Source organism: Centrocercus urophasianus, unplaced genomic scaffold, assembly GCF_019232065.1.
Source record: "Centrocercus urophasianus isolate 14NV4802_14NV808 unplaced genomic scaffold, USGS_Curo_1.0 seq_677, whole genome shotgun sequence".
Classification (NCBI taxonomy): Eukaryota; Metazoa; Chordata; class Aves; order Galliformes; family Phasianidae; genus Centrocercus; species Centrocercus urophasianus.
The window spans coordinates 1-52771 of NW_024885285.1; the positions used below are offsets into that span (position 1 = coordinate 1).

General features: G+C 42.3%; 1 protein-coding gene across 1 annotated transcript; it reads left to right on the forward strand.

Moving 5' to 3' along the window:
- The first annotated feature begins 44 nt into the window (after nucleotides 1–44).
- Nucleotides 45–15649, forward strand: FRZB (frizzled related protein). Its single transcript, XM_042837116.1, has 6 exons — nucleotides 45–498; nucleotides 6324–6371; nucleotides 10570–10635; nucleotides 12039–12243; nucleotides 12491–12554; nucleotides 14536–15649. Exons 1-6 carry the CDS (start codon nucleotides 45–47, stop codon nucleotides 14644–14646), a joined length of 948 nt encoding a protein of 315 aa, XP_042693050.1. The 3' UTR covers nucleotides 14647–15649.
- Nucleotides 15650–52771: the final 37122 nt, after the last annotated feature.

A 52771-nucleotide genomic window follows, 5' to 3' on the forward strand; every position in this document is an offset into this window, starting at 1 on the left:
GGCGGGCGCGGCGCTCGGCCCCTGAGCTCGGGGCCGTCGGCGGCATGTGGCGGGGGCTGCCGGCGCTGGCCCTGGCCGCGCTGCTGCTGCTGGGGCGGGCGCCGGCGGCGCGGGCGGCGGCCTGCGAGCCGGTGCGCATCCCGCTATGCAAGCCGCTGCCCTGGAACATGACCAAGATGCCGAACCACCTGCACCACAGCACGCAGGCCAACGCCGTGCTGGCCATGGAGCAGTTCGAGGGGCTGCTGGGCACCAACTGCAGCCCGGACCTGCTCTTCTTCCTGTGCGCCATGTACGCGCCCATCTGCACCATCGACTTCCAGCACGAGCCCATCAAGCCCTGCAAGTCCGTCTGCGAGCGCGCCCGCGCCGGCTGCGAGCCCGTCCTCATCCGCTACCGCCACGCGTGGCCCGAGAGCCTGGCCTGCGACGAGCTGCCGCTCTACGACCGCGGCGTCTGCATCTCCCCCGAGGCCATCGTCACCGCCGAGGGCGCCGGTGAGTGCGCGCCGTCGGGCCGGGGCCGCCCGCACAAAGCCCGGCTCCCGGCGGCTTCTCCTCCTCTCTCCTCTCCGCGGTCCCGTCCCGTCCCGCGGTGGCTCTGCCGCTCGGGGGAGCCCCGAGGTGACGCCTCCCGCGGGGCAAAGGCAGCGGCTTCGCCGGGCGGCTGCGGGAGCGCTCCGTGGTGGCTGCGCGCCGCTCCGTGCCTTGTGCTCGGCTCCCCGCCCGGCCGGGGGCTGCGGCGCTCGGCGGTGCCGGTGAGAGGCGCCCCGCGGAAATGTTAACTTGCGGTAGCGGCGGAACTGGAAGTTAGAGCGGGGCGGTGGGTGGCTGTGTCGAGCGAGATTTGACCCGTACGAAAACGGAGATGTTCTGAGCCGGAGGCGGCCCCGCAGCTGCCCCGCGTTCCGCCTGTAGCTGAACCAAGTCCGCTGCACTGAGCCCTGTCCGATTCTCGAGCTGCGACGTAGCTCTTGGTGCCGTGCCCCGGTGCCTCCGACTGCTGTAGTTATTCTCTGGCCGCCCTGCTCTCACCTGTCCTTCCCCCCACGCAGTGTGCTGGGGATGCCTTGCTGCTGCCTTGGAAGGGCTGCCGACCTGCCGGGCTCTTCAACCCCGAGCGCCTTTCTCGGGGGTGTTGAGGTGCTCTCAGAACTGCCTTAAAAATGGACCCAGACCGAGGGAGGCTTGGCAAGCCTGCAGCGATTTGAAAGCAATCGCATTCAAATCTGGAGGGAGGAAGTTTGGCTAAAATTGCCCCCGAGTTACCTATTTCTGAGGACCTCAGCAGTACAATGACCTCTTTGAGGGATTCCAGTGCCGGATCCATGAACACTCTCTTTCAGTGAATGAGAACCTGATGACATTCTCATTTCTGGGCTGAAAATGTTGAACCGATGCATTATGTACCAGACTGAAAGAATCCTTCTTGAGGGAATGAAAATGCTCCTTTAGAGAGCAGAAGGAAAGATTCCTGTTTGAGGAAGAGGTAAGGTGAACACTTGCAAATTCAATTCTCCAAATGGAGCATCGCAGCCAAGCGGGAGACACAGAGAGCAAGCTGCTCAATGGCTTGAGTACAAAATGCTGCTCTTGCTTTATCTCCTGAGCACTCGCAGACCTCACGCTGTTTGCAAACAACAGCTAATAGAGTAGGTGGAACTATAAACCCATTTGTTATGGGCTTTTCTTGTAGAAGGAGGTGCTTTTATCTTTCAGAAGTCCAGTCTTGATTTTTCATTTTTCCGAAGGGGCGTGCTACCTGCAGAGTAAGACTTCTTAATGGTTTTCTGTCCTCCCAAGGTCTCCGTGTCATTGCTGATGAGGATTGATGTGTCTGCCTGATCCCTTTGGTAAGGTGGCAGCCTGAAAGGCAGCAGACTCAGAGGGCTTTTGTGGTTGGAACAGAGGTGGAGGTGAGGAAGCTCCGTTTCCACTCCTTGTCCAATACCAGACTGAGACTTCGATGGGCAAGGTGCTCCTCTGACCTTCAGGGCACACCTTGCTAGAATTCCCTCTCACTGTCACATCTTGGCTCTCAGGACAATGATGCTAAGTTGAAGATGAATTGAAGTTCACTTGATATTTTTCTTTTGGCGTCGCAGTAACGATGGTAAGATTCCCTGTTAGTTGTCCTCCCCTTGCCTGCTGGACCCGGGCTGTTGCTGAGGAGAAGCTGTGGTTGGCAGAAGCTGTGGCAAATCCTAAAGAAAAGTTCTCTGTTATTGAGCTGAGGGCTACACATCCTGTGTGAGTGCCTCCTGAGACTTCTTTCTATCTGCAACACCAGTTGAAGGGCCTGTTTAGGGGCTTACTCTTAGCAGGAATGAGGGAGTATTTGTGTCTTTCTGCTGATGTCGCTTCTAGGCTGATTGCATGTTGAAGATGTGAAGTAAGCATTGTTATGTCCATGATGGAGAAGGCTGCTGAGGATAGTGCAAGTGCTTTGTTCAGGGCTCAGTTAGAGCAGAGCTGTGCAGCTGGAGTTAAGAGGCAGTGAACCCCTGGGCTTGAGCAGGGCTGCAGATCTGAGGGCCACCTTCAAGCCAGCATTCCATGGGAAATGTATCATGTCTTTAATTTTGCACCCAATGAGTCACCAAAATGGCTACGTTAATTGCTGATGCTGAGATGCACATACATGTAGGCCTGCGTGCTCACTCTGGTTATGTCTCTGGCGATGCGTTCTTTTCCAGTTTTGAAGAGGGAACTGGGCGCTGCCCGTGCCAGAGGACAGATCCGTTGGCTGAATTTCTGGCTCTGCAGATGTTAAGATCACAGTGAAGTGTGGGCATGGTTGAAAAAACAGGAAAAACTCTGTATCTTGTTGCTTACCCAGCAGCAGGTGTAGCAGTGACTTCATGCTCCTGGATGTTTCCTTTGGGAACTTTTGAGTGGTGCCTTGGTAGAGACAGTCACATCTCACCATACCTTATTTTCTTAGATGTTTGGTCACTTCCAAGCAGCAATATTTACTCTCTGATTTAATTTGTATCCTCTGTAGATAATCCAGATGCATCAGAGTACCTGGTTGCGCGTACGTGAAGCTCATGCATCTGACTCCCTAGGAGCTGCTGCAACTCTTCCTGCTCCTGTCACAAGTTGCTTTGTGACCAGTTCTAAGTGCTGATGGACTTCAGTATTACACAAAGTGACCTCTCTGCTGCACCAAACCACCTGCTCGTCACTGCACATGCTTTATCCCTTTGGCACAGAGTAGGAGCACTCCATATTATAAGTTGACATAAAAATGGCTTGAAGGCATATCAGGCTATTAGTGAGATGCTGGAGAAAAGGGAGATGTCACAAAGATATACAACAAATGTCAGAACCATTTTGACTGATTACCATAAAACAGTGGATTAGAATTCTGCCTCTTTTTAGAAATATAATCCCTTAAACATTAAAGAACATGAAATACGATTTAATTGATGGAGACATGTTCTTAGATCTGACATGAAGCTGCAGTTTCTATATGTAGTCCAAGTCCTCCACATCTGCTGTGCTGAGATGAAGTTATTGTACCCCAGTACTTGAATTTGGTACTGTGCATCTAAAAGTGAAATAACAGGTCCCCCTGCTCATTTTTTCACATGTTGTTAGCTTTCTGAATCAGTGGTTTCCAAACTCAAGATCAAATTTGCTCCGGCTCTTGCTTTGCTTGTGTTTGCTTATGGCAGTCCAAACACACAAAGGAGGTAGGGGGAATGGTCAGGGCAGTGCAGAGGATGAGCAATTATGCCCATCTTAAAAGTTGAGATTTGTTTTAGTTGTTTTCTCAAAACTGCAGGCAGTCTCATTTCTTAAAGAACAAAAAAATTGCATGTTGTGAGCTTTGAAAAAGACCATATTGATGATAACACCACTGGTCACTTGGACTCCATTTTTACTTCAGTTTATTTGCCTTTGGAGACCTGAATTCCCCAGGATGGCTTTCTTTTTTAATTTTATTTTCATTATGTGATCAGATAAGATACATAAGATGTATGCACAAGATTAAGTTTTACTCAATTGCTGCTGTTTCCCAAAGCTCTCATCAAATCTGTGGTCCAGGAATTGTTTTGGGCACTTACTATGCAAGTGGCTTTTACTATCTTTGTTAGCTTTTTCTTTTTCTTTTTTTTTAATAGCACCCCTCTGAAAAAAGATTAGTTAAAACAGCTCATTGGAAAAATTAGCTTGGAGTTTTCCCCCTCACTCTTAACCAAAATTTAATAGGAAGCCTTTGAATCGAAGCTCTGGGTAATATTTCCTTTTTGGCAATCCTGCTAATCATCACTGACAGTTATTTCTTTCAAAAGATTGTTTTGCATAGACAAAACTTGGCAAAGAGGTCCTCTCAGAAGAGGACTAGAACAATAGCAAGTCAGCTGCTTATTTTTTAAAGTAGCTGCGTTTTTGTTTTTTTTTTTCCATCTGCCTGGAGGTCTAAGCAGTGTGTGGATAAGCCTGATGGAGAGGTCCTGTCTCCTGAGACAGTTGGGGTCAGGGGCTGCCATATCATGGTTGCTTGTGCCTATCTAAGCTGATGGCTGATGGTAGGGCTGGCCAAGACCGCCTTTCTTGTCCCTTCCCTGGTAGATGGGAAGGGACCGAGTGGTATGAGCCTTGTGTGGTGGTTGGCCACAGAAGAAGCGTTGGGAAGTTGGAAGCCTTTTCCCAGACATGTTGCACAGTGGTGAAAAGTCTCCAGTTGCTTCTATAAGCCTACACTTCTCTCTCTCTAGAAACTGCTCATCTCTTAACATATGCAAGGGCCCTGAGAAAGATGAACATCACTTTAAAGTCAAAACTTGCCTGTCCCAAGACCTCAAAAGTAAGATTAATCATGATTCTATGATTCTATGAAGTGGCACGGTGTGACCTGTTTACTCCTCCATCATTCATCAGCAAGCGCTATGCACTGAACACGAATGCAGAGCACAATATATTGCACACCTCAGCATGAACTCAGAGAAATTGCACTAATGTACTTGAATAGCTTCTCTGCACACAGCTGAATCGCTCTCCTGTTGCACAGCAGCTGTTATGTCACATACACAACAACTGGCAACAACTGGTTTGGAGGTTGGATGAGTGGCCTGGCAAATGAAATAGGTTTTGTAAAGAAAAAAACCCTCAAAACAATTGAGTTGTGTACCTAGAAGTGGAAGAGAACATCTGGTGGGAAACAGTTGGCTTTGGTGTTTGTTTGCAGTGGCAGGTATATATTATGCATGTTGAGTTTTTATCACCCTTGCTGCATCGGTGTTTGTTTGAGGATGGTTCTTCAGCCAGTACAAATGAGTCTTGTACTGGTAAGTGCAGTTGGGGATGTCTGGGGCTCTCTATTTACAGAATCTGTGATTCACTGATAGCCCCTGCTCTTAAAATGCAGTCCACACGTCTAAGTTCTTCAGCTACACCAAGTGTCATCCTAGGCTGTACTGTAATACCAGCATTGCTGTATCCAAGATCCCATAACGGTACAAGAAAGACTATGTATGATACCAGCTTTGACATCTGGAAAAGGTGAAGAAACCTTTAGCCAGGCCCACTTAAAGAAGGGGATTTTATTTAGAGCCTATTTATTTTCCCATCTTATTTGTCCTTCTAATTAGGTGTGCTATCTCTCTTCCTAGTCTTGTTTCTCATGTGTCTTTTTTCCTCCTTACGCTGTGCAAGACTACATGCGTTAACATAGACATCTGTTGTTATCAAATATATTTATAAACCCGTTAAATTATGTGATTTAATAAAAATTAGATTTAAAATTTGAAATGTGAGGCACATTCCACAGACCAACGTGTCTGAAAGCAGTTCTTTGGAAGTTTGTCACAATGGTATTTTTTTCCCCTTCTATTCTTTATCCATCCTTCAAAATAATCAGCATGTTCTTCAACATGCTGAGGAATAGGGGAGGATCTGAAACGTTGGTTTGGCATGATATGATTGTGGTCGGTTTGATTTCCTCAGTAACTGAAAAAAGGAAACCAAAAGTAATTTCTCCTTCATCATCTTATTAAATGCAAACTCTATATGTAATTTTTAAATTCAGCAAATTCATGCCACAGATTCCCATCCTAAACCTGCCAGTCTTTGCACCACTAGGAGCGGGCTGTTTAATGTGGTTCATGTCACATCATGTGCTCTGTGAGGGCGAAGCTCAGGTAAGAATCGATCGCAACTCTGGCAGAAACAGGGAGGTTCTGCAGCTTTACAATCTGCTTATTTGTTGAGTTTTACTATATTAAATATCAGAGAAAGATAAAATGTCGTATGTGTATGTGTTGAAATAATGCAATACTGAAAGTGCTAACATTTTTTTAATGAATCCGTGCCAGATTTCCCAATGGATTCCAATAATGGCAACTGTAGAGGCACCGGCATTGGTGAGTACATTTTTCTAAAACTAAATAACAAGCTGTATGAGCACATCCCTTTGATACTTAATAAAGAGCAGCACTGGTTGATGCTTAGATATTCTGCCCTGTCTTGAGATCCTGTAGATTGTGCTTTTGATTTGTGCTTACAGCTGTCGTGGAAAGGTGGGATTTGGGGCTGCAAGGACTGTGTACTTCTGATCAAATCACTTGTGCAATTCAAGTCGGGGGGCTGTGCTGATTTCACTACAAGTTTTGTCTTGAACACTGAGAATGATCGTTACGTGGGGTTCCCTCCCTACTGCCTCCCTACTACCAAAAATGTCATTTTCACTCCAGTGCATCCAGTTGTTTTTCCATGCAGAACTGAAAATGCAGGGAGGAGAATAACACTGTAGTTGTTGGCAGACTTTTCCTAGCATACTGCTATGAGCTTTGATTTAACTGAGAAATGCTTACTGAAATGATGAGAAAGAAAATCCCAGGTCTGCGAACTGCCAAGCAACACAGTTGGGATTGAATGCACAAAATGAATTTCTATAAACTTATAAATACCATTGTCATAAGTTGCAAGGAGAGCAGAAGTGAAGTTGCAGGTGTTCACAGTCACGTGCTGCAGGAGCAAAGTGAAAAGCAGTCACACATGTAATGTTCTCGATGTTGTGTTTTAGCCAAAGGGGGCTGGATTCAGGCAGACTGTTTCACATTCAGAAGGAAAGGAAAATTATTTCACTTTGTAGCACGTTGGTGAGTACACCAACTCTCTCAGTTGTTGGGAGTAAGAACACTGAGGATTGTGCTTTGCTACGACTCTCAGATTTTCAAATTAAATTCCAGCTTCTCTGCAGATAATGGTAAAACTCAGGCTAACCTGAGGAAACGGAAGCTGAGACCTTGTGAGACTGTTTTTATTCCAGCGAGTCTCCCACTGTTTTTACTTTACTGATTGGTTTTGTTTTCACTGAATGGAGTGAAATCAATCTCATGAGTGTCACCACAATTCACAGGCAGTGCGAAGAAAAGCAAAGCCCAGTTTGGTAGCTAGCATTATAGAAAGGTGAATTTGTTGCTTGAGCAAGCCAACTAGAAGTTTTCTTCTCTAGCTACAGTACATGCTGATGTCCAGTTTGCTAATGTAACCACCTAAATACGATTGAGCAATGCAGAATTAGATACCAAGTTTTGCTAACTTCAGCATTGATCTTCTATTACCTTATATGAAAAATATTAGATGTATCTTCAGAACTGCTTGCCCTTAGGGATGTGGAATTGAAAAATTGCATCCAAAAGAGAGTGAGGATGAATAGAAAAGGTACTGGTGAAGAAGAAGGGTAATATCTTTATCACTAGCTTTTTTACTGTTGGAACACAGTTTGTGGTTCAGTGCACCACACCCATTTCAGCTGACTTTTCTGTCTCTTGGAAGTAAGCTAGATATTTGTATGCTCCATGACATGCTATTCAGGCCACTTAGAAAATTTTCCAGGCTTCTTTATCCGCAACTTAAAATGGAAGCATCTGCCAGGCCTGAGCATTTGCTTAGTCTGTGCATGCACAAGTATTTAAGATGACATGTTTCTAGGCAGTGATTATAGCAGAAAACCTTCCCTGTAGTTCTTTTATTTTGGTAATTTACAGGGAGAAGTTTCCCATGGAATAGATGTTGAGCATATGTTGGTATTATGTTGACATGCTTTAAAAAAGAATTTTTAATGGCAAAGTCAGCAGAGATCTCAGTCCTGGTTGCTGTGAGCATCTGCTGTCTGTCTTGGTACTTAGGCCATAATGGAGTTGTGGTCCCTGAGCTCTTCCAGCAGCATTGGAGGGGGAACAGTCAGGTCAGATGGGATTTCCCCTTAGAATTAACAGTCAGTGAATTTTTACAATGCAGTTTTTCTTGCAGCCACCTTTTGTGGATGTTCCCCTTTGCTGGGGAACACTCAGAAACATGCATCAGATAAAATCATGTTTTCTAATACTTGCATAATGTTCCCTTTGAAAGCCTCCATAACAGGTGATGAGAGAGATGAGTTGCTCATCACTCTGCATCTGGCTTTAGAACTGATGTTGGCAATGCCACTATAATTAGAAATAATGCATCGTTATGTAAATTTCTGTGATACATAAATTTGAAGAACACAAGAACAACTAGAAAGTACCTTCATCAGGGATGTGTGCAGGTCTATCCATTAGTTCTAGAGCAAGTAATAAAAGATACTCCCCTTTTTTTTTTCAATAGGGAAATATGAGACTATATATTTTTGTCCCTTAATTTAGACTGTTTTTGTGGGTTTTTTTTCCTACTTGTGTCACAGAGAAAGGAACTGTAGAGCAGGAGAATGTTAAAATGTAAAACTTGTTGAATATGAATGCCAAGATGCCTGCATGAGTGCGGGTCAGAGCAGCACGTCTTTTATGGCGTGTTGCGAGGCAGCTTATAAAATGGGCCATAATTTGGTCTAAAGTATGCATGAGCTCCCACAGGCAGAAGGGAAGCCAAAAATCACTTCCCTTCTCAGCCTTTATTATTTTAACACAGTTCCATACAAAAGCCTAAGTCTGTAGGATACTATATATAGGTTCCTGAGGACATGTTTGAAATTCAAGGAAACAATATCCTCTTCTTTGGAGATGTTCTCCTCTTTCCTGTATTTTTTTTTTTAATTTTCAACTACAAAAATCCTTGCAGTCCAGGATAAATGATAATTTTGAGAAGTCTATAACCGTCTTTTTATTTAATGCAGAAACCTTAAAAAGAAAATAGAAGTTGTTTCTCAAACTCTTCATAGTGGATTTAATGAAATAACTGGCTGCATGCATCATTATTTTAGAACAGTGGTGCATAGAAATAGGCTGTGTTAAGTCTTCTTTCACTTAAATGCTGAGTGAAATGCAGCCAGCGGGCAAGACTGGATATTTAGGACACTGAGTATGAATGAGGACACCTGAGTTGTACTTGCAGCTCACCTACTCTTCTCTGAATTACATTTTACTTCCAGTGGTACATTAGAGTAGATAATCACATGCACATGATACTGGGACCTGTGGTTGGAGAGGGGTGAGGCAGTGGGCTTGGGGGCAATTTACCAGTTCAATGATTGTGACAGAGCCCACCAAGCTCTACTAGTAAAAAATAAAATAAAATAAAATAAAATGGATATTTGCATTAGAATAATTGGCAGTGAAATATTGTTGAAGTTAATGAAAATATGGGTCTGGGGCTTCAGCATTAGCACTTCCGAGGCTGTAATGAAAATGCTGTTACATGCAGTACTGTTCCTGGCTGTCTGGAACACTGCTGGATGTGCTGCTCTTCAGCACTCGTTCATTTTGTGTTTTGAAGGTCGTCCTACCGGAAGAGCTAATAATTTCCCATTTTTAATTATACCTAGGGTTCTGGATCACAAACCCAAGTGACAGCAGCCTAACTTTGTTGTTAGGTGTGTCCAAAGCACAGGCTTCAGTTGTACTCCGGGCTGAGGACACATGGTGTGGATAGATCAGAAGGCTGATCATGGCAGCCTCTCTGCATTATTTTTTCCAATTTAGAGAGCAAGCGCGCTGATGGAACCATGGTGGGATCTAGGCAACATTGCCAAGAAACTGCTGAGCTTTCCTCCTTAGAAAGTGCAGGCTGCAAGCATCTGCTGAGTTTTGTACTCAATGAAGTGGTTGTTTCCACAGACCAGAGGTTCTCAGCAGCTGGCTCTACTGTATGCTGGTCAATAACTTCATTCCCTCTGGCTCTCCCAGTTTTCAGTCCCACAGTCCGTAATGTGGACTCATGAGTAGCTCCTTGTTTTAGTTACACCTATGCAGTCATTTGTTACTGGAGGAATTTTTAGTCCTCTATAATTTCTTAAGGGAGTAGTCAACACTTGAGCGCTACCCCTCCTTAAGTTGTTTCAAGTAAAATTAGCTGGGAAAATAATATCTAGCTGAGAATTAGCTGAGAAAGTAATGTGTCTGTGGCAAAAGAGCCTGGCTTCTTGCCTTTATCCCTTCCTGCTACGTGGCTTTTACCATAACAGTGAAATCCAGTCCCAGTGTTAGGTGGGTTTTTTGCAAATCCTGAATGAGTGCCCTGCCCAGGCACTGAATAAATTCAGCGGCGGGAAATTCTTGTTAGGTGTGATTTTGGGGTTTTGGGGAGGTTATCACTGAATGCAGGCTGTTTTCTTTCTAAATAAAAGTTTCTGTTTTGTAGAACGCTGCAAATGCAAACCCATAAAAGCTACCCAGAAGACCTATCTACGCAACAATTATAACTATGGTAAGGACAGCTGCATGGCCAGCTCCCAATCACTTTAGGAGATCACTGTTTATAAGGCTACAGTCAGAGAGTTAAATAGGACTGGGAAAAATGTCACAAAAATAGCCTATGGTTTCAATTACTGATGGTTAATCCAGTAGGACTTATTACAGAAGATGTGGCCTGAAACTTTTCCAAATTCAAAACGGAGAGTGTTTATAGAAGGATAGAGGGGATTAGCCTAATATGTTAGTACAAGAGTGTCTTTGTTGACGTTGAGTGCTAGTTATTCCAGTGTCAGCATGGGCATTTGGGATTCATGCACTTCTTTAGTGTGAAAAGTCATTTGTTAAAAATGACACCGTGGGCTCCTATGCTTGAAATTCCTTTTGGATTTACAGCTTTGATACATTCTGATTTCGTAGAAAGGGATGTTTTTGCTGATTTTCATGCCTAAAATCTCTCCGTGGCATCTAACAGGCATACTAGGCTTTTGCCTTCTTGTGCTTTGCAGCCAGCAATGAATGACTTTTTGACTGTTAGTTTGTCAGTACAACCTTTAAAAGTGCTCTACGTCCTCTACTGTCCAAATGGCCCTGCTCTTCTAGAGTATCAGGTCCACTGTAACTTTTCATAGGCTATAAGAAATTAGGAATCTGAGGAGTTTATTATCTGTAATGGAAAGGATGTCGTTTGCAAGCTGTGAAAGATGTGGTATTCTCTAGAGCGTGACCACTGAATTTGCTTTGCATTTAGTTCAGTGGTCACTGTGAGAGAGCCAAATATCTGTTGCCTTTGAAAGGCAACTTTCCCTCCTATGCAACTTATGGCAAAAAGAAAGAGCAAGGAAAGAAACAATTAAACAGGTCACCAGGTCAAGATCAGGAGTATTTGGTGTTCATAAGGAACAGAGCAGATTGGTGCTGGGTCAGTGGAGAGAGGATGAAAAAGGTAAGGGCCTGTCATCCAATAGAGACAGTGATACAATAAGCTTTGATGCATATTCATGTCTCATGAAAAGATAAGCGTGACAAATTAAGTTTAGACATCTGTAGTGCAAGCAGTCAAATAGAGAGCAGCACATGAGGCAGGAGAACATACAAAGAATGAATTGAATACATGAAGTGGGAAGAGCAAAGAGAAGGAGATACTAAAAATCAAGCCCAAATGTAACGAAACACACTTACATCTGGTATGTAATTCCTGCTGGTGACTCATTGTGTTTTGAAATATACTGAGCTGTCTGCAGCCTCTTGCTGGAGGATGAAGTAGTGAAGAGCTGGGGGCAGGGGAGTTACAGAGTCCAGCTGAGCTTCTGATAACAGACCGAACAAAAGACTAATCCTAGAGGTCATCAAGAATGGCCCCGGGGCGACCTGTATTATGTGCTGCCCTTAGCTGTACTTTTTGCTACTTCTTCCTAGTCATTCGGGCAAAAGTGAAGGAGGTGAAGACTAAATGTCATGATGTCACTGCAGTAGTGGAAGTAAAGGAGATTCTCAAATCTTCCCTCGTGAACATCCCAAAGGACACTGTAAACCTTTACACAAACTCCGGCTGCCTCTGCCCACCGCTCAGTGCCAATGAAGAGTACATCATTATGGGCTACGAAGATGAGGAGCGCTCCAGGTAAGTCTTGCAGCATTATCTTTGAGGTGTTATTTGTTGTTTGTTCTCCTGTCCATAGAGATTGCGTGGTCACCAGCTAAGGCAAACTTTGTGACGCTCTGCATGGCACTGTAATAATATTCTCTACTCAGAGAGAGTGCTGAGAGCCACAAAGCTCTGCAGGCACAGAGGTGTGATTCTTGCATGTATTGGGTTCTGTAGGTCATGCACGAATGCTGTTTGAGTAACAATTTATCTCCTTCTATAGGTTACTCTTGGTGGAAGGCTCCATAGCCGAGAAATGGAAGGATCGACTTGGTAAAAAAGTAAAGGTAGGAAAATAGCTCAACAAAAGTCAAATATTGGAGATGCCATGGAACAGCTACTGAAGTTTTACAAAATGAAGGCAAAAGACATACGCTAACTCTAACTAATTGATAATAAGTATCAAAAATTAACATGGCTTATTACGTTGCTCAGAAATACGTGCCACGTAGCGCAAGTGGATAGCAGGCAAAATCTTCATCTCGACAAAGCAGACCACAGAAGTGTTCTGCCTTTGTGGTGAAATGTCCCTTCTGCAACTCGTATGTACTTCTCTGGAATTGTAACACTAATGAAAAAAGAGGCTGTACAAGTGTTTTCTGGACTAAGTCAGAATTGCACTTTTCAGATTTTAACGTTCTTTAAACATAGTTAGCAAATTTTAAATATAGTTGACAAATGGCATGGGTTAATGACTATGCCAAATTTGTCTCTCTTGCTTAGATATGGAAGGTGCATGGTAAGGAAGTTTTGTATTTTACATGTAGTAGCCAACTGGAAGCAATGAGCTCAAATGGAAACAATACATGAGTGTTTTCTCCAATGTTTTCTAATTTTAGTGTATTCTAATGTCTTCCATGTTCTGGAAGGACTGCCTTTTTATGCTTTGATGCACAGCAGACTATTGGCTATTTCTACATTTTACACAGATTTCTCTTATTTTAAAACAATTTCTCATCTGTTGTCTCTACACAGTGGTTGTACTTGTGCAAACCAGTCTCTTCTGCTGAACGCTTTCTTCAACCGTTTTAATGGTGACTGGCAGGAAAATATTGTTCTCATTAGAAATACAGGATTCTCAGTGTAAATATGGTACATCCACAGCGATTACATGAGTGAAAAGATATGGGGATCTTATTCCAAGCTGTTGTTTGATTTGGCAGAACTTTCTGAAGTCCAGTGCCATGGAATAAACACCAGGTTGCTGCTGCAGGCTGATCTCTGCTCAGTCCCAGTTCGGGGGTGGCAGGGTGATATATGGTTTCTTTCTTGGGAGCTCACATATTTTCTAGCTTATTGCACAGCTGGGATTGCCTTCTATTAAGCACTGGTTTCAGTCCAATTCAGTTGTTTTTCTGTCCAGTACTGGCTTCAGTATGCAGAGCATTTTTGTGGTAGGTCTAGAGCCTCAGCACTGAAGAGGCTCATAGATAATTTTTTTTTTTGAAAAGCAATACCTAAACTCAATTTTTTTTTCCTAATCATGTGATACTTGTTCATTCTTGCTGTACTCTCAGCTCTTACAGCTACTGATGCATAGCATGTGTGGATAAAGATTTTTGAAGGTCTTTGTGCCACTATATCAATGACTTCTGGTACAGTAGTAGTGCTTGCATCAGGAAACTAGTTGAATAAATTCAAGTATAAAGTATAAAGGACGAGAAATTGCTAATTAGGGATTGTGGCATTCATGACTTGATAACTTCAGACTGTGTTATGTTATGGTGAGGCACAAGCTGCTTAGAATGCTGTTCACAGCTGGAGAAGCCTGATGATGGCACTTATCATCCCAGTCCCAGTTTTTGTAATGCGTCATCATTTTTTCCAGTTACATTTATTATGCCTTTTTGTACTGCAGTTCCTATTGCCTGGAAAAGAGGCATTTAAAACATTTTTTAAAAAAAGCACTTGATTATTTTCCCCAGCTTCCCCTAGCGACTGCACAGGTGGCTTCATTTACATAAGCTTTTTAGATACTTCTGAAGACTCTGTACTGTGCCTTGCCATCAGCCCCTTCATTCACAGAACGTATTAAACCAGGCCAAGAAATGGATGCTCCTCTCTGTTGGAAGTAATAATTCTTAATAACCTCACACTCCTCCAGTGGGGCCCAACACAGGGTATTGTGGTGGCAGCACAGCAGTGACTGTTGTTGTTGTATGTAAAGCCACCCAGTTACCATATTTATCATCGTAATAGCATTTATTATTTATAAACTCCAACTTCTTCTGTCATCTTTTTGCAATTCCTCTGCTTTTCCATACGCAGCGCTGGGATCAAAAGCTCCGCCACCTGGGCAAGGCGAAAGGAGAGCCGGGACAAAGCGATTCGGCACCGAAGACTGGGAAGCCCAGCAATGCCCGGCAAGCTCGCAGCTAGATGTGAAATGCCCTCCGCCAAAATTCAGTGGACTATCTGTCAAGACTTCACTGTTGGAGCAGCAAAGGAGAAATTGCACTATTGCACGTTATATTCTATTGTTTACTACAAAATAATGTTTTAGCTTATATTAGTTTTTATTCTCCCTCTTGTTTTTCTACCTTTTTTTTTTGTTTGTTTGTTTTTGGATGTGTGCAAGCTCTGGAAATAATATGTTCTTTCACGTTAGTAAGAACTGTAGAGAACTGCCTTTGTGAGGTGCGGGAAGGTCAGGATATGCTGAAGTTGCCACTTTGACTCCCAGATCTTCTTAGTGGGTGTACCTGTGCAAGCAGATCTAGCGCCGCCCATCATTAGTGACCCACACCAGCTGCCTTGGCTCAGTCCTTCTCATCACAGCCTTGGTCGCTGCTTGCAAACCTCCTTACTGGGCCGGGGTTTGTTAAGTGCCTACGTTTTTGTTTGAAAATTCAACTGCCATATACACACACAGCTTAGAGTCATGTGGCTCTTCTGGAAAATTTATGAAAAGACAATTTTTTAAATTCTCTGGACCTTGTAGGAAACCTTATGTAGCTCTGCCACGGCAGGACTTTATTTATCATACATTTCTTCCCTTATAATGGCAGTTTCTTCTTTTTTTTTTTTTTTTTTTTCTTTCTTTCTGCTGAGTTGTAGGAGTAGACTGCCTTACCAGGCCTGCTTCTCAGTACAGGTCTGCACTTTATCATTCTGATTTTGTGGTGTTATTCTTCAATCAGTGCCTATATAAGCAAGTGTTCAATACTCAGTAAAATACGTCCAATAAAAAAAAATTGTAGTTGTCAATGTGGACCTTAGCTGACATTTAAGCCAGCATCATATTTTTATATTGCTGTTCAAAATATAAAACCCCAAATCCCTTCCTTTTTGTGCTTTTATACAATTCTTTGCAGATAGTAATAACATGTTTGAAATTAAACACTCTGTTCTTCTGTTTTTCTTTTCTCTCTTGCTTGAAAGAAATTAAAGTGATGTAAATAAAATAACAGTTCTTTCCATGTAATATACAGAGGGGAAACCGCTCTGCTTATGATGGCTGTTGGGTTTTCGACTGAGTATTTTCTATAGCAACCTGTTTTTCTAGCTCACCTAAATGCATTTGGGCTGCCTCTTGTTAGCAAAGCAGGGCTGAAGTAGTTAAGTTGAAAATGTGCTGGTAACAAGTACATCCCGAAATATTTGGGAATATTTGTAATAATGTCATTTTAAGATTACATTTAATAAGGAAGGGTGCTGGGGCAGGTTCTCCATCAAGCAGGATACCAAGTTGAAAGATAGACCTGTTTCCTGCAAAACTCAAAATCTGCATGGGTTGATTTGTTGTTGCTGTTGTTGGGTTTGGTTTGGTTTGGTTTTTTTTTTTTCCTCGTAGATTGCAGTGGGATATTAAGTCTTCAGCTGGTTTGGTGTCTGCTCAGAATATTGCACAGGCTGGCTGAGAAATGGTTGGAAAGGCTTTCAAAGGAGAAGCTGAATTTGAACAAAAAAAATCACATCTGGAAAGCTTGCTCTGGTGTACTTTGGACATTGTAGTTCGTTCTCATCTGCTCTATTGGTTGGATCCAGGCTTTTTCAGGCATGCTGTCAGGTGTACATCCAAGCAGGTATCTGCCTGTGGTGGATGAGCACCACAGTGTGTACACCACCATGAGTATCAGAGCAGATACATCAGGATGAACATCAGTACTGCAGCAGCAAACAGACTTCAGGAGTGAGTAAACAGCAAGTCCTTTGAAACCCACTGCCAATATTATCTACCATATGTACTTATTGGGCTTTGGACTTTTTTTATAAAGCACTGAATAGCAGGCAGTTCATGAGAAGGAAGAATTGTTGCACAGAAAGTCAAGAAAACTACAATTCTGAGTAATCCTATTTCCTGTTGTGCTCTTATCCGCATACGCAGAGCTTTCTGAGGAAAGCTAAGAAGTTTGTAATTTTGCACCCTGCTTAATTCTCAATTAGAGACTAATCTAATCTATCAAGTAATTTATATTCTGTGATGTGAAAGTGTTTTTGTTTTTCTCCTCAAATTGCATTGACCTTTGCCTTGTGCTGCCCCTATCATTGCTTCAGAACTTCACTGCTAAGAGGTAGCATTTAACTCAGATTGTTAAGGTCCTCCTCCCCAACTAGAATCTGCTCCATCTGTCTCTAGAAGACACTTGTGCTTCATCTTTTAATCCCTCTAGCTGGGTCAAAGGGAAAATAAGGCTTTCTGGGGACAAAAGAGGAGGAAAGCAGTAGCTCCATTCATTGAATAGAGAGCTGGTTTCTGATCAGCTTTAATGTTTTATTTGCTAGGCTTGAACTCATGCCCAGTCTTTGTGTAGTCAACAAAATGATGACAAGAAAGTGGGACAGCTGTATTTAATGCTGTTAACCTCTGCTGTTGTGCATTTCCAGCAAGGACAGTGAGGCACAGTGACATCCTCTGAAGGTGAGTGAAGCTACTACTAGTGGTAGCAATCTGCACCAGGCTGGTGAGGACAGCTGGTTACCTCTTGCTCCTGTTCGGCTAGGAGAGCAGTTGAGAGGAAAGGGCAGCCTTGTTCATAGCTTTCGTGCCCATCCCACGGTGTCTTTGCTGGTGAGTCCCTTTAAATGGTCATCCGTGTGCTGGAGAGAGCTATTTTTCCTCTTTTTCCCAAGCTCTTCTGTAGCAGTACAGAGACAACATCTGTCTCCTAATCCTTAATTTTTATCTGCACTGAAGTGATTTCACGAGTCATCATCAATCTATTGTGAGAATCTTTGTATCTATGGAAAGACCCAAAGCATTTAGTTGTTTCATTTGAAAATATGTGGACTTGCTTTTTCAGAGGGTTTTTGGAGACAGCACTAAAATTGCGTAAGAGAAGTGCAAACAAGGAAGCATGTGTGACAGCCTGCTTATTGGCTGTGTATAATGCGGTTATGTTACTGGGTGATGCACATGCCTATGCATGCACATGTGACCAAGTGACATGGGATGTATGGAAGGACTGATTGAAACCATGCCTTTCCCACATCTGGGTTATATTATTCCAGCAAGCAAATATGCAGCCCCAAATCCCTGTGGATAATTAGCCTGACATGTTGCTTATCAGAAGGCACCCTTTCCCAGCACAGCTCAGTGGATGAGAAGATGGGAGTATTGAACACCAAAGATATTTGTGAGCCATGCCTGGTTTCTGATGGAGGTTCACTCGTGATGTTAATAGATCTTCACAGAAGGTGCTGGCGAGTTAGAAATAGCACGAAAGTGGCACACCTTCATTTCAGCCTGTGTATGATGATTTTTATCTGTAAGTCCTTCTATCAAAGCCAAGAGTAAGCAGAATCTATATGGTGAGAACAACTTCCATGTTCATGTGAATGAGAGTAGCGTGGTTCGTTTTTACAGCTTTGCAGAGAAAGAGTTCCAGGAGAAGTAGGAAGAATAAAGGCCTCTTGTTCTTGGAAAGTCCGTTCTCAGAAAAATGCCAAATCAGATCCTCAGGCTGTGTGCTGGCGAGGCTCAAGTGGAAAGAGAAAATGCCAGTGTGTTTAAAGAGAGGGTAAGATATGAAAGGGTACGACTGCATAATATCTCTCAACTAGAATCAAGTATTGTTTCTGTTAAATTTTTAAGATTTGGGTGCATTGAGCATGAGAAAAAGTAGTGGTTGAGTTGTAACATCGATGATGGAATGAAACACGGCTACACCAACCTTAACTCAAGAGTGAATGTAGGGCCAGCTGGGAAGTAGCTGACTGCAAACGACCCCAGCCTGGAGGCTGCCAATGTCAGCAAATTAAATTGCACAATGTGCAGAGTGAGATGCCAAAATCAATATCCTGAAGTTTGTGGTATAGTGTAGGTAGGTAAGTTAGTGAGATAGTAAGAAGGAATGAACACATTAACATTATATTTACATATTATCAGAGCAGCTGGGGATGCTTAAATCCAGCTGTACAGGAGAGATGTGCTGGCTACCATCGCTTCTCTGTTATGAAATAAGACAAATACCATGGCAGCTGGTAGTGCCTAATGCAGTCCTAGTAATTGGCAGACAACAAGTTAGAAATTCCACGTTGTCTCCAAGTTCTCTGGCAGCATTGCTATCTTCAAACAAATGTGCTTTGCTTTACCTATAGTGCAGTGGAATAGTTCCCCACTCTATAGAAATCATTCTTCAAATCCTCAGAGAAGGGCTTTTTTTCCCTTTTAAAGGTATTAACAAGATTATTCGGTTATTCACTTTAGACAGTGGTGATGGAGCACTGAGAAGCGCAGACTGGTGATGATTGCTGTGTCCCATGTGACACATGGCTAGCATTTTCTTTACAGATCTGTGCTTTGCAAGCCTTCAGTAAAATGAGTAAAGAAAGGAAAGAAAAAACAAAATGTGAACATCCCTGAAATGCAGTTGCCCTTTACTGGTGATAAACAAGAGAATCAGATACATCGAAAGCATTCCTGGATGTCTGGCTTGGAACAACTATGGATGGAGCTTTCCAAATGGCCAATGACTTTGATCATGCTGAAGAAATTGGTATAGATGCAGAATTATCTCAGCTCTGTTACTAATAGTATTTTTTTTTTTTAATAGGAAGCTTCTGGGGTTATGAAGTATGGAAGATGAAGTCTTAGGCAGGGAAACACAGTATCAGGCTCTAAAACTTCCCATCAAGGTGAGAACCTGAAGATAGGAGAGACAGGATTACAGTTTCTCAGGGAAGATAAACTCATTCATTCCTGTGAGTACTTGTGAGAACCACTGCTGAAATGCTGTGCAGCTGACAGCTGCAGCTTTAGTAGCTACTGGTGAAGGTAAGGAGAGCAGTTAGAAAAATCAGGATCCCATCAGTGAAATAAAGAACGTGTTTCTGTATAACTAAAGGCAGCATCACACCACTGCAGATCAACAGTGGACTGAATTTAAGTGTTATCAATAGCTTTACATTTAGGACTTTCTAAATGTTGAATGCTCGTCAGAGCAAACCTGACATTCCTGTAACAAAGACTTAGGGCTTGAAGTAGATGAGCTGAAGAAATGTTGATGGCATCATCCTCTATGGTCTGCTGGGAAGACTGAACCTATCTGTCCCTGTGTGGAGAAGTTTCTGTCCCCGGGAGCGTGTCTGCTTTCGGCCTTCTCTTTGTGCTGCTGAGGTAGGGCAACCTGCACTACTTGCGCTCCAGACTGACTCTCCCTAACTGGATGTTGGCCATGATGACACGGAAAGCCAGGATCCTCAGTTCCATGTTCTGGTCTCCATCCCATCAAGGGACTTCACAGATAGAAAGTCAATCTGCTCTCCCTGCCGTCAATACTTCCCAACCTAAAAGAGCCTTTTCCCCCAGAAACCTTGCTCAGCCATCCCATCTGATGTTTCCTGAGGCCTTCCTTTCCAATGCAGGCTTCACTCTTGTTCGCTGCTGGATGCTGGTTTTGCTTTTTCCCTCGCAGTTCTCCCTTCTCTGCTGCCTCTTAGATTTCTGGTCTGGCTTCTGCCTGTTTCCTGGCCGCTTATCTCCCTTTCTTCCGCTCATTGTCTGCTGTAGCCCTGTTTCTGCAGCCATCCTCTCACTGCTGGCTTTTGGGCATCAGGGACGTCTGCTCCCTCCCTTCAGCTTGCGTGAACTTTCAAGGTGACCTATGAGTACTGGTTACAGGGGAATGCATGCATTCTTCTGGGAATTTAACAACCAGAGTCGTCAGGGGAATGGAACTGAAATGTCAAAGAGATCTTAGTATGTTGTTGACACTCACAATTTAATGTCTAATTCCTCCCCTCTCAAATCACCCATGAACGTGCTGGAGCTGCTGCATGGAAGGACTAACTTCTCTTTGCCTGTGTGAGTGGTTAAATTTTCTTCTCTAGCTTTACCCCTGGAAATTACTGAACCTGAAAACAGGGTGTAATAAACAACAAAATAGCCATAAACAACCGATGTTTAATATTTCAGGCTGTGTAAGTATCTCAGCTCAGGACTTAAAGTTTGACAGTGGAAACCTGGAGAAAACTTCAGTGCTGTGGTGCCCAAAGTACCCCAGCTGGTATCTAAATCCTGAGAAGCGCACTGCCCAGCTTCCTGAGTGCTAAAGTCCAGCACAGGCTGTTCTAAACACACTACTTAGGCGAGAAAAATGATGTTAAGAGTTTCCAGAGAGTTTGAGTTTCAGTTGCTTTTTCACATTCATTCTTGCTCAATGTCAGTAGGCGTTTGCAGCTGGAAGGAGGGCCAGCTCTGACCAGCACTGGGGAGGCTCCTTGGGATAACTATTCCGCTGCAGAGAAATTCCCATCAATCCAATGTGTATCAGCTGGATCCCAAAATGTTCTTACGCATTCCAGATATTTCTGAGAGGAACTGAGAGAGCCAAGATGTGAATTTTACCTTAATCGGCCCTGGAGATCAGTCAGGAGAACCATTTTGTCCTGTCCCCGCTTAAAATCACATAGTAAAGCACAAACAAACGCTGATGCCCACATTCTTGTCATTATCCTGAAAACAGGTTAGCTCAAAGGTCTTTAATCCTTGAATTTTCATGCCAAATCCCTGGTAACCCCCTCTTTGTTAATTCCCAGAGCACTGTTTGACTCCCTTCAGCTAAAATTCTTTGTAGCTTTTGATGTCCTTTCTAATTATTTGCATCTTTGTCTTTTTAAGTATTTAGGTGACTTTGGAGCTTGATTTACATTTGCAGCCAATGCTTTGTGTGTCCTGCTGGTTCATTCCCCTGGACTATGCATGATGCAGCCAGTGAGAGAAAGGCTTCACAGGGCTTTACCACAAATCTTTGCCTGCCCATGAGCTTAGAGGCACGGGTTCTCTTCATCTCCATCCCTCTGCAGTCTTTCCAGCTGTTTAGCTCCAGGAGAATTCATTTGTCTTCCTCTGACACTGCTTGTCAAAGAGAGGGATGTTTCTCCAGCACTCTATGAATAAGATGAATAGAAATAAAGAGAAGTCTCAGAGTATCAGCTGCCCAAGGCTGATGGGGATGCTGGGTGTTCTCAGGATTTTCATTTACAAGAAGTGAAGGCTGGGCTTCATTGATCATCCCCAAAACCACTTGGGCATGCCTGTAAATCATTCTCTTATTTCAAACTACAGAGGAAACCCTTCTTCCCCTATTGCTGTACAATATTTTATAAGTGATACCCAGGCCTATTGTATTTTGTGTAACTTTGAAGAACTCCCTCATTCCAGAAATCAAACACGATGTGCACCTTCAAGTCTATCTGAAGTTTCTTCGTGGTCCTGCCGACTGAATCTTTCTGAAATTCAGTATGTCTTTGAAGGCTTCTGTGTCAGCAAGGAAGGAGTTAACTTTTCCTGCCTTGGAGCAAGGAAATGCTTAGTTTCAGTGCAGACATTTTTGCAGGGTTAGGGGTTTGGATCAATCATGAGGAATTAAGTCATAACCACAACACTACACCTGAATGACACACACACATTTATCAAGGACAGTTTTCAAAGGAGCTAGGAGACATTTTTGCATAAAGTTCAGCTGCATTTTAGAGTCCTTTATTCCTGGAAGGTTCAGAAGAAAAGGTAAATGTCAGGGTATTTCTTCCTTCGCCAGCACGTTAATGGGAAATATATTTAACAATCAGGTTTTCTCTTCACTGTTCTCAGACCCTGCTCCCTGTCCTGACCAAAGACCATGAAGGCCAGTCTTCACGAGGCTGCTCAGTAACTGCTTCAGTGACAGTAACAGCAGTGCTGAGTGGAGCTGTGAGCAAATAAGGAGGCAGAAGTGGGCCCTCCTGCAGGCTGGGGAGCATGGAAGGAAGAATCTGAGAGCTTCCTCTGTCATTGAAGATGTCCACAATGGATAATGCTTTCCCCTTCAGCTTGGCTCTGTGTCCTACGTGTGTCGCTCTTAGGGAATTAGAAAAATATTTCCTTTTGCTTTGCTGATATTTTCTGCATATTTTGCACAGCTATACAAAAGGAATTGTCTCTTTGTGCATCACACCCATCAGGTATGAGAGGTGAAGATCATCATCCATCACTGTTAGGTGAATGTCTCTTATGGTACCTAAGACATGCAGGACACATCTATGGAAGACAGTTGCTTCTTCAAGTATCGTTTTCCACAGACATCTTCAAACATCACAGCATCACTTACAGGAAATGGATCTGTTGGGGTTTCTATGGGAAGCTCAATATGCCTCCTTGTCAAGGACATGTTTTCACTGGATATTGTGAAAGCTGATCCAGCAAAATGATCTTCTTGGGTCTCCTGGCAGGCCTACAGTAGGCCTCCCATGCTTTGCTGAATCTCAATTATGTTTTAGGTTCTAATTCCTCCTAGACAGAAAGCACTGCAGTGGCTTCTTCCTACTTGCATTTTGCTTTTAAAAGTAGATGCCCCAGCAGCTAGTAAAATGATAGATATCATTTAACAGGACTTTGTAAAACCCTTTTGGATGTCTATTACACGTTTTAAAAGGATTTTGATAAAACATTCAAGAACAGGAAATAGTCCAGTAACGTTGCTGAGCTTATACTACAACGTACCCTGTGTTCAGCCCATTTAAAGTAGAAGCCTGATTTACATCTGATGTCAGCTAGTGATGATTTCCACATGCCCCCTGCTTTAAACAACTTAATCTGATCATACTCTAAGAGTGTTTGTTTGGACTGTGACTGATTCCAAAACTGGTTTTTATCAGGAGCCTTGTTATGTGATATGCTTTTGTGGTATGTGGAAGGTGGTTGCATGACACTACTACCTATCAGTGAAAATGATGTTTGCTGCATTGCAAGCTGTTGTGAATTATGTGATTAGGATTAATCTACCCTTAAATTCCACATTCTTGATGACAGACTTCAGCTTTTGAGAGACAAATTTTATCTAAAACACTGAAGACCAATCTTCTGCAAAAAGTTAAACTATATGATCTGAACAGCACAGAAAGAGAAGTGCGGGTGATCTCCCAAGTACAAGAGCCAAGGAATTAAGCATGAAACTCCCTGATGACTGCATATTTTTCAGATGAAGAGTCCACTAATTTTGGAGTATTTTTTTTTTTGGAGATAGGAGAAAAACATAGCTTGAAGCAAAGTAGTCGTATCCGAAATTGGAAGAAGGAATTATGTGGTAATGGCAGAGTGTGAAAAAACTTAAAGCCAAAGTAATTTATTCTTCCACCATCTGTAACAAAAAAGTGTGCCTGAAAGGCATGCCTGACACTGGCCGCAGTACTGTTATGTCATGTAGGCTTTGCAAGGACTTATGAGCTCGGCAGAGACATCAGGTGTGATGTCGTTTTGGGGAAGGGCATAAACTGAAGGGTTAACAACTAATACAGCTCTGCTGCTGGACTTTAGGGCTGAGGAGCCTAAGGCTGGGGAGGAGATGACCGCGTATCACAGAGGGCAAAATCACTTACGGTGAGTTATGTACTATGCAGGCAACTCTGAGATAAATGGCAGCCTGCTCTGAGTGGGATAAAAGCTCAGGGCTGCAGCCTAATAAAGCAGGGATTTGTTACACCAGAGTCTCAGTATATCTTGCTTCTTTCCAAGGAGACAAACAGTAAGTCAATATAATCAACACCAGCAGCATGGCCAAGGCTCGCTGCCTCAGACTTTGCTTAGGATTTGCAACAGCTTTTGACAGAAGGGCTGATTCACTGAATAAACCTCGCAGGAATTTCTTCCATATCACTTTTTCTTCCGCACTGAGCTCTGTTATATTGAGCTCACACGGCTGGGGACTGGGTGAAAACCACACAAAGGCTGCATAGAAAAAAAGAAAGTTTTCAGCCCTTCAGGCTTCCTGCAACCCAGAGGGGCAGGTCTCCTATCCTTTGTTCGATACCTTGGTTCCAGCCAATTTTCTGCAATTCAGATGAGCTGAACAGGCTGTGGCAGTAGCCCAAGGAGTACTGGAGCATCCCAGGAACATGACAGTAGTGTGAGTGTTCACGCTCTCCAGGCTGTGGTTATTTCTTTAGGATAACACCTGTACGTTAGCAAGGGTGGTGCTGGTCTTAAAAGCAAACAGAACTTCCAGAAAGTGCCCCATACGTGGAAAGCATCCCCATTTGCAACTGCTTTAGAAGCGCAACTGAGGGTTGTTACAGCCGGGTCCTTCTCTATCCAGCTACTTTGCTTTTAAGAAATACAGCACTTTAAGTTTAGTTAGCCTTATTTATAGTGCACTAGAGGTCCACTGCCAAGCCACTTCAGCCTTGAAGGCTTCCTTTGCGCAGACATTGAATAGTCACTGACAAATCAAGGAAAGCAGACACCTAAAACTGCCCCTTTGAGCTAGGGAAACTTAGTGGGAAGCTACCCGCCTCTACTTCCAAGAAAGCAAGATAAACAGCTTGGAAAATCACTCTGTAATCCTGCAGGCAACAAAATCCAGGGAAAGCCAAGCTCCTGTGCCAACAAAAGACATGCAGAATCTTTTCAGATCTTCTGGGAAGAAACCACACAATTATTCTTATGACAATGACTGGCAGTGCTACTGGAAAATCATTGCTAAGGAGCTGTCTCCTTGCCTTTCTCTGCACAAGCTGGCGTCCCATCTCAGACATCTCATCTCTGACTACTTGTTTAACCAAAGTAACAGTGGTATGAGCAAGCCTGAATCCTTAACCAATCTGTGCTATGTATTTAGGGTACATACAGAGTAAACACACGTCCTTGTAGTATCGTAGAATCATAGACACTTCTGAGTTGGAAGAGATCCTTAAAGGCCATCTAGTCTAGCTCCCCCGCAATGAACAGGGACACCTACAGCTAGATCAGGTGCTCTAAGCTTGATCCAGCCTGACCTTGAATGTCTCCGAGGATGTGGCTTCCACCAGCTCTCTGGGCAGCATGTTTGAGTGTCTCACCACTCTTACGGTAAAAAACTTCTTCCTTATATTCAATCTAAATCTTCCCTCTTCAGTATGGGTAAGTGCAAATGGCTTCTACTTGCATATGACTTGTTACAGACCGGTAAAACAGCTTTGGGTTATATATCTCCCACAAGTTCTCATTTCATAGCAAAAAGGTTGAATAAATTAAAGTTCTAAAATAATCTCTTGAAACAAGTGTCACTGATTTCTGCTGGCCTCCTTTGAGTTTTCTCAGTGCAAAGCAGAATGAAAGCAAACACAAAATTGGAATAACACGGATCAAGCGCTAAGCTATACACACAAAGATTTTTTCATACCTCTGCACATATATAAAGTTTGCAGTGTTTTCAGGTGAAGAGTTTCTGTTTTCAGTAGAAAAATTAGTAAATATTAGCTCAATACCACTTTAAATAAAGAAGGGATATGCAAGGGAATGTAAAGGTGGGATTTAGAAGTATAAATCAGACGAACCCTGACAAAGACCTGCCAGTTTTCATAATGATGTAGTTTGACAAGAACTAGCTCTTGTAACAAAGCTACTGGTCTCGAAAGGAGGCAGTGCTGATTCAGAAGTCAGCAATACCATTAGAATGGGCTTCCAAAGGAAAAAGCAGAAGCTGAAGCTAATAGCACAACTTCAACTTCAGTTAAATAGCAACTGCACTACTCGTATTTGAGGAATATGCTAACTAATATCCTTACGTAGAAAAGTTTATTATTATGTTTTTGCAATATTTATATCCAGCTTGAGTGAAAAGTCTGGAACAAAATGGAAGCGTGCCAAGCAGCACATTTTTCACAAGGCCGTGACGAACTATTGCCAGGGAAAATTGTCTCAGAATAAAGTTGGGTAATGAGAGAGAAGTATACTAGAGATCCTTTCAGAAGTGAGGGTTGGCTTTTAACAAGCAACTGGTGTTCCTCTGGAGAGATGTATCTAAAGCTGCAGCCTGAGAAGAGAAGGCTCCAAGGTGACCTGATAGCAGCCTGTCAGTATCTAAAGGGGAGCTACAGGAAAGAAGGGGACTGACTTTTTAGCAGGGTCTGTGGCGACAGAACAAGGGAAGTGGTTTCTGTAAGAGGGGAGATTTAGGCTGGACATAAGGAAAAAGTCTTTTACAGTGAGGGTGATGAGGCATTGGAACAGGTTGCCCAGAGATTCTATAGTTCTATGTATTTCAGGCAGCAGGCTCCTAAGTGCTCAAACAGGAGAGTCGGTGTCCTTTGCTTTCAGTTAATTGACAGCTTGCATTTCAAAGAAAAAACGTTTGCTTATTCAGTTCAAACTTACTTTAAAACAGAAAATATTTATGTTCATTGAAGCAGGTTTTTGACTGTGGCAGTAATCTGGCCCTAAGAAGGAACTTTTTCCACATTTGTGCTGTTACATTGTGACTCCTAACAGCTGTCCGTAAAACACAGAATAGGCAACTCATTCAAAAGGGCTTCACTTATTATTCCATGGTCTTTAAACTTCATTGTAAGCAGCAGTGTTTTCTGCTCCAGCCACAAACGTAGAACCAATAACAAGGCAGAAGGCTTTTCTGTGCGCTGATATATTTAGTTACAGACATCCTCAAGGATGCCAGGCACATTTAGTTCTCCCCTAAAGAAAGCAATTGACTGTAATAAGTTTGGCATATTTTAAAGTCTGAGTTAAATAATAATTTCATTCAAATGGTAGAGATTATTCAGAATTGGAAACACTTTCTGTATATCTACACTGATAGAGCCATTGCAATGGTATTTTTCACTATTCCTAGGTTTTTTTAACCCTTACGTGCTTGATTTTTTTTTTAACCAGTGTTTTGTCTGTGGGTTTAGATGATCAGTACTGTGCATTTCAGCATTGTGCAAGCGCATAAAGCTGAGGAACATGGAGGAATCCTGCTCTGGGTTTACATTCTGAAGCTCAGGTCTCGCATCCTACAATATCATATGGTTTGCGTTATTCCTCAATGAAGGAGCAAGCTCTGGTGACTTTATTGAGTGAGTATACTTGCTTGAGTTACATTGCAAGATTTTGAGCAGTAAGACTGAGCTTGCTCACCATAAACCTGCAAACTCTTTGTTCACTCCTGTGACGTAAAAATTCTCACACACAGAAAAAATCCCTGTGCAAGACAGACTTGCTTTAGTTTACCTCTCTCCCTTTTCTAATATGGCAACTCCAGTATTTGCATCCCTTTTCACAGCAAACAAAGAATACTTCTGTCAGTAATTCTTGGGGGAAAATAAAAAAAATAAAAGCAAAAGACAGAAATCAACTTTAAGCAGTAATTACACCCACAATATAGCAGCTAATTAAAGTTGTGACCAAAGTGCAGCCAGGGCTCCAGCTGCTGGGAGCAGTGTGACGTGAAGTGCTAGCAGCTGTGGCCAATTACAGGCCCTCCAAGTAGGAAAGAAAAGGAGTAATTAAAGTGATTGGGTAAAATGTATCTGGTGTGGTGTTGCTGGCTTGTGCCTACTGCAGTAACACACAGGGCATTGTCTTACCTTGTAATGCAATATTCTGTTTCGTTTCTGTTTATTTGCTTTTTGGTGGTGTGTTTGGACCGGGTGTTTTAATAATCTCAATCTGTGGCAAAGGTCTGTAAAAATGCAAATCCTCTGCCAGAGGAATTGTAAACATTTTATCAAGCTTGCAAATATTGTTCCTGAAAGTTATTCAGAAATAAACGCCAGGTCTGGTCTTGTAAAAAGGCATTGAGTTTAAGCTGACAGTTAAGTAACCTCTTTGCTTTTTTCTTCTCACTTTTTATGTTCTATTTCTTTAACCATTTCTTTCTGTTGCAAGAACAGCATTTTGTGTTAAATGTATATGAGCATCAGGGACAGGAAATACAAGACTTTGCTCTGATTTCATAAAGGTGCTTAATTTTGTGACTGCAGCTAAGAAGAAGTGAGTACACTGAATTCTATGGAAGGGGATCTTTTGCAATTTTGTTTTTGTTTAGTGCTGCCTTGCATTTATAAAAGAGTAGTAGCTTGTCCCTTGATAAATATGTGGCTGTGATGCAACTGTAAAACTATGGTTCAGTGTGCGTGTGTAGAGCTATAGATGTGTGCAGTAGCTGACAATACGAGGGGCTTCAGGAGGCCTTGAGCTCTACGTCTTGTGCTGAAGCTGATCAGCATTATTGAGGCTTCATCTGACCAGTTCTTAAAAAGATCCATGGATGCAGCCTGCTGCCACTGCTTGTGGTGGAGATTTTTCATATACGAGACCAAATTATTGGAAGGATAGGGATCTGCAGGTTTTAAGCCAGGTCCAACTTGTGTTTCTTCCAGCAAATGGAGCACAAGATGTTTACGAGGAGATGCAAATAGCTCTGACTATCCTCAACCTCAGAGCATGGAAGACTTAGTGGCTCTTTAAAAAGCTTCTGTATCCACACTTTACAAGTGCAGGTGCTGACTTTTTTCCAGAACGCTCCTCATAAAACTGCAAGTTATACACTCAGCAGCTTTCAGACTGAGCTTTGTATTAACACCTGCCAACAGAATCACAGTGCACTTTTGATTTTAAGTTTGTGCTGATTGCTGGACTTCTAGATGATGGTGGGACAGCGTGTCCTTGTTTCTGGACTGGCTTTGGATGGAATCTCAGGGATAACGTGAAGGTTTGCAGCAGGAATATGTTGATGATAAAGAAGTAACAGGAGGCTTTCTTACACGAGTTTGATGGTTGTAGAATATTTTTGTGCAGATCTTCATGTAGGCTTTGCAACATTTTGTAAGTGGAATGACAATCTGGAGGTGAAGGATGGGATGATGAGTGCTGGGTACGCATGGGTGATAACTGGACATGCTGTAAGGGATGGTTAGGTAGGTACAGCATGTAGGAAAAATCTGAGGCTGGCAGTGCAATGAAACTGGTGGAAAAGATGATGTCCAGCAGGTTTATTGAACTTCAGGCTAGTTGGTTACTTGAGTACATTTTCTTTGGAGTATGTGGGCCAAGGGGGACTACGTGTTCCCGGTGTGCTGCCCAGCACCTCTGCGGGTTGCAAGGTTGAACCTCAAAAAATTCAAGGCAGTGTAAAATAGTTGTGAAAAAATCTGGTCTAGCAATTTTTTCTCCCTACAGATTTGAATAGAAGTGCCGTTTAATATTTTTTAAGCATGCAGTGCATATTTCAAGCAAGGATACTGCAAATCATCAAAGGAAATCAGTTGTTCGTATGCGACTGATACCGTTGCAGAAAGTTCGTAATGGGTTACGAGTTAGCTGAAGTTAATCAAGAAATACAACACACCTGACAGTTTTCTAGGGAAAATGAAATTAATAGCTTTTTTTTTTTTTGTGGGAGCACGTTAAGTAATGTTCTCCTTCAGAAAGCCACATTGTAAATCCTTTAAGCCCAGAGTTTTTTAATTTTTTTTTCTGAGAGGGATCACCCACATTGCTTGTGATCGCCGTCCTACTGCACAACTGGTACTGACATCGTGCTCCAGAGGATGCCCTTCAAGATTCTTCAAGGCTCTTCTCATTTAAGCATGTTTCAAACCAGGCCCTAAAAGAGCTAGCTGAGTGCTACAATTTTATTTTAATCATAGCCTCTTTGATCATTGCTTTTATCAAACTTTGCAGTGGAACGTGCTAGTGATATACAATAGTGCAATGTAAAAATACTGGTTTGTTGAGAAAAGTGAAGTTGTGGGTAAGGAGCCATACAAAAATCATGTTGAAGTAACAACCTCCAGTTAATGAAACGTTATTAGTTTAGTTATGTCTGTAAAGGAGGGGGAAAAAAGCTCCTGTAGTCTCTTCAAAATTCAGAGCAGACCAAGTAATTAAAAATGCCTTATCTATTTGAAGGGTAAGTCTTAGTACTTAGAGCTGAGATTTTGATGCTAATCTGTATGATGCGAGGTATCAGTGATAATTCATGATCTAGTGACAGAAAGGGGTCGGTACGAGGTCTCTAATTTTATCCAGTGGCACTTTGTTCACCTTTATCAGCATTCCACATGCCTTGGGATATATTAAATCTTCAGACCATGTGCTATGAGGCCAATAAGATTGATACAAGCAAGAGGCAGATGAAGAACATATGTCGGTAAGTATCTTTTACTTGGCTCGTGTTTGCCATTAATTGATATTCTTGGAATACTGCAGTTGAGTTTTTGGTTATTATTATTTTTTTTTTCTTGATTGCTCCATTGTACGTTTCTTTGTTCCGTAGGAGTTCTCTGTTAGTCTGAAACTTCCCTCCTATGTGGTGCTAACAAACCCACAAGTGAGAAAGCTGTAGTCCAGGTATCATTGTTATGCATGAAGAAGTTAGGTATAGTATCTGAGACCTGTCTATAACCTACAATTCTGTGAAATGGGAACTCAAGTTGTGTCTAGTACCAATGGCTGTGCTGTTCAGCTTTATAAAGCAACCTTCCTGGTAATGGCAAGCAAATTAAGATACGTAACTACAGCTTTTCTTCATGTTTGTCCAGTTATTATGGCACGAAAAAATATTCCTGTCCTTTCATGTTTTAAGCAACTAAAGTTGGCCATACTGGAAATATTCAACTTATTAGATGCACAGAAAGGACATGGGTTTTTCCTTTAACAACTCCCAGAAACATTCAGGAACTCTACCTGCTAAGAAATCATCAGCAGGATACTCAATAGAAATGCAACTTTTAAAATACATCAAGTAACATGATGGTGAAGAATGCACACAAACTGTTTGTTATGCACTGTACCTTTTTCAGAGGAGAAATGAGCACATGACACAGAAATGAACAACATCATATAAGCCTTGGGAAAATGTGATGCATCTTGTGTCTTTAAATTATATTCTGGAAGGTGTCTTAGTGTCTTTTCTGTTAAGAATCTCACTGGCTCGAAGTACTTTTGAAAACAGTTCAATCTTTGTGGCTGCAATATGTCAGGTTGATGAGAGAGCACTTGTTAAGAAAACAAATCTACTTCTGGGCACATGGATTTAAAATATGCTAAATATGCATTCCCGGATGACCTCACTAGAAGTTCTGCCCTTCAGGCAAGAGGAGAAGACTGTGGGTTACACTGCACATTAAGGGCCTGGTTTGGAGACTATTTTCTTTTCCCCCTGAGTTTTCGAGGAGAATGACTAGCTTTGTGTTTCCTTTTACATGTCTGAATGGTTGCCTGTTCCTACGCGTGTGATTCACTCTCTGAAGAAGATGTCAGAGCAGTATTATTCGACCAAATCTGTGGGAGTGCGGCCAGATCATCTTGTTTGAATCATCCAAATGGTAACGTTCTATTGGGCAGACAGGTTTGCAGTCAGTGAAAGTGGCAGAGAAAAGAAAGGCTGGGGTGAAGTTGGGTGCTCTTCGCCTTGTTGGCCCTGTTGGTCCTGTTGGCTCTGTGCTACAAGCAGCACTGTTCGGGGAGGGGGGGAGGAGGTGGCTGTTTATAGTCTTAGAAAATTTACTGGCTAATGTAACTGTTTCCCACAAAACTGTAGCATTTTAACATTACTGATATGGATAGAGAGGAAACCAGAGAGTATCATGTCTGAAGTGAATTATGAGTCCAGTAGAACAGTATTTCACAACAAAATCATCAAACGCCCGTGATAAGCTTTTTCAGTGTACATTATTAATAGCTATGAGTTATTGGACTTTGTTTTCTTAGTTTCACTACAAGATCAGGACTTCTACCAATGTCTGAAACTCATAGTTCAGGTTTGAAGAGACTTCCTGAAGTCATTAAAGTCCATTTAGATTAATCTGCTCAGAAATCAGTTTGCTGGATTTTTGCCCTCTTCAAAACTAGAGGTTCTGCAGCCTGCTTCAGTATTTGACCACTCTCGTGATGAACAGTTTTCCTTATGTCTAACATAAAAGTAATTATTTGTGATGATTTTCCGAGGCTTGCCAAAGCCTTTATCTGATCTTAATGCAGTGGGGAATGCCAAATGTTTTGTGAATATTTAACAAGTGAAGTCGGAAAAAAACGGTTTATTCCAGGGTAATTATCTTGCTTTAAAGAAAACATAATTATTTCATGTAAATGCCCCAAAAGGAATGTTGTTCATTGCTATCACTTGATGTAAGTAATTCCCTTCAGTGCACTAGGCAGCTGTATAAGCAGCACGTATGGGCCTCTTTCTGCTTTATCCTGAAATAGAATGAGATAATGGTATGATGGCTTGAGGGCCATATAATAGAGCTTTATTTTATGTTCTTCTCAGTGCTGAGGAATTATGTGCTGCAGGAGGAGTTTTATGCTGCGCATTTACTGATGGTCTGCAGCTTACCCAGGTGAGGAAGTGCTATTTTTTCATATGACCAGCCTTTGGAATTTCAGCTATCTGCATGAAGGTAGAGGGTACAGTGTTCTGATTTAATACTTTTAAGGTAAATTAAGACACAATTGTGCAGACAAATAACAGGAACTGAAGAGAAAGGGGAGGAGGTGGAGGGAAGCACTTGCAATCTTATACTTCCCTCCAGCATTTCCCAGATGAATTTTCTATCAGGCTGCTGGAATAACTTCACCCTTGGAGCTGAATATGCAAAGAAAAACATGGAGCACAGATCGTGCAGAAGAAGGCTTGAAACATTTACTTTCAAAAATTAGGTTTTAATGTGAAAAATATCCTTCAGTTGTTAACCAGTAGATAAATCTAGAATTTCAGGTGGTGGACAAATGTACGAATACTTTATGGTCTGCATTTAAGAGAGTTAAGGTAGCTTTTCTGCTTGACTCTTTCCTATCCCTCTACAAATGTGATTTGTTATCACATAGTTGGCCTGCACTCGAGTGCCAATGCTCCAAAGTTCTGTATTTATGGTTGGTTCTCTAAACTGTAGAAAAAGATATCTTCAGTTCCTGCTCACTGTTACAGTAAGAGCTTTAAAACTTTACAGCATTTCATCCACTTCTGAGATTCCCCTTCTCTCTGTAGTAGGATGTGGGTCCATTTACCTGATGTTATTCTCACAACCCAGGAAATCTCCCTCCTTCCTCTGAGAGCTCGTGCTTTCCTCTTGTCCAAAAAGATGATGTAGGAAAGCATCCAACCCTGCTGTCTGTTATCTGTATCCAAGATATGCTTAGGTTTGTGTGTATAGGTGGCAACTTTTTTGTTAGTTCTAGAACAGGATTGCTTTGTTTCCTTAGTTTTAAGTAACATGTACCCCTATTTTCATTGAAATATTGAGAAAGAGCACCTTATAAATTCTTATTAGTCTGGCAATATTTCTGAAAACTTGCATTAAATAATTTCTTTTTTTCTTGTTTTTGTTTTTGTTTGCTCTCAAACACTAGTTTTGTTCAAATACTTGTTAGGACTGGTTCTTCTGCACAAAATACTTTCACATTCTTTTCTGCTCAGTAGAACTGTTTACACAATCCAACATGAGAGCAGCACACTAATTGTTCACAAGTTGCAGGGCTTACGTGCTAAACTCGTAGGAAAAAGATAGATATACTCAGTAATCTGTAAGTGGGGCATGTAAACTTCTAGGTAGATACATAAGCCTAGAAAGGGTGTAATGAGTCTGAAGTTCCTGATGTCTGTGTGATTAACCACAAGTTGAGCTAGTTTGTCAAATGACAGCGAGGATTTAGTTTAGCAATACATCACGTTCTTTTTTTTCTCTTGGTTTCTCTGCTTCTTGATTATAAAATACCCACTTCCTTTTTCCCCATGAAGGTTAGGAAAAGGAGAAGAAAACAGTAATAGTTAGAAGGGAAATGACATAGCAAATGACAGCTTGGGAAAGAGTTTATGGATGCCAGAGTTTGAGATGTGGAGAAGGGAATGAAAGGGGACCTATGTGACCAGAAGAGGCAGAGTGGCAGAGTCCATCTCCGAGTGATGTTCACAGCTAAGTATGGGCATAAGTGACTTCTGCACAATTCACTTTAGCAGACAGCCATGATTTTCAATAGTGATATGTGTTATCTTATGATTAACTGCCCTATGAATGATCTTTTTTTTTTTTTTTTTTTTTTTTTTTTTTTTAAGTCCTCTATAGCAACAGTTAATTAAGCTCTGTTCCTCTTTATCTGAACAAAGGCAGTAGGAGGCCGTGGTAATGCATTAATCTCTGTGGGATGGATGAATTAGCTTAAGTATTGACCAGAAAAAGGATGATTTTTCTTCAAGCACTTTATGACCCTTCTTCCTTGGAAGCTGGTTGTCCAGGACAGGAAGTTCTGTAGTTAAGGAGTCTCAGATAGGGGCCAGACTTTGCCTTTTTCCTGCTGTTTTGCTATCGTGGCTGGAAGAGCTGGCTCAAAGCATCGTTATATGTCTGCTGCACCAGGGACTCTGAGAGATAGAATATATTTCTCACTGACACAACTCTCTTGGTTTAATTTCTGCTCTGTGGAATATAGGAGATCATTCCATGGGCAGTGACTTACTGCAAGCTGCATCTCCTACAGTATTTCACCACTCACTAGACAAGACTTACATAACTGCACAAATGCAATCAGCTATCAGTCTTCTTTCCTCCCTCCCTGTCTCATAAGTCTTATCTGTGCTTGCCAGGATCCTCACAGATGTTTCCGTGTGACTTTGGAAGTGGCTGTTCTTCTCCAATACAGTTACCATTTTTATTCATATCAGTCTCCCCTCTGGCTTTCTGAGTTTTTGGGAACTAAATTTAGAGAATAGAACAACAATTTTATTTGACCTGAAAACTTCAATGAGCAAATGCAAAACAAGACAGGAAGATTCGCCAGATGCTACTTAAATTTTATAATTATTGTTTAGCCTATGCAAAACTCAGAGCTAGAGTAGAAATATTTTGAGGGCTAAGAGCAGATAGTGGGAAATTTACTGTCTCTGCTCGGAACGAGTTTGTTATTAAATCTGGTTCATGTACTGCAGATTTAATAATGCAGTTATTGTCAGAAAGATTACATGATCACCATTGTAATTCTGCAAGAAAACCCCTCCAGGAGCTCTGTCAATCCACTGCTAAATGCTGTGAGGAGGTGGGGTTGGTAATTTACAGGGAGGAGGAGGAGGAAATGGGCCCCACCAGTTGTCACTACAGGATACCAAGCCCAAGAACAAGATAAGAGAGAAGCTCTGGGCACCAAGCAAGATAACGCGTCTGAGTCCAGTGAGAAGGAACAGGGTGATACTGGATTTTTTTTCTTTGACCAAGCTATGACTTTGTCTTCCCAAGGCAGCTGCAGTACTGGCTTACCTTGAGGAGCTGACTGGAGCCTCTTGGCTACGTGCAAAGGCAGCAATTATGCTCATGGGGAAGGCAGCTCATTGAAGGAGCACCCACAGGGAGCCGTCATGGGTGCTGAGGATGTGACCTGTGTGATGTTTCTGTTTTCCGTGCTTTGCTCTCTACTAACTCTTGTCTGCTTCTGTGGCCTCAGCTCACCGTGGTGCTAAGACCAAATCAGTCGGTTTACCTCTGGTTTAGGTGCCCAAGGAATGCTCTGTAGTGTGAATCAAAGTACAGGAGTAGAGGACAAATAGGATATTTGCTTCAAAGGTGGGAGCAGAAGGTGACTGCTCTGAATGTATCCGTGCATAGCCGTTCTGTCTCCTCTGTATTTCAGCCTGAGGTAATGAACTTCCCCCCTTCTCAATTTGCATCTGTAGACTACAGTTTCTCCAACCTTTCAGTGGTAAATTTTGCATTAGTGAAGCAAACTTTTCGTTCTTTCACGTGCTCACAGTATGAGGTGTAATTACTTTTTACAAAACCTTGTGAGTTAGCTTTTTCTGGCTTTCTCTCAAGCGCAGCCCTCTCTTCATTTCCCCTTGTTCCATAGCGAGCACTTTCACTGCCTAGCCATCACTGCTTACCCCTTGTTCAAGTCGCAAGTGTAAGCTGCTCTGGCAGGTGAAAGGCTGCTTTCAAGTAATCACTGATCTTACCAGCAGTAAAATGAGAAAACAGAGAAAACACCACTTGCTGATTATGATTGCTGTTTAAGTATCTATGAGTGTAGATGAGTGAGAGGCAGAGAACATTGTTTTGAGTCAGTACAAATGTTTTTCCCTGCAGGCATTAAGAGTGAAGACGAACATCTTTGAAAGAAAGCTTGTAGCTTTTTGTTGCCTATTCACACTGATAATGGCAGCTCTTTGTCTAATTCTTTGCCCTTGAGTCTTTATATGCAGTTTTCCCCCTTCTGCCTGTCATTTGCTGATGTATTCTCCTCCAGCAGCCAGGCAACAGCCAGGACTGGTGCTTAGGTCAATTGGAAGTTTCTCTCTGCTAGTTTTGCACTTGTCAGTGCTGCTTGTTTCTGTTGACTTCATTATTTTTGGACCCAGAAAATTAGAAATTGTTAGATACGTTGGGTTGATTTCAGTGTGCTGCTCACAACCACCTCCTCATTGGTACAATCATCTGGAGCTGGGTTTGGGCAGGCTAAAACACCTTTCAGTTTGAATGGCCCTTAGCAGTAAGCCAGGTTAGGCTACTGGGATGTTCAGTGCATAAGGGAGAGGACCCAAGTCTGATCTGTGACTGATCTTTGGAGAAGTCTGACATCTCAACTAATTGTCTTCTTGTTTTTAATTCCTCATATATCATTTATTTGTGCGTAAGAAGTAATAGAAATATAATGCTGACATTTCTTAGGCACCTTTGTTAAGTATATGCAATATTAAATATTCAAGTTAAATTGTGTTATTTAAAAAACAAATGTTCATGTAGCGCCATCTATCGTCAAGCATTTGCAGCTGCATTTTATTTTTAGAGAAGTAATCTCAGCAAAGCTTGGAAATTAATTATTTGGAGTGGAACACAATCATTCATGACCTGTATTTTGTAGGATTTTTCTAGTATTGTGTGCATCTGCATGCACGGCAAGCCAGTGAGTTTGAAGCTTCTCTGGATACGTATGCAGAGATCAGTCTGAAATCAGGATAAGGAGGATTCATCCAAAAAACTGGAGACCTATTTTGGCTTGTTGTGGGTAGAGGAAGGCTACAGGCACCTGGAAATGGGTAGTGCATGCTGAGCTGTTAGTTACTTCTGTCTAGTGCCACTGACCTATGGATCCATAGAATTACAACCAAAAGACAATCACACGGTGATGGAAGATTGCCAGAGTTTCATGTTCCATTTATCTTAATGACCTATACATTCAACCTGGCTTTAGGTGTGTGTATATGTGTGTGTTTGTATGTGTGTGTATATATATATATATTTTAATTATTATTTTTTTTCTCCTAGTGTTTTTTTGTCCCAGTTGATTACTGGGCTGCAAGTGCAGGCACAACAGTGTGGTGGCTGCTGCTCTCCTTTGATAAAATGTCAACAGATATAAGAAAGATATAAGAGAAAATACGTGGTGGAGTTTGGGAAGGGAGGAAGAAGCATTGTTTCTTTAGTACCTATTTGCTTAAAAATAACCAGGCCATCTTTAAACCTTACGTACAGACTGGGAAGCAGTGAGGTTTGGGAGTATTCCCAGATGTTGCCCAGTAGTTGTTGTGTTGCTGACCTCATTTCTTCACAGCAGAAGAAATCCAGAATGGGACAGAGAAGCAGTAAGAGTTTTGGCCTTACTGCAGTATCCCTACTGGCAGATCTGGCTGTAATGACCAAATGCAGCCGTTTGCTAATTGCCTTTGTGGGGCACAGAAGTGTCTGAGCTAGAGAGAAGCATTCTCCAGCATAGTCTGCTTCAGGTGTGGGTGAAGAAAGGTCACGCTGCAGCAAAAGGAAGCAAAGCTTTTAAACGTCATCCCCTATGAGGCAGGTGCTAAATATGTCCTATGTCTCCCAGCCAAGCCAAGCTTTTAAATGCATGCTGACTTTAAGCAGGTTAATTATACGTTCTCTGATGAGCACTGCAGAGTGCTTTCTTCCATAAATAAAGTCTGCCTTTGAGTACTTCTCTCAGAAAGTCCTTATACATTACTGGAAGGCTCACAGCTGCCATGATGCCATTGGCAGGACAGAAAGAGGCTTACAAACCAGTAATAAAGACAGTTATTCACAGCAGAGAATAAATAACGTAGGCTTTGATACGATGGACACCCTCTCTTTTCCTGTCTAGCTGTCTAAGCCATTAAATACAAGAGGGGATTTTTTAGCTTTGCAGCTAAGATGGCTCTGAGCCGCGATTTGAGCGCTCTGGTTTGATGCAGGCTGTGGCTCTGCCTGTCTGTCACTAGAGGTCAGCAAAGGACCTCTGTGCTGCCTGGTAGCTTGCAGAGAGCTACGTGCTACCGTCTCAGGGCTTTAGAGGAGGCTATGATTTCTTTTCGTCTGGAAAAGGGTTTCTGAACATGTGGGAATGGATTTAAGCATAAAACAAACGCCTAGTTCACAAAAAAATGAACTGTTCCGGGTTTAATGATGATTTTTCCCCATAAAGAGTGTACAATACATTTTAAATTATGCATAGCTCTATTACAGTATAATCAGTGCAAGTACATACACAGAGTACAATAAATTATGCATCTGCCCTTAATATTTCATGAGTAAGAAGCATAGCATGTATTGATTTCATTTAGACTCGAGCATTCAACAGAACACTTAAACATTTCTATTTTTAAATCCATGAATCACCATAATGGGACTGTTCATATGCTTTCAGTTAGATACTTAACAACCTTGCTGAACTTCATCCACGACAATAATCAGATTAATATTTTGAATGTGTAGCCAAGGGATCGAAGGAGAGCCATTTCATCCATTTCATCAGTTTTACTCGTTTCTTGGCATACCCTTTTGGAGTAGAATGCTGGGTGGTGGCGATGGTTTTTCTTAAGGTATACGTATAGACTATATGCATACACATATATACTCAGTGAAGGAAAGTTCAAAATAAAGCTTCTCTGAGAAATCAGACTGACAGTGAGTGCTGTCTCTGTCAGTACTCCCTTAAGAACCAAAATCTTATTGTCAGTTCAGAAGACAGAGCTCTGGTTGAACAGTGGAGATTGCTTACCTTGGACCAGCTGGTAACGGTAGGACTTCCAGCTGCTTCCCCACACAGGTGCCTGAGATGCTTGTTAAATATCTCAAGCACCATCACAGTTTGTAACACCTTTGTAAACACAGTACCAGATTGGGCATTTTTCACATCCTGAACCTGCAGTTTCAAACTATATTCTATGCTTTCTCTAGGGCAACGTTTGTCTTTTAATAGAAAGGTCAGAAAGGATCAAGAAGTCTGCTTAAGCAAGTAGTTGCACTAAATAAGACATCTTATTTGGCCCTGGTTGTAATGCTGAGGAAGCTGATATTTATTAATAACAAATTGTATCAGGGTTTTTTTCATTTTTAAAAGCTGGGGTAAGTAGTTGACTCGGTTGGAAAACATGTTAGTGCGTATGCCAACGTTGAGCCATTCTGGATAAAACACCTCCTTTAACAGATCTTTAATACTGCTGTGCTTTTCTTCCACAAGTGTTTTTGTGGTGAACTGAGAAAACCAGCTCAGACCTTTCCTATAGCACTAAAGTTTAGTATTTGATTGCTGTTTGTTTTTTTCTTTCTGTTTGCTCTAAGGATCAAATTAAAATGGTTTGTTTTGTGTTATGAAAACAAGTAATTTTTAAATTGTGTTTGTTAAGTTGAGTGTGTGATAGATTCCAAGCCCTCTGACTCTAAAACTGTTGTTGTGTTACTCAACTGTAATTTTTGAGATCAAAAAATGGTTAATCTACCAAGAATATATGGTTTTTAGCTAGATAGGTCATATCAATGGTAGTTAATGATGATACAACAATATTTAATCTATTTTCTGCTCTGCATTCTTTTTCATTTTTTCTCATCGGAGAAGGGACAAAAGCTCAAGCTAATTATTTTTCACTTACTTGGAGGGGTTTAGAACTTGTGGATCTCACCAAGTAGACAATATCTCGTGGTTCCCCAGCTCAAGCAGCAACTTTTCTTGTATTCATCTCTGTAGATTAAAAAAAAGATTGTTCAGATACATAGGAAAAGGATATTTTCTCTACGTTGGTAACCATTAAACAACCTGAAGGATAAAATCTCAAAAGACTTCCTTTGTAGATGCAGTTCTTTTTATGTGGGGCAAAAGACAGATTTTTAAGCAAGCCGCTACTTAATCGTATGATCAAATGGCATCAAAGTTTAGTTACAGTTCCCTTTAATTATTACAAAAAAAAAAAAATATATATATATATATATATATATTGGAAATGTGATAATTCTAAAATCAGATCATGCCATACATTATGTCTGTCAGTTTGCTCTGCAAGATGGGAAAAGAGCTTTGCACACTTCCAACATAAATGTCTCTTCTTCTCTGGTGTTGTTAGTTGAAAAGACTTTTTTAAGAAACAAACTTGATGCATCGCGTAAAACAGTTTAAGGTCTCCCTGTTAATGAAAAAATTGCTGTGGCTGCTTCAGACTGTCCAGCTTTGTAGCAGATGGACAGCAGAGAGAAAAGAACTGAAAGCTTAGGGAAAGAGCTGTTAAGAAGCAGAGGGGCTCACAGAGGTCCCACTTGTGGTACCCTTGCTGCAGCTGGCAGCTCACAGATGTATGAGCAAGATGCCTCGCCCCCTGCCTCATCCTCCGTGAATTTCTCAGTACTTTCTTTGAACCCACCTAAGATTTTCACATTCACATGGTCCTCTCTCAGTGTGTTCTGCAAATCAGCTGCATCTGCCCCCATAAAGATGTCTCCTGCTAGAAAGGGAATAGCCTAAGGCTAATGTCCCTGTTAGATCCTGTGTAAATCCTAATGGAAAGCAGGGAGAGCAGCTGAGTCACTGATGATAATGCTGGTTTCTAAATTTGGAGTCAAGAATCAAAGTTTAGGCACCTATAATGGAAAGTTTTTGTTTCCACAGTAAAGGAGAAATATGAATTTTGCTACTGAGAAAGTCAGATGATATGAATTCTAGTGAGCAGTAAAGCCCATAATTTTATGACATTGAATTGGAAATTTCTGCAGTTCTGCATCTGCTACCAAGCTTCTGCACAGCCCTGTAGGTCTGCCTGACTCCACCTGAAAGAGAGACAGAAATTCTACTTCTGACCTAAAAACAAAGCAGCTCCAAGCAGATGGGGGCAGCCTAGCTAGCACACATCAGTGTATTTGCCATCGCTGCTTTAGAGGACAAGGCCTGTGACCCTGTCTCAGGTGGGAACAAAGCTATTTACCCAAGGCCAGGCAGAGAGCTTTACATCAAAGCCCTCAGTTACAGCCTGGCATCTTAACCACTGGGCTGCTGTGCCTCAAGACTGGCCTTTTCTAAGGCGTGGGTGTGATGCGAGGCTTAATTCATAAGTGGTTGCAAATATGTTAAGAAAAACAGGGTGAAGGTGACATTAGAAAAGAAGTGCATTAGCCTGTCTGCTGGGCAGTAGCAGCTGGAATATATCAAGGCTGCAGTAATATTCGATGGTGCATGTACTTCACTTCAGGAATGCTGCCAAATGGCATTTTCTTCATACCTTGGAGCTCCGTTCAGATGAAAAAAGTTAATTTCCATGCTTTTTTTTTTTTTTTTTTTTAAGCAACAAAATGCCTGCAGGTCTTTAATACAGCTTGACTGTGTTGGAAACAAGGCCTGACTCAGAGTAACAAGCACCATCTGAGCTGATATTATTTACGCTCAGTTAGGGTTTTAACAAGTGGCTGTGACAAGGGTGAAGGTGATGCTTCCAGAGCCAAGATTTTAGTGGACAGCACTAAATGACAGAATTACTGACCCTTACCCCAAGGCCCCGAGAAGAAACAGCTTTCTGTTAAATGTTTCTTTCTGTCTTTATTTACTCTTTCCCACAATTCCTCTTCAGTCTCCAAGTCACAGAATCACAGAATCCACTGCAGCAGTTCTATAACCAGCTGTGGTTGAACTGTGTTTGCTTTTTTTTCTCTAAGTGTTTAGTAAACAATCCCACCCGTATTTCTTTAACCAGGCTGATGCTATTCCGCTTTTTTTCTCCCGGCAAAGAAAATAGTGAGTTGCAGATGGGAACCTGCAACCCTCCTCCGGGTGAGATCCCTTCCTTAGGTATGTTTCTTAGTAACAGTGAGTTAAGATCTGCTGTCCTAGCCTCACTTACTGATTTTTGCTTTTGGGGTTAATGTGAAGTCTGTGGAAGGCGTTAGTAGATGTTTTATCAGTGTGCTTGACACACCCAGCTTTGAAGTATAGCTTTCCTTCTGAATTGCCCCCTGCATGCAACGTCTGCCACCTGCTACATCCTTGTTCATGCAGAGGTAGATTTATTTTCATTCCTTTTACAGCAGTCCTTTGGTAAGCAGCACCCCCGGTGCTGGCACTGCCTATTAATTGCCGTGTTTCCCATCTGGTGCTGTACAGTCTGAATCTCTTTAGCCAAGTACACACTAAGTTGTGGTCAGATGTAAGAACTACCTGGTGCCAGTGGTCCAGAGCTGGCATCGAGGACAGGTTTTGTGCAGGATAAATTGCCGTTGCCACATCGCTTGGACTGCCCAGCTGTGGCTGCTGTTGCTTAGCTACAGGATTCAGCCCAAGCTGTAGCAGAGATGGCACTGAAGCATTTCAAATATGACAAGACCCAAAGGATGCTCATTGCTGTAAGTGCAGGAATTTTACAGGTCCCGTATGCTGAGATTTTAGTGACCGTGGCTGTTAGCTTACATGGTGCTGGTTAGAGAGGATTGCATTGCCACTAGCTCAGCTGGGGAAGCTGGGGTGCTTGCATTCTGTGAACAGAGACACTGATTTTAAGGAGTGTGTGTGTCTGGGGAGGGAATTACTGAACAAAGGTCCTTGAAAAGGGGGAAATGAAATAAGAGAGGAGTTCCTTTGTTGCTTCTGCTACCAAGAAAAAGCGCTAATGTTCTCTATGGACATCTCTACTCTTCCTATAAATTCTTTATATGAATCATTAATTAGTGGAAGCACGTTCTCATGGCTCAAGGGCAGAGCAGTTAAAAAGCAGAAAGCTGCAAGATGAAATGTGAAGTTTCTTTTAAAGATGCCTTTGACGTTTTGGAGACTTTTGAGGAAAATTAGGCATGCAACCCCCACTTTGTTGCCGAAATACAACTCTCTGTAGGACTGGTTCCCAGAGTTAAAGCCTGGTTCCTAGAGCTGAGCCACGTCATGTGTTGGCAACGTGAGCTGTGCAACTGCCCATACGCGACGTGTGTGTATCGATGCGTCTGTCTGCAACGCTGACGCCTCTCAGCTTCTCACTGCTGGTTCGCATTGGTGCCTTGCTTTCTATGTCTACAAACTGTGACTGCGTTTTTACAGCGTCATGAAAACAAATGATTTTGACTGCCCTGGATTTATTTTCGGTTCCCAAAGCGGCTACATGTGAAGGACAAGAGCGCTGCGCTTCCAGCAATACTAATTAATAGTCTGAAGGTGTGTTCTCATTTTGACAGTTGAATTTAATCACAGTTCATCTGAACGCAGAATGGCTCTCTGGAACTCCAGCAGAACCTGGTGAACGCTGTGAACACAAGGATTTAAGTGATAATCAAGATTTTTGGAAGGGATGTGATTTGTCATTTTCCAGGGCATAAGCCAGCCTCTCAATAGGAAAGGGCTTCATGAAACTTTCACTGTGGAAAATTTTTGAGTCATTATGGCATTGTGCACAGTTCTCACATGCCTGCCTGTAAGTGCCAGTGAGCAGCACCAAAAGAGGAGAGTGCTGACTGCATTTGTCTTGAGCTTAACCCTCTCATTTTTCTGAGCTTAATCGTGTCCTTTTGGATACTAGGACCCCCTGTTATATTGCAAACATGCTTGGTGACTTCTGCCATAGCTTGCTCTCAAAGCGGATGAGGGGAGATGCTGCGCAGATGAGAATGAAGGGGAGCTATACTCAGACACTTCTGCATCTCATTTATGGGGGGGGTGGGGGAGAGAAGTCAGAGATAGACAGGAGAGTGCTATTCTTTCGGCATCAGCATAATTACCCTAGAGAAACGACAACAGACTGGGGTCTGCTATCTTCTAGTGCTAGCATAACGAAAGGTAACAGTCTTATAAAAATGAACAGATGTATTTCAAGGCTCCCTGACGCTGGCACAGGGAGTGCAAAGACCACCTGCCTGCACTCGCAATTCCCCTCTATGGTGACTGTGGTGCTGGCTGCTGTGGAAAGGCAGACTGTGGAGAGCACGTCTTTAGGTTCAGCTGCCTTCAGTATGAGTCAGCAACAGCAAATAAAAGAGTAGAGCAGCACTGATGGAGATGTGTCCCTGTGCTGGTCTGTCTATAGAGCAAAGCCACAGGGAGAGGTTGTGCTGGAAAAGCTTCATTGGAGCTACTGGCCTTACTGGTCTATGCAAAGCAACCGCGTATATGCCTACACCTCCAGAATGATGCTGGAACAAAGGGACTTACAAAAGGTTAAGGACTGCAGTTCTGGCTTTCTGCTTATCTTCTGCATCTCTAAAGATTGTTCTTGATACTACCTTTACAGATGTGAGCTGAGGAAGGAACTGAGTTGACCACAGAACTGACCAATTCTGTTTTCCCTATTTTATGGCAGAGAACCAATAGGGATGAAACCTTATCAGTTAAGATGAGAAAAATTCACTATAAAATATTTTGCATTATACTTCTGGTCCATGTACAATGGCACAACCTTACTGAGAGAAAATACACTGAGTGACCTCATATTATTCTTATTCCTTACTGTTAAAAGCTATTTAACTTCCCCACCTGTATAAATAGTGGGGAATAAACCCCTCCTTTGAAACCCCTTCAGTGGTTTTTGACCCCAAATTCAAAGGCAAGAGAACCTCTCTATGAAATACATGGCAATGCACCAACTTTTTGTAGAGGTCCTCTTTGAATAACAGAGCAGAAAATGAAAGCTCATAATCAAATTAAACATTCTTCTGTTGTTGCCTAATAAAGAAAATTGCCTTAATATATGGCTTTCAGAAATCTGTGTCATATATATGTGTCATTTATGAGATTGTTCCAACACCAAGCAAAAAGCAAAAGTTTGAAAATAGTCTGGACTGCTGCCCAGGTTTGTTATTTGATTTCCTGTGTGCATACAAAACTCTAACTTCCAAATCTGTTTTACCTCTTAGAAGCGGAGTTGTGCCTGGATAAAAGCGCTAAATGCGTGCTACGAGGGTTGCTCTGAAAGTAGTGCCTCCTATTTTTTATTTTTATGTTGGCCCACAGCCTCAGAGGTGGATGTTGGTGGTGTGGCAGGAGTGGCTGAACTTTCCCACCGATATTCCATTATATTTTGCTGCTATGAGACAGATGGCAGCAGAGGGGCGGCCTGACAAAATGGCGGCTGATGTGGAAGTGAGTAAGAAGCAAAAGCATGGAACTGAGTTCCTCCAAGTGGAAGAAACGGCACCTATTGCCATCCATCAATGCCTGCTGAATGTTTATGGAGACCAAACAGTGGATAGGAGCACAGTGAGTGGTGGGCGTGCATTTCAGCAGTGGTGGCAGTGACAATGTGTCACTTCTGCTGATGCAGACTTCTATGAGCACGGCACACAGGTTCTTGTTCATTGCTGGTGGAAATGCACAGCTAATGGTGGTGGCTACACTGAAAAACTGTTTTGTAGCTGAGAATCTGCTCTATCAAACAGCGCTATTGTGCTCTTTGTAGCTGTTGTAATTTCCATGGAAATAAGTAGGAGACACTACTTTCAGAGTGATCTATGCATCCAAATATTAGTTTTATGATGGGTGTCTGTTGCTTGCTCTCTAAGTGGCTTTCAAAAGCAAGTTACACTTCTGTGTTGTCCATCGATCGCTGCTTTTTGCTGTTTAGCCTCGGTATTTTTGTTTTTGCTGTTGTTGATTTTCCTTGCTCTTGCAGAAAGCGGTGCCAGGCCATTAGGAAACTGAATTATTAAACCTTCTGATTGATTTTCCTTGACAACATAGCAGACGCTATCATGTAGGGACCCTTGCCTTAAGCTACGCAGACAGGGGTTTGATAAATGCTTGACAGCTCTCCTCATTCTTTCGCTTCATTATCTTCGCTCTCTTTACTACACCATCATTTCGAAGAGGAGGAGACTCTGAACTCCATTATATGGAGTCTGTTTGTTTTACTGTCAGCCTCCCTTTGCTAACAGCCACAGAGACGAAGGAATTTTTCCTTCTTTTCGTTCTGGAGGTGCACAACAGATCAGCCCATTTACTAACAGACTCAGCATTGACACCATTGTATCCATGGCAACATACCAGCCTGCGCAAGCATCCAAAGATATTATGAAAGGCAGAAATATCAAATGATGACATCGAGTCACTTCAGACAATAGGTGTTTGTGTGTTTCACAACCCCCTGAAATGCTTCTCTCCCCACCCATCAGGTCCTTGATTATAACGTGCTTTACACTTCTCTTACAGCTCCTTTGTCAGAATTAATCTCAGTTTTGAGGGTTTTTTTCATTCAAATCACTGGCTGAGGTAACTGAGAGGAATGAGCACCCCAGAACTCTGTTTTCTTTGTTTTGGGTTGCAGTACAGGTCCTTCAAATGGAAAAACAAACTAATGATTGAAAAAGAAGTGGCCTACCTCAGCTCAATGTATTTCAGGGCTAAAACACGTAGCTGGGCGACTGCTAGATCAATTTGTGATTTGCCCAATGGAGTTGTATAAACTACTGCTTCCTTATGATGACAGTAGATTTAATAAGATCTGAACATTTTTTTAATATAACTTCATCCAACTTCTGGCATGGCAGGGACTCCGCTAAAGCATCTGCAGATGCTTCTCTTCACAGATCCCATGCATTCTTCAGTTCTGCTTTCAAGAGAGGACATTCAGGCACACAGGCTGCATTCTAGAAGCTGGTTGCAGCAAATGTACCAGTTCATCAAACTGGAAGCTCACACAAGAAAACATCTGTAATTTAGATCAGATAACTGCACATGGAGTATTGATTTGTGCTGCTAGATAACTGTTGGCAAATATGGGCATAAGTTACTGTGAATTTACAGATGTAATGTCCATGCTACCCGTCAGGATTCCACTCCTCATTGTTCATGTACAGAGCAGACCTTTAGAATCACATGCTGATGATGACCCTGAATGAGGAGGTGTTACGTGACACACAACAAGCCCACAGGTAGCCTTCAGGCATTTAGAACTGTCTTCCTCAGGCCAGGGAAGTATTTCAGCCACTCTAAGCCACGATGAGTGTCATGGTGTCATGGTCAGACTGCAGGCTGAGGGCATTCTCAAATCTGGACTACTTTGCTGCATTCATGGTTTGCATAGCAGCTGAGTTTGAGGCAGAGTTTGAAGCTTTTTGAGGGACGGATCCCAAATACATTTGGTTTTTAACCTCAAGCCACAGTTTTGGAGAGGCAATGCAATGTGATTTGCAAGCAGAGTTTTCCTGAGGACTGTGATCAATGAGCCTGAAGCATTGCTGGGCTAGCAGCCAGCAGGGCATGTGGAAAGTGCGTGGGGTGCATGAGGCTTCTTCCAAGTCCCCCTTCTTTCTTTAGGCAGATCTTGCCTCATGGGCTTGGTTCTCTTCTCACGGTTGCTCCATATAAGAGGGCAAGGTCTATCACAGCCCTCTGCAAATTGCCTTAATTCTTCAGTGAGTTTAGGACTGCAGGAATCCTGTGCCTGCTCCAGCCTTCTCCTGAAGGTATGCACCCTGTTGTCTTCTCAGAAATGGAAGACTCTTAGCAGCAAGCTGGCTATGTTTGTAGCCGAGGCAAATAAACAACTCCTTGTTATGTCAGCAGATGCTTCCCCTCTCTTAACAAATAATGGCAGTGTTTTATTTGTAGAAAGAGTAAAAGAAATATGAAGTCCAAAAATCAAGATGAACTTGGTATTCTGTACCATTATGTTAACTTGATTAGGCTAATCTGTTTTCAACTGGTAATTTAAGCTTCAGGCTTGGAAAATGCAGTAACATTTACATGTTTGAGTATAAGAGTATGAGCATATTAAGAAGTAGAAAGCCTTATCAAAATTCTGCATTAATAAAAGAAGCTATTGGTGCATCAGAGAGTTGAAGAGTTCCCATGTGCAAGTATGCAAGCACAGCTACAGATTCTTTCTGTGGTTTTAATTCTCAGTAGATACCACTGGAAAAACTCTTTCAGACTCTTTCAGTAGAACAGGAAATTAACTCTCAGAAATAGTATACCCCTCAAGTTCTAACCAATACGAATTTTAGTAATGCATGTGTCATATTTACTTTGAAAAGCAACTTTTCCACGTAAGCTTGCTACAAATGTAACATATAAAGAGAGATTTCACTACTGAAACCTTCTGTTCAACTTTATAGGAAGGCAGTGGATTCTTATTGCATATTAGAAGACCTGGTAAAACTGAATGGGGCAGTAGTTTTATTCCTACAGCTTTCAGGCTAGACAAAGATGGCAGTGCTTGTACAAGTGAGAAGGCAGAGACAGCAGAGCAAACAGCGCAAGCTCACAGACTTGCAGTCATTACTTCCTGACAGTGATCCCCTGTTATAACTAGAAAATATTAAGAGCAACAATTTTTATTTTTTTTTTCTCCCTTGAGAGACTTCCTTTTCCTGCTCATGGAGATGGGAATTGAATAGATAAACTGTTCCTCTCTATGCTAGAAAACAGGCTAAAGCAGTGAAAAATGGTTTAGGCTGGGAAACGTCACCAGCTGCATTCTGCAGGGATCAGTAATCTCCTCACTTCCTTTTGAATACATTTACAAAATGTCCTGTGAGATGTCCCTGATGTGACAAGTTTAACATCCAGTTTTTTCCTCTTCAGCAAAGGCCCATAACTAAGACGACACAAAGCCTCAAGAGCTGAGAGGAAAAGGAGCTGGGTTAGGTAAATGACAGAGGGAAAGGAGGCTCTGTGCACAACTGCTTACTCAATAAGAGATTTGTGCTGTGCATTCTGCACTTCAGCATGTTATCTGGGGACCCTTTCCTTTCAATCACAGCGGTGAGAAATAAGGATCCAAATACCCACTGGAATTGTGTCTCTGCTGTAATTCTTACTCCTTGTGTCCCCAAGAGCAGGTGGAAGCAGTAATTCATACTCTGCTTTCCAACCATGCTACTTCTAATACAAAGATTAGCTTTTGACATCTAAAGCTAACTAACTCATCGTAATTCATTTGGGTACCTATTTCCTTTGGAAAAAGACCAAAGACAGTGAGGGGCTACAAAGGCAGGGTTGCTCCAGTAAAAGTCCTCCCACTATGGCTAGATCTCATTTGCTTAAAGCTTTCATGTGCCAGCTTGAGACGTATGTTTGCAGACAGATATCATCTCCAAGTAATCTTTAAAAGCTAAATACTATCAAATGGTAGACACACAGAAAAAGGAGGTTTTTAAAATGGAAATTTTACCATAGGAGTTAAAGATACAGTTGTGTTTCTTGTCCCAGTCAGAAGCAGCTTGAATACAGTCTCTTATGCAAAGCCAGGCATAAATATACTTTCAGTGGAAGCTTTTGTTTTGCTTGGTGGTTGATAACGCATTTTAAAAAGCTATTCAACTCACGTGTTTTATTTCCTTCGTTTGGGCACTAGAGGGACTCTAGAGTTCTGTTACTGCAAGAAACATCTCAGCGATGTTGAGGCAATAATCACGTGGTCACCTTAGCCTAAGTGTTTCCAAGGGGAAAGGTGGCAAAAACTGCCCAACTGGCTGTGGCACACGCACATAGACTTACAACATGCCACCAGGGAGAGTGCCTCAGAGCTCCACAGGATGCTTTCCACTGCTCTGTAATTCACATTTCTGCTCGCAGCTCTTGTGATAATGAATAATAAGAGCTGGCTTTGACCTGACTGCTCTGTTCGCTTAGCTGATATTGTGACATTGGCACTGAGTCGTGGGCTGTACTGTGTTTTGGAGAGATTAAATGTTTCCTTCTTTGTTCAGAAGGGAAGTCAAACACCTAGGATGCCAAAAATTACAGCTCGACAAACTGTCAGAGGAGAGGAAGCGTTTTGTTACCGTAGCTATACAGTAAGAGAAGAACATATATTGACACGGTCTGCTTTAGAGTGGCATTTCTCAGACACAGTTTCAAATGAATCGTTTTAAAAAGAACTACAAACAATGTTCTTCCTTCTCCTTTCAGCAGGCAGGCAAAAATCCACAAAAATTTCACAAGCTAAACCTCCACACAGACATCCATAATTCAGTGTGTCAGAGCTTTACTATAAAGCTCATCATTTGTGAAGTTATGTAAAAATCTCCTTTGTAAAAAAATCTTTCCCCACTATCTCTTAGTAGGAAGATGCTTTTTGATCTCTGCATGAATATTTCTAATAAAAATACTTGCGTGTATCTTAACATCTCTGACATAAATTAGAAGATTTTTTTCTCTCTTAAAACGCCTGGTGTCAACACTGCTGCTGAATACTTAATGTAAAGTATAATGTAATTTGACTAGATAATTATCTGGGGGAAAATGGCGAATGCCGTGTTGTTTTTCCTGTGTTTGTTTTTCATCTTTGGTGACTGTTGGAAGGAGAGCTGCAGCTGAATGACTAACAATCTAAGATTCACCTTCTCTCACTGCAGCCTGCTGCTCAAAAGATACTGCCACAATACTGCATCTGAGCGAGAGGCATCGATTTCTGCACGGCGCATGGAACTCTCTGGGCCTTTCTATGGTCAATATATCACCCTGATCTCTAGGGACATTTATAGACAGCACACAGCCTATTTGGCATGGTGTCTTACCATTGAGATTTCTCTCCCATGATATGCTTGCACTGCTTTTTTCCCCACAAAAGTATAAGCTGTCTTTTTCTTTTTTGTGTATTATAAGCTTAAAATAAATCTAATTCTACTTGCATGAAGTATCAAGTCAACTGCTCCTTTCCTCTCAGCCTAATTAGGCTTTATTTGAAGCCTGCATTCCTGTTACCTAGGTGGTGAAGGATATAGCAAAGCCCTTGTGCTTGTGGAAAGAGCTCTGTGTCTCTGCATGGCTGTGTGGGAGCACTGAAGAAGACGGCAGGGAAAGGCATTGCTGCACCAGTAGAGTCATAGAATCATAAAATCACCAAGGTCAGAAAAGACCTCCAAGGTCATCTAGTCTGATCGTGCACCTACCACCAATGTTTCCCCATCAAACCATGTCCCTTAGTACAACGGTAGGTGCTGGTTGTGCTGGTTCATGGGTGTTGTGCACTGAGCAGGTGTCTTCCCCGAAGGCTGCAAGAAAGAATGCCTGCAGCAAAGGTTTCCTCTGGAAGCATCTCCTCCAGATTCAAATACATCAGTGATGGAGAGCTATCAGAGATCACAATGGCTTTGTCCTCTTGGCACTAACTGCTACTGATTTGCAGATGATATCCATGATTTATACATGAAATGCTATAACAAGGAAATGGTAGCGGTGGGAAGCTCTCCCAGGTAACTTGAGGAAAGATGTCTGTAGCCTTAACTCACAAACTCAGACATTGAATGGGAAAAAGGCTGATATACAAATACATATATACATATATATATAAATAATTTGGGATCCTTGAGTCCCTTTATTGACACTGATGTGAGACTGGAATATACTCCAATGCTGAGGGATTTCCATCTCCCATGGCAGCTGAAGAAACAGAAGCAGCAGTGAGGCCTATGCCTTCCAGTACCTGTTTTGATCACCCAGCCTAAGGCATTGAAATTAGAGTGGAAATGCCCATGAAGAAAAAGCACTTCTGAAAACCATCTTTGAAATCAAACGAGGTACCTAGAATTAGCAAAGCTTTGGCAAAGCAGGGACAGGGTACTTGCCGTGTGGTGCAGCACAATGAGACAGAACCGAAAGGTTTGGCAGTGTTATGTGAGCGATGCAGTGAGAATTGCTGGTTGAGACTCTGACAGCCCGGCCTTTGCACAAACGTTTTCAAGGAAAACCACTAGATTCATTTGTTCAGGGAAAGAAAAAGCCACTAGAGCCTGTTCCACTCATAATCTGCAGCAGAACGGCAACCAAGGGACACAGAGCGGGCGCGGCCAGCTGCAGCAGCACTGCCACGCCGCCGCCGCCGCACGACGGCTGCCTTTGCCCTCGTGTTTCTATCTCACCCAAGGAATAGGGAAACGTTAACTGCCGTCCCGAGGGGCAGAGGAGAGAGTTCGGACCGGGAAGCCGCTAAGCGGCAAACAGAATACCTTTCATCGCCGAAGCCCAGCAAAGGGCCGGAGAGCTCAGCACCGCCCCAGCACAGCTGGAAGGCGGCAGCGGCGCGGATCCCGAGGTACGCTTTTCCAACTATCTCACCGCTCCGCCTCCTAGAAGAAAAGGAAAAAAACGCGAGGTGCTTCGACCGGCCTGACTGGGAGCCCCGAGGCGAGGGGACGCGCGGTCCAGCACGCACCTGGCGACACCGCCGTGCCGGGC

Coding starts and splice junctions, on each gene's coding strand:
- FRZB (XM_042837116.1), top strand. CDS start 45: ATGTGGCGGGGGCTGCCGGCGCTGGCCCTGGCCGCGCTGCTGCTGCTG. Junction 12,244..12,490: donor GAAGATGAGGAGCGCTCCAG/GTAAGTCTTGCA, acceptor CTCCTTCTATAG/GTTACTCTTGGTGGAAGGCT. Junction 12,555..14,535: donor GACTTGGTAAAAAAGTAAAG/GTAGGAAAATAG, acceptor TTCCATACGCAG/CGCTGGGATCAAAAGCTCCG.